Raw genomic sequence first — 72,089 nt, 5'->3', positions numbered from 1 at the left:
CCGATTACTGCCTCCCTCTCTCACCGGGAAATCCATTTCCATCAGCGAGAGCGCCTTGACAGTAATGGCTCCACCATTAAAAGCGCTGAGGCGGCGGTGCAAGAGCGGGGGAGCGGGACAGGCCCCCGCTGCGAGGAGAAGAGCGGGTGAGCAGATGGGTGCATCCGGTCTGAACTGAGGTGCGGCCGGAGACACCCAGGCAAACTGTTGACCAGATACAGAGAGAGAAAACAACGCAGGCACACATACAAATATTAGTACAGTAGTAATACAAATACTAATACTAATACTAGGAGTAATAGTACTAGTGATGGTATTACTAGTAGTATTAGTCCTGGCATGCAAGGAGGAGGAGTACTACTGGAAAAGATGTACAATTGATCCCTAACAACTGTCAGATATCTTCCCAGTGTGACCAGGCATACAGACATACCCAATTTCCTGCTCACTGAATACTGGATGATAATGAGCTCAGCCTGTATTCATGACTCTTATTCACAGTTTCCCTCTTATCACATATCATCAGCCGCTTCATATTCTGCGAGTTGCACACTGTGGTGGTGGAAGCAGTGGTGTATTTTAGTGGTGTAGTAGTGTAGTGACTCACATTAAGCATGAATCTCTTAAGGAAGGAATCTCTTACTTTCCATATTGTAGTGGTAAAACACAAATATGCAAATACAATGCCAAACTAGAGAAAACCATTAACTCCAAAAACGGAGAGCAGAGACAAGTCCTGAAGGCAATGGGAATCTTGTATTTTATTGGTGTGAATCGGGCACAGGGAGACTCTATCTTCTTTTGCTAAAGAATTCCTCTCTGAAACAAAACGTGTCTTTGCCCTCTTCCCCCCCAGTGAGAGGGAACCTGATGTGGAAATGTTTCTTCCAGCACTCAGTGTTTCCACTGCTTTGTGACCCTGGGGGCCAGTTTCCTTTGAGAAGCCTATCTGTGTTTTTCCAGGAGCCCTGTGCTGTTCTCTGGCGTTTGTAGAGGAGGCTGCAGCCAGCCCGGCCTGTGCGTGGCAGTCCCTGGGGCGAGGTGGGGGAGTTAACCCTCTCCCGTCTCTGAGAAAGAGCGAAACAGACACAGCAGACTCCGCCATCATCTCTGCTGCCTGTTTCCTTTCTCTGTGCAATCAAAATGCATTTGCTTTTATGAATTGGAGAGAGAGACAGAGAGAGAGGGAAAGGAGGATATAAAAAAGAACGACAAAGAAACAGCAGCTCGGGTGAGTTCCCAGACCCGCCCTGTTGGATTACTGGATCACAGCGGTTACTCGACATATTCATGGCTGTCCGCAAGCCAGCATGGGTGCAGAAACAGCTAAGCTTAAACTAAAGTAGAATAGGATCATCATCCATTACAATACATCCCAATAATCATCCCCCATGCCAGACGGTAGCTCGTGGCACGTTGACTGGCAGGCTGGGACACATCAGTATTCCTCTGCCCTCCTCTCCTCTCACACATCGCTTTCCTCTCTGCTTCAGCCTGAACACAAGTGAGAGGAAAATAAGACACGCAGGGTTTCCATGGAGATGTGGCTCCGGGTGTCACTATCCCCAGTCCGTGCCCGTCCATGAGGAGCGGGGGGCCGGCACGCACGTCCACCAAGCCGGTGGACACTCCTGACCGCCGGCCGCCGCTCCTCAGAGCTCACTCACTTATTTGTGTGTTTATTTACTGTATGGATGTATTGCTCTGTACGAGTCTGTGACCGTGCCATGCTGAAGCGACACTGCTTTGCTGTGGGGGGGTGCGGTGGTCCCGCTCTGGTCCCACGCAGCCCCGGTTCTCCCGACAGCTCGATTCCCTACCCTCTCAGGCTCGGGGACTTCCTGTTTAACAGAGCCACACTTGCGCCAAGCTAGACTTACTTGGTGATGTAGATGCAGGAAGGAATAGTTCACATTTCAGTGGATTAGGGTTAGGGTTAGGGTTACCTGAACCGTGTGTAGATCTGTAGGGGCCTGGTTTGAAATGGTGGTGTTAGCAGGTGTTTGAGTGCAGGCCTTGCAGGTAACCATCACCCTAATAAAAGGCGAAATCCGAAATGAGAGCATCTTCCACAGCTAAGTTTGTCAATTGTCAAGGCCAGCTCGTCTGGTCAGATCGCGGTGCCCATATGGCATGCCATGCTGTGGTGCTTCAGTGGTCAGGAGAGACACCCGCCAACTGTCTTCGCAGCGTATTTCCCACATTTCTGTTTGCGTTTCCCAGAGCGGCGCACAGAAATCCTGAACAGGTGGCGGATCACACCGTCTCTCACATCCCGATCCCTAAAAGGACTCTCGCGTCGAGTGAGCGTGCTGGATGCCTGCTGCCACTAATCTCACCGTAAACCCCGCGATCTGTACTACAGATAAGACATAAGGGCTGCTGTGGCCAGTCTACTGCTGCCGTCCCAGGGTTTTTATAGGTATATGTGGCATCCCTCCCACCCCGGTACTGGGAACCTCCTGGCTGAAATTATTCTTCTGATGACCCATAGGAAACGGCTAGGGTTTCTCTCTCTAAAAAGCCAATTCCCCATCTTATTGTCTAATTTTACTCTGTATCTGGCCAGCGACAAAGACCTCTCCAGTTGTACAAAAGGCTACAGATTGTATTATAGTTTGAGTAATGCTGCTAAAGAGTTGTAGCTCCGCCTTTCAGTGACACAGGTGCAGTGCGACTTCTTCCCAGTGCGACCAGACGCGAGTCAAGAGAGTACATTCTGCTCGCTCCCGTTTAAGTTTATTAGTGTTTAGCCAGAGCAGTGTGCGTCACTGACGAATTGTAAGTAACCTCTGCTCTTGTTTATGTGTTAGTAGATGCAAACTGTAGTTAGTTATTACGTTTATTTGGTGGATTATTACACCGCAAAGATAGCCTGTTTAAGTCGCATTGTGTGCGCGATCGTTCAAACTCCAGCTATTATTATTGTTATTTCTTTGCCTCGATAATGGGTTTACATTTGCTAGGACCAGTACTGTGCTAAACTGCCTTTCTCAACAGTCTACATTACATCGTGGTCTGGGTCATCTGTGTTCTAACCCAGGAGTGAACACACTCCGCCACCACCCCTAAGGTGTACAGTCCCCTTTGCTCTACCCAACACCAGTATTGACCTGTCAGTCAGTGCCGAGCGCATGGGCCTGCCATGGGCCGCGTCAAGTCGCCGTGGCGGTCTGCCAGTCCCGTCTCCCGCATGCTCCCCGCCGCGCCGCTGCTGTTATTTCAGCTGAGGTGTCAATGTGAACTCTTTCACCAGGGTCTGCTGCCCTGTTTGTGTGTGTAAATAAGTTGCGTATTTCTTTTTATAAACAATGCACATGCAGTACACGTCACTGTGTCTGAACATGCATGTCTCTCACACTTACTCGTTATAATAGAGCGGTTTATGAATGGAGGGACTGTCAGGGCCGTTCTTCTACCATCACCTGTTGGTATTTTGTTTATCTTTTCTTCACATACACATTAAATTAGCACAAGGGAGAGAAAATAACCAAGTTCAGAGGAATAAAAGGTCAAGGACACGGACACACACTCTGATGAGCCCTACAGCGCAAATGAAGACAACAAAACAAAACCAGGCAGCCCTTTATCTGACAGCGGCTGCTGATTTCAAAAGGAAAACAACCAACAAAACAAACAGGACGTGCAGACAGGAAGGCCAGTGGAAGATTTCAAAGGGTTTTTTCTTTTCTCTAATGGCTGCTGCTCACAGGCCTTCCAGTGACAGGGAATCGATAGTTCCCTTAGAAACACGGCAACAGCATCCCCGGCAAACAGGGCCTCCCCCCGGGGACACGGCGCTGCCTCCCCGATAACCTTGGCAGCCCAGGAAGAAACACAGAGCCGTGGGCGGAGAGAGATGTAGACGTGACGGTTCTCAGAGCGACCCAAAATAGGAAATCAGCTGCAAAGTGGTCTCTAGACCCTTAGCCGGGGTAACTTAATAAACTCCTTTCGAATGGGTCATATAAAGCCTGTCATGTGAGCACTTTCTGCACTACACACCCAACGGACTGGATTTCGAAGGCCAGGCTGTAAAAATCACCTGGTGACCAGATTTCTTTTTCTAACTGATGCTGTGCATATGTGTGTGTGTGTGTATATATATATGTATGTGTGTATGTATGTGTGTATGTGTGTATATATATATATGTATATATGTGTATGTGTATGTGTGTATATGTGTGTGTGTATATGTATGTGTGTGTGTATATATATATATATGTATGTGTGTATATATATGTGTGTGTGTGTATATATGTGTGTATGTATATGTGTGTGTGTGTGTGTGTGTGAATCTTTCTGTCCCGTTGATCTGTAAGCTTAGCCTCTCCCGTGCAGTCAATACAGAACACTTCTTCCTTCTTCCTCTTGTAATTCTCTCCTTCCCCCTTGTCTTCGTCATCTGCTCCCTCTCCTCGTCCTCCTGATTCTCATCTCTGGTCTCGGTGGCTGACAGTGGCTAGGCGTTGCCATGGATACAGCCTCAGACCAGCCAGCTGGAAGAAAGGTAGAGGAAAAAAGAAAAGAATACTGTAATGATGAATAAATAGATAAATAAAAGAGCACAGCCCCCGGAGGCACCGCGCTTCTGACCTTGGTTCAATGCCCTCCAGTGAAACACAAGACGCTCGCTCTTCACACACGCAGTCCGGCACTGACCTGCAGCCTGACACAGCTGCCCGGCCCGCTGCGGTCTGCCCGGCGGGATACAGCCCAGCTATAGAGCCACAATGGCACAGGGCCACAGAGGAGCAGAGGAATGACCAGAGCATGCATCCCTTACTGCGCTCCTCCGCAGGGACCCTGCAGGTCACTTGGCTGCCCGCCGTCGCTCCATCGTTCACTGCTGTCACTGTCTGTCTGCTTCGGCTGCTGTCAACATTTCATGATTCCTACAGTGAATCTCCTGACATTTGTTCTTGCAGATGCTCCCCCCTCCCTTCCCTCTGTGTTGGAAACTACAGTCCAGGGGCTCCCAAGCATTGTACTCAGCTGTGGACTTTTCTGTTTGTGTGTTAATGTGTGCTCTGTGTTTTAATATTTTCCACACAAGCCTTCACTAAGAATAGCTTTACCTGTAGTGTATTTCATTTGACGTTTAGCTTTTGAACTTTGAAATTCTCCTTCCATTCATTTGTTTTTCTTTTGAATTTTGCAGTATTGCAAGTGAGAGACAACATCTCACAAAGTCTTATATTGCATGCTATTCAGTGACCCAGGGAAAGTGGTCGATATTCCTCCTCTGGTCCTGCTCTCTGGCTTCACAGTCGCAGGGATTTGTGAATAAACTGAGCCGAGCCTCACTGAGTGGTTGCCTCTAAAGCATAAAGAACTTCTCTGAGGGTCCTTATGTTGATGAATCTCACCTATTTACCCCTAACTTCTGGGACTTACAAACTTATTTTTACTTGAGCACCACTGATTATGTATTTGTTGATTATCATAGCAACGCTCTAGATGTTGAATCTGCAAAATTCAAGTGTGAAAACATATCTACATTCGCAATCCAAAAACTGCAGTGCGAACAGCGCTGTTTTATACCCGTCTGTGAGGGTTTGTTTGTTTGTCTGATTTTCCAGTTCCTGGGACAATGAAGAGCTGAGTTTCTTCCGTTAAAGAGCCATTAAGACCCGGGCCAGGTGTGCCAGTAATTCAGGCACACAGCAGGCCGGCAGCGCCTGCAGCTCCACACATCGCTGGAGGGGAAACTGGCTGTGGATTCGTGAGCGGCGACATGAGGGCTGAGGGGGCTGTGCGCCTGTGCGCCGGCTGCCTTGATGCCTGACGTGTTTTCACGGCAACCCCTGTCCGTAAATCCTGGAGCCTTTTGTAGGACAGAGACACAAGGACCGGTGACCCAGTCAGGATTTGTGATCTGATTTTTCATCTGGCACTCCCAGGGCAGGAAAAAGAGCTGAGCGGCTTAGATTCATCGCCAGCGAGATAATCCTTTGATTTCCATTTTTATTTTTTATTTTGCAACATTTGCCTCTTGCACCCACCAACTTCATCTGGGACAAACCAGTGCATTCAGCTAAGAATTCAGAAATCAGGGTTTTCTGTTTTAGTTTTTCTAAAGCTAGCTCCAGGCTTCAGTGGGTTACCTAGAGGCCGTGTTTCAGATCAAATGTGGTTGACCTCATTGACTCAACAATCCCACTTGCCGAAAATACCCTGCGTTCCGGTTCTCATCCTGCCCGAGAGCTTAATCGTTTAATGAATGAATTGCTGGATGGAGCTAGTACACACCTCATCACATTGTTGTCATAGTCGCCTGCTCTGATAATATTGTAGATTTCAAAGTTATCTACGGCATTCGTACAGCCCAACCTCTTGGGGCAGGATGGCAGGGGGGATGCTTCTTAAAATGCCCAGCGAAGCAGAACGCACGACCGCAGGGCGCATTGAATACCAGCCAAGGATTCAGCCACCAGCGTCTTTGTTACATTGTTTTAATTAACTGATGATTATATCAACGGTGTAATTAACAAGCTAGCTATGTCAGAAGCATGCCCTGTCACGGGTCTGTGGAGGGCCTGTGTTCTGCTGCCCCTGTAGTACAGGATTAGCACAAAGTATGTGCACACAGGGAACACTGACGAAGGCGGTCTGTGTGATGAGATGATTAACAAAGTCCGTGTAGTGCCTCTGTATGGACAGAGCAGGGTTATAGAGGTCTACCTGATTAAAAGAAACAGAGGATGGATGAGTTAACCCAGAGATCCGGAAACCTCAGACAGAGACCCCTGGTGTGATATGATCAGGACTGCAGCTCGGGCTGCGATCCTCGGCAGCGGGCCATGTGAAGACCTGCCGCGCGGCCAGAGACGTCAGACTCCCCGTCTCCGTGCTGCTCATTAACCAGCCCTGTTCTCCGCTGAAATAGATTAATAACTTCTCTGTCTGTTTGTTTTTTGGAGGAGGAGAGTCTCGGGGGCCCTAATGATCCTGCCATTTATTTCTCACTCACTTAAACAAAAAAGGGAAGGAAGAACAATGGAGCTGTAACGACAGTGCGAGAGACCAGGTGGCCTGCGGTTAGAGAGAGAGAAGTGAAAGTAGAAGAAAGAACAGAGCTGGTAGAGGAGAGACAGAGATGCGATGGGGGGGGGGGCACTCAGCTGTACAGGGAGCCAGTCTTCTGCTTCGAGAAAAACCTAATTCCCTGACATCGCTCTCACTCACTCATGCTGAGAGAACAGGGGGAGCTTATAGGGTTTATGAGTCACTGGGGACGTGTGCTTGCAAACAATGCCATTAATGGTTTCCTCGAGACCCACCCTGATGGTGACTGAGGGCATGTGCACACTGGCACACATGTGTACAAACACACACAGACATACACATGCATAAGCATGTATACATGTACTCACACACACACACACTCACACAAAATCCTGTCTGATCTCTGGGTAGAGGAACGCAGGGTGTTGATACAGCTCTTCACGTGTCTCCCGCTGGGTGCTCTGCTCAATCTATGGCATGTCTCCCTACAGACCCCTCCACTGCGCCCCGGGTAGCAGGAGCAGGTGTGTCTGCCGCACTATCCGCATTGGCTGCGTTATGTAGGATGTGCCTGAACCTTTCACTGGAACTGTGCTCTTTTGTTCTGTTTTGTGTCAAAACAAAGGTCCCATCCTAAACACGCTGCATGGGGCAGAGGGAGCGTGACTTGCGGTCAAGGTCAGTACAGGCAGCGAGACCCGAGGCTTTCTAACCACTAGTCCACCCCTGTGTGCTCTTTGCCCAGGTCTATATCCAAATCTGCAAATCGGCTTGTAAACATAACTGGCTGCTGGGCCTCAGGACCCGGATAAGAGACGCTCATCTCGCTTTGAAAGCGGTCACTTAAACAGTGTGGTCGACTGTCACTAGAGCTTCCCTGGCAGCCACATCTGTCAGTCATCCAGGCATCTAAATACCTTTACAGGCTTGTGTATTTCGGCACTGCCACCACACGTTACACACCCAAGAAGAGACACTTCTGTAGCCGGTGTGCATTCTTAAATAGCAGGTTTTGAAGCTACGTTGAAGGACGGCCTGGTAATCGCTTGTTTCTTGTGCGCTGCTCTCTGTGCTGCTATATTAGGACATGTGTCGGTCTGGCTGTTCCACTGGCGGCTCGTGGAGATGGTGCCATGTGTTTGGGGGGGGGGGTTGCCAAGACAGAGACTGCGTTCCTCTCACTGTTTTCACACTTTGAGCCTGACACATTTCACAGTGCAGAGAACAGAAAGAAAAGCGAAAAAGCTGGTTAAAAACATATGAAAGCTTGATTTCATTATTGTTGAGCTTTTGAGAAAAAACTGTTCCTGTTCATTTAACCCGACTCACTTTGTGCTTTCTGATTTCTGGTGGGTTTTTCTGAGGCCCTTGAGGAAGAGAAACTCTCCCTGTCAGCGTGAATCAAGTTGACACAAGAAAAACAAATGGGAATGTGCATTATATGAAGTCCTGGCCTCGACCCCTTTTTCTGCTTCTTCTTTTACCTTATTTACTCCTTTGTGGTTAGGGTGGGGGGGGGCACTTCCACATTTCTCCAGCTCCACCATCTCCAGCCACAGTGAACATGAGAAGGATAGCTCCCAAACCGCCGGCTCAGGAGGTCCTCGACAGCCTCCGCAGTGCACGGGAGCTGGAGAAATGACCCGAACGGCCCCAATACTATTTCAGTGATGAGAATTATGGTTCGCTCCAGTGCTCCAGCACTTTTGTCATAGGCTTTGGGGCCCCGGCCTGGCCTTGCTGGGGTCAGCGTGAAGTGTCTGGTCAGTCAGGGATGTGATGTTGTCTCTCCCTGGTCCACAAGTCAAGTTGCTGCTCAACCCCAGCAGATTCGCTTCAGGCGGACGAGTTGGAAAAGTGCGGTAGTGGTCGCGGGGGGACAGGTTCGGCGGCCTGGAGGGGCTGTGCCGTGTGACCCCTGACAGACGGGCAGAGAAATGTCCTTTTTTTGTTTGTTTGTATGACTGTTTTTAAACACCCTTGTTCTTCCCTGCTGAACGAGCATCGCCCAAGACAATAATAGCAGTAATGGGACTCCTGTGGCTCTCCTTCTATGGGTGACGCTCTTACAAACGGCGAGCAGGACCTGTGGCTGCCCTCTTCACCAGGGACACAGCCGTCAGCTCCTGCAGATGCGATTAAAACCATAGCCTGGCTCTGCCTGCCTTTATTAAACTGGGGGAAGATGGACACGCCTGGATGAGTGGAATGACGCACCTGTGTTTTCTGCGGTGAACTCATAAACGGAGAGTCGTCGCTGCCTGTGTCATGAAGACAGTTCCTCTTTTTACTTTTTGTTTCTGCATGTGTTAGTTTGTTCGGTTGGTTGTTTTGTTCCAGAAAGATGGACACTGAAGCCATTAAGTGCAATCTGTGAATCGTTGATGGATTCAGTCATAATTCTCCTGACTTGATGAAGATGAAGGCTGTATCGGAGATGGTGCTCATCTGCGGATTGCAGTCCAGGACTACCGGACCGGTGAACAATGTCGTTGAGGTCACTGGTGTCTGTCTGGCCGGCACTCTGGCAGGACACAGATCGGTGAAACTGAACTGCAGAGACCAAATCTAAGGGTTAAAATTCTGAGGCTTTGCTTTTTATTCCTGCAGTAAGTCAGTCAGATGAAAATCAGACCCTATGTTGTGTCATGTGACCCTGGTAATCCAGTGTGGAGAAAAAAATAAAAGAGAGAAAACTAGTTTGGACAGTATCGGTCGGGCTTTGCTCCTGGCTCGCTTATCGCTGTGGTTGTGAGTGCAGGGCTGATGAACAGGCAGCGTGGCTTGGCAGCGGTGCCAGAGAAACCAGCTTCAGGGTCCACACCTTGTCGGAGTGGAGCCCCCCCCTCTGACGTCACAAACCTAATTTCCTGTCGGTTTGTAAATACAGGATGACACTTTTCCTTCCCCAGTCCAGTTATACCTCCCTACTCACACACACCCCCCCTACCACCATCACCACCAACATACCTCAGCTCTCTTCACATGGGGGGCCGGTGGCCTGACCTTCCCTTATCTACATGTGCCAGGCTGTAATCTCTCAGCCAAGTGGGTATGAGGTTAAACCTGCATCAAGCTGTGTCGCTGAGAGTTCCGACGGATCAGTGATGCCGTAAATCTCGGTCGTCTGTACATCCCACCCTGCGGTAAGTAACAAGGAATTAATAAAAGGTATTTCCAGAGGGTATTTCATCCCTCGGGGCAATTAAATACTCACACGCTAACACTCACTCCACCAGAGATGCCCACAATCATCTCCTGTATTATTTTCTGAAGGGGCCTCATCCCTCTCACAGGCCCCTCACCCGCCCGCTGCACGGCCTCCTCCCCCCCGCTGCACCCCCAAGAAGGAAAGCCCCTCGTGCGTTAGATAAGTGAGCGTAAACAACACAGGAAGCCAGGAAGGAAGCGAGCAACTGGGAGCGCGGGGCTCCACGGCACAGCGGGTATTTATAGTGGGTTGGAAGCAGTGCAGCAACAGCACAAGAGTTTCCTCCTCAAAACAAACACAAATAATACAAACAACAACTGTAAACACAGGCGAGAAACTGCAGTGGCGCACAAGGGACTGGACACCACTGATCTGAGCCCCCCCCACCCCGCTCTTCATCACCTTTTATAAATCTCCTCTATCTGAGAAGATAAATAGTAATTAAAGATGATTGTGAGGAAGATGAAGAGGTGTTTGATTGGGAGCTCATTAGCTGATTGCCCTCCAGTCCTGTAGGCCGCTGAGGAGTCGATGCTGTCAAGGTCACCGCTCGTCTATCCTACGGCCGTGCCTCTCAGGATTCCTCTCGAATCGGTGCCACACTGTGGCCGGCGCTCTCACCTCGCGGAAGCATTTCCCTGCTCTTGCCCTTTGCTCGAGTAGTCACCTGCGCCAACAGCTTCTGGCCTTCTGCCCCTACCTCTGCCAGTTGCCCCCACTGGCTGCCAGAGCCCAGTGAGCCCAGGAGGTGGGAGGAGACCAACCCTGGCTGGAGCTCCTTAAAGCTGTCAAGCAGTTCCTCTCTGTGACACTGTGGAGGCCCTCTCTGCTGCTCTGGGATTTATGGCCAGCCACATACACTGTACAGCCCCCCCCTCCCAACACTAAAGCCACACATTGTTGCACCGTGCACTGGAAACCCCAGAGTTTGTGTGTAATGTGTAGATTAAAATGTATATATTATATGGTTGGAAAAACAACACAAATGGAAATGTATATTATCTATTATTATCTATCTCATCTGTCCCCTGTCTATATCTCTTCTCCATCCCCCACTACCTGTCTGCCTGTCTTCTCCCTCTCCCTCGTTCTCCCCCTCTCTTGCCTCTGGCTGGACGTATTGTCAGCATGTTTAGTGATTGTAACAGATACCCGTCGCAACCCCAGGAAAAGGAGCCTTTTAATAACATCCCCAGAGTCCATCGCTCAATTTCTCACAATGTCGGGGTGATGAGAACAAGCGAAATTAAACCACGAGGTGAGCCCAAGCGCTTTCATCTGTCAATCGGCAGAGGACAGGCTAGCCCACCTGATTGCTCCTGCATGGCTCGGTGCCAAGCTGGTGCTACCATTTCATAATTCGCTTAAATAAAATGAACTCAAGACTCAATCAAATGCATTTCACAGGAGAAAACACATCCCAACCCCCTGATTATCATTACGGATGTATAGCGCTGGGCTAGAACGTTCCTCTGCATCCTCACAATGGGACTCCTGATTAGTCTCGCAGTTCACAGGCAGCTTACGGCCCAGAAGGACAGCTCCAGCTCAGGGCTGCCCTGAACCGATGTCACTGAAGGATAACAGCCTATCTTTCCAGGGCGTTGGTCCAAGCTGGACCATTTCCCCTTGGCTTCGATCAGCGCCTTTAAAACTCACCCCCTAACTTTCAGGAAAATCTGGAACACAATTTTGCTCTGGAGAAGCCCTGAACTCCCCATTAGGTCCGGCTCTCCCCTCTGATGTCACAACGAGAACAGGGGAGACACGGCAAGGCGACTCAGACGAGACACAGAGTGTGCTGACACACAAGACAGGGCCAAGAAGCAGAGACACGTCAAAAAGACACCGGGCCACCTCTGAGCAGGAGAGGAATTGTGAGTCGGGATCGGGGCTGATGAAAAGCCTCTCATTCACATACGCACTGTGACAGGAGCCTTATACCACTAATTCCATATCTGAAGGATGAGACGACTTTGAAACCCCCTGGTGGGCTTTCTGCACAGCTCAGTGAAACCGTGAATTGGTATTCCCCCATCGTCTCTGCCTATTGTGTCCCTGGTGCCTTATCTCGCTGTTCCTGGTTGTACAGCAAAAAGGAAAAAGGATGGAAGAATGATAGTGTGTCTGCGTGTGAGTCTTTGAGTGTGTGAGTCTGTGTGCGTGTGTGTGTGAGTGTGTGTGTGTGAGAGACTGAGTCACTCCATCAGTGACCCTTAGTGTGACGACACTTAGCGGACATCTGGGCTCTGAAGATATGGGTGCAATTGCATTTTAACAGAGACAACTCACCATCCTGCGCCAGCCCCGTTAGACAGGGCAAGGGGGCTAGGGGGCATGGCTGGTCTGGTCTGCATGGTGAAGCATCCTAATTAAAAAGGTATGAAGAACAACAATAACCGGGCATAGCTAGAGGACCCGGATGTGGTTTCTGTATCCAAACTAGGAGAAAGTTTCCCTGGTTCATCTCAGCTCCTCTGCCCTGAAGCGCGTCCTCGTCCCAGTAATGCCAGACGCCGAGGACTGCACTCATAAAAAATGGATGTGCATTGATTCTGTCTGAAGGGAACGCGATCACACGCCATCTCCTGCAGAGAAGACGACGGTGGGTGGTTTGGGTGGGGGGCGGATAGAGGTGACTCCTGCCCTCGCTAGTCTGTGACCTTACAGGTGCCCTTCTTTCTGCACATTGTGCTGGCGAGGGGAGCCACAGAGCGCAGGGCCGCCTGAACAGACCGAGCGAGCAGACCACAGTCTCTCGCATGGCGGGAAACACAGGACCCCCCCAGTTCAAACTGTCGAGACGTCAACCTCCCTCCCTCCCCCACCATGTGAGAGAACGTTACCCTCTGAAGTTTCATGGCTGCACAAACGCCCCTCATTTTCTGATGCAATTCTCAGGCCCTTCTCTGTCCGTGTGTGTGCGTCTGTGGGACCCGAGGGAGGACTCTGATCCTGCGTTGATATCCGGCTCACCGCGGTGCGGAGATCAGGAAAGAGTAGCTCAACTTTCAGGTGACACACAGCTTCCCCTCTCTAGGCTGTGAGTCTTTTGCAGTTTATTGCCCTTTTCTTTTGCTCTGGAATTTGCTCGGAGCACAGAAGCCCCCCTTGGGATCTCCAAGCCGGACCACGGCCGTGTGCAAGAGGACGAGGGAATTTAAGTGACGCCGACTTGCTGGCTTAATTCGTGTTGGTGCATACATTTTATATTTCACTTTTACCTGTGTCTTTTTTTAACAGTTTCTCTCCTTGAACCTGGTGCTCTGAAGGTGAAAGTGTTCTCCTGGTGGTGTCACCACAACAGCACGGCAATGGCAGTCCACATGCCACCTTCTCCGTATCTGTGCGATTGTTTCTGTTTTAGTTATTTTTTGCCCCTCTAACCAAGAAGTCACACATTGGCTGCGCCTGTGCCTCATTATCACCGCAACGCTGCCGGGCCTGAATACCAATGGCTCCTCTCGCAGCCGGGACTCTGACAGTGTGTGATGGCCTGCTTCTGTATCTGGGTCTGGATGCAGGAGAACAGATTTTAATTGGAATTAAAGACAGAACCTGTCGATATGGATGGAGAGAAGAGAAAAGGAGAAAGAGAGAGAGAGAGAGAGAGAGAGAGAGAGAGAGAGAATTGAAAGGCCTGCTCTATAGGTACTCTGTGATGTTCCACAAAATCTCAAATCAGTGCCATTTTTTTAACCCAGTTTAATATCCAGGGTTCGTAGGTCTTGTGTGGAGCTACAGCCCCAGAGATGGGACTGAGAAACATAGTGGCTAAAAAGAAGAGACAAATCAAACAGTAATAAATAAAGAGATAACCCCAGGTTGGATTTTATTGAGTGTGGGAGGCAGCCCAAACACTGCTGTCCTCCTGCCTGACTCAGCTCCCTCGCTGTGCACTGGCAGACTGGAGCACTTGAATCAGATATGTATAAATAGACAGGAACAAAATATGTATTTTATTATGCTTTGAAAACAGGGTTATTTTCTACCTCACTTTGGCAACATTTCAATAAAATAAAATCAAACGGATTCCCGTCAGACTCTCTTTCTGGCGTTCAGAGGCGTATTCTGGAATTTATTTATATATTTCTTGCTATTTCTGTCAATGATTTTTTGTTATTTTTCAGGAATCCAATACTGAGGGGCTTCCAGTGCTCCCAGTTTAATTCCTGTCCCCCCAGTAAAGTTTGTGTAAAACCATTTCACATATGACGGAGCCGATTGCAAGCCTCCCAGACACAGCCTCTCCGTTTCATTATTCTCGGTAACGCCAATCGTCAAAACCCCCGCACAGGACACACACTCCAGAAACAATATATCACACCGTCTGGATACAGACTCCCCTTGTGTGGGGGTTGGAACAGATCGGTCCCAAGTGTGGAAATCTTTACCACGGCAGTCTGACATCTGCTAAAGTCATAGGCATTTTTTACATTCATCTCCAACCTTTTTTCCTCCTGACGGGACCACGGTGAGGAAAACATTCCCACCGCGTCAGGCTTTCCTGGAAGGACACATGATATATTTAGTGCGTGGAGAACGGAGTCAGGAAACACTTTGGTGAGAGGAGAGGGCAGGTGCTCCTCCTTGGCTCCTGCTCAGAAGTGTCTTCCTGGCCTGTCCGTGCGCAGGGGAGAAATCCCACAGCGTCATGGACAAACAGGTTATCTGAGGCCCCCTCCATCCAATATCTTCACTGTTGTGTTGTGGGAATGGGCTGGTGGTGGCGCAACCATTTGCCACAAAACAAAGAAAGGAAAAAACAAAGACGTAACAGAGAAGGGTTAAAAATAAACCGGGGGTCTTGTGCCTCTTCATAGGAAGCCTGGGCTTGGATGAGGTTCAGGATGCACTCAGAAAACAGTGTGGTGGTCCTTCAACCTACACCATTTGTCCTGCTGTGTTTACATCTCCATTCTGGCTCAACTGCAGCCCTGCAGAGCGTTGGCAGCACACAGAGGCGTCGGCCTCGCCTGCAGGCAGGAATCTGCGCTTCGCTTGCTGTCGAGTGCAGCCACTTCATGTCACAGCTGTCTGAGGTGTCAGCGCGTGTCCACAGCCTCACCGGGGCTTTGAACTGTGCCGGCCTCTGGATCACTTCTGCCGGCTGCATGATCTAGTGTTTGTCTCTGCATTACCATACCGGGGCATGGACAAAGAAGGCAAAAGGAGATGGCCAGACTCGTTTCAGACCCATTTCCCCTGACCTCTTTAACCATGATCTCCTGCGACACGGGGGGCTGTATCTGATGGAGACTTTGCTGGGAAACCACTCTCCTCTCCGCTCCTCTGCAGACAGACAGACAGACAGAGAGACAGAGAGACAAGCAGGCAGTGCAATGAGACAGGACCAGACAGAGAGGCTGAATCCTGACAGCTTGCTGATGTATATCTCTCTGTAATCGTGTGTAGGACATGCATCGCCATTAGGATCTCTCGAGTTCTGCATTAAGTTACATCAGTATCCGGGGATGGATCTCAGGTCAGCGAGTCTCGGGTTACTCTGCCCTCTCCGCTGTATTGCAGTGAGCACAGCTGCCGGTATCCTGGGAAAATCTATGGAGCGTTTTTCTTGGACTGAGAGGATTAAAGAAAAAAAAATAAGACATTTTCGTTTTGTTTTTAATGATACTTTTCACAACTTCTCTTCTTCTTCTCCTCTAATGTCTTTGTCTTCCATTACTTCCTCTCCACCCTCAAATTCCTTAATACGTGGACATTTACCAGCTTCCCAGGCAGCGGACTGACGGTGTTACCCGGGTCCCACCTGAGCTGTTCAGCTGTGCCTGAGCATCAGAGAAGAGTCCTGCCAGTCAGAAGCACACAGATGGGGCAGCCAGGAGGCCGCATGATGAGGTTTGGATGCACAGTCGTGTCCCTCATTTCTCCCGAGTGACCAGCGCTAGTTTGGGTCGGACCGTCCGAGATCGGTACCTATCTCCATGTGGTCCCACCGCAGTCTGAGTCCCTGCTTCAGGACAGTGTGTCCACGACATTATTCAGGCCTGCCCTTCAGACACCGAACAGTCCACTGCATAGGGCTTGCCAGATGAACTACAGAAATCAGACCAGGACAAGGACAGCATTTTAATATTTTTATATTTGTATATTTATTTTGATGCAGAGTTTTGTTTTTGAGAAATACAGGCCTCCTGTTTGTTGAGGGGATCTCTGTTGCCCACACAGAAGGAGAATAAATAAATAAATACATAAATGAAGACGGGAAGAACCAGTGCTTTTGGAGAAATAGTTGTGGAATGTAAACCGTGCAGAGTAAACACACAAGGACGTCAGCACGGCCCTCAGTATCAGACCCATTATCGCCTGTTGAAAGGCGGGGAGGGGAGAACGAGAGCTCTCTCCTTCCTTTCTTGAAGCTGTTAAGCTGTGTAATGGCACATTAGCGTGGACCATTTCCGGCCCCCACGACATTTGGCAGGAAAGGCGTTCAGAGAGATATGGAAGTGTGAAAAATATGTCCCTGCAGGACGTTGGTTCCCAAGTGCAACACATCAACTGGTGGGAAAAGCGGAAGAGCTCTCTCCCCGACGCGCCGGGCTGCAGATAAACATCTGCGCTCTAAGAGGGAGGGAGGCCGGGGCCTCGGAGAGAGTGAGCCGACGGAGATGCCATTAGCGCTCACTCAGCAGCGCCACCCCAACAGCAGTGTGAACGGAGGGCCGAGCAGCGTCCCATGTGGAGGCGCAGGTAAGCGCAGAGGTACCCGGTCTGAATACGGTACAAACGGAAACCTGTTTACAGCGTCACTGCAGGCTGCGCTCACACAGGGCTGATACAGTAAATACAAACACATACAGAAAACAGGACATGCTTTATAAACACTGTCTTTCCCTGCTTTCTGCTGGACACCAAACGCTCTCAGATCTCACAGCTGCCACGGAAGCACTCTGTCTGTATTATTAATAATGATAATAGTAATACTACTAATAATGATCCTCATCACTTAAAAACATAAGAACATAAGAAAGTTTACAATCGAGAGCAGGCCATTTGCCCCATTTGCCATTTGCTCGTTTGGTGTCCATTAATATCTAAGTGATCAAGGATCCTATCCAGTCTGTTTTTGAATGTTCCCAAATTGTCTCTTCAGCCACATCGCTGGGGAGTTTGTTCAGATTGTGACGCCTCTCTGTGTGAAGAAGTGTCTCCTGTTTTCTGTCTTGAATGCCTTGAAGCCCAATTTCCATTTGTGTCCCCGGGTGCGTGTGTCCCTGCTGATCTGGAAAAGCTTGATGCCTTTCATGATTTTGAAGACTTGGATCAAGTCCCCACCTAGTCTCCTCTGTTCCAGGGTGAAAAGGTTCAGTTCCTCAGTCTCTCAGTAGGACATTCCCTTCAGACCTGGAATAAGTCTGGTTGCTCATTCCAGGTCTGAAGGGAATGTTCTTATTTAAATGCTAATTAAAAGTTGTGACTTCTCTGTCTTTCTGATTATATTTTTGTATTCATTCAGGGAGACCCATAGTTTCAGTAAGAAAATATTTCCAAAGATTACAAAGTGCAGTAAGCAAGTTATTCTCAAGTACAGGTGACCTGAGGTCAGAGAGAGCGGTCAATGTGGGTTGGGGGGGGGTGCAACAGCAGTATGGGATATGAGCTGTGCCACGCCTGCTCCTAATTACTGAGTGCAATGCATTACCAATCTCATTAGCCGATGTGGTGGTTCCTGTTAAAACATCCCAGACGAGAGCAGGAAATTCATACTGGTCATACTGTTCTGCTCACTAGACGTGTCTACCAGAGCGCACTGCAGCAGGACCAGACGCGCCGCACTTCGCAGCACAAATGAAAAACAATATCCTGGCAAGTCAGGAAAGTCACCTTTGAGACGTCTGCAGGGCCTGAAATAAGCCACCCGGACAGGTTTGCACAACCTCGCCGAGTATCACTAGAGGGCAAGAGAGCAGGTGGGGGGCTGGCGCACCACTAGAAGTGAAGTGAAATACCTTTCGATAACCACAAATGCTCCCCCTGGTTCTGCTTAGATGAACCCCACAGATCTCACCCCACCGATATAACCTCACAGATCTCATCTCAAAGATCTCACCCCACAGATCTCATCCACAGCATAACAGGCAGCTGCTGAACATGAGAGTCAACACACAGAATCACATGCATGTGCTTTGATTATAGGCTACTGTTTGTTTATTTTCTTTTTAAGGGTGAGTGTGTGTGTGCGTGTGCATCCCTGTATGTATGTGTGTGTGTCTTTATTTTTCTGCTGACATCTTCAGAGCAGCCTAAATGACTCTGCTGGGCTCTAATGGCCAGAAGCGTTCATCCCCGCCTGAGACTGACCAGATCCATTTGCTGTGCAGATTCCCTGTGAGCAGGATGGCCGTCAGCGGAGGCGGCTTATTAAATTATACGTATGATGCTGTTAAGAGCTGCGTGTCTCGGGCGCTCGGAGCTGGGATGCCTCTGACCGTAATGCCGCCCCACCTCTCGGCACCTCTGACCTGAACCCTGATGGATGGAGTAATTCATCAATGGGGGGCTGAGGCTGTCCGTGCCTGATCCACAGCATGTGTTTTGCAACTCTGCAGTTAGATGTTCTAAGCTGCACTTGATATGACTGTGCTTCCTTCTGCTCCTGCTTACGTAGGCATTGTTAGATCCGCTGTGTTTACTGTGATTTCTCCTCTGCCCCACCCCCTTCCTTGAACTAGGATGTGTGCTTTGTATTTTTTGTTTGTACTTCTGCAATTTTGTCATTCTTAAATTGTGCATTGTACTGATTATACTCCACACACTTGTGTAATGCTAGAAAATGCATAAAACCTCAGTGTCAGTGTGTCTATGTGCCTGCCTGTGTGTGCTCTGGTGCATGCTGTGCCCTGCGCTGTGCATGACGGTGATGTGTGAGTGAGCGCTCTGACTCGAGCGCTGGCGGAGCAGCCAGGCGTCTGTGTGCCGCTCATCAGTATGCAGGTGGGAGGCCGGTCTCGCCACTCGCTGCCTGGCTGCCGGCCGGCTCTCCCTGGCTGGGCTGTGCTCGGTGCAGGAGGGTTCAGCAGGGGTCGGGAGGGGCGGCACGCTCCTCTGTGCCGTCCCCAGTGTCTCTGCCATTTCTGCATTAAGTGACCAGGTTTCACAGTGCTGGTCGTGTGCATTGATCAGATACTTCTCTCTTCAGGCAAGTGGGTAGATTTCCTCTCAGCAGCAGTTTTTTCCACATGCCCTCCATCCTATTTTCACTCTTCGTTTGATTTCTTCCATAATATCTCCGTCTGCGCTGATTTGGTGTCCAAGCTAGAAACATTTTTTTACTTTGAGTTTCCATTGATCTGCTTAATGTTCTTTTTAACAAAGCTGTGGACTGTAGTTTTACTCAGGTTCACCAGTTTTCTTTCACCTGAGAGATCTTGAAATTGAAGCTGCATGTCTTCAGGTGCTGTTGAAACATATAACTGAATAAAACAAGTCCACCAGGTCTGTTGTGGCCAGAATTGACCGTCCCTTGTCTGTCAGTCATCCTGACTGATGTCACTGGTAAGCGCCTCTGAAGGCACAATCCAGGACTGTTGCATGTGCCGATCGCCAGTGATCTCGAAGTGTGTGTTTGCTGGCCTAGACATATGGCTTTACTAATAAGCCAATTAAGTAATAAGCTAATTAAGCCTACTAACATTTGTCCTCAGTTGCTATAGTGACATGAGTAAATTAACTCCCACAATCCACCGATCAGCCGTTCCCATTCCTACCCTTAAATATTGTGTTCAAACATATTATTATTATTATATTATTATACAGTGATTCACAGATGAGTAAACCACCATCATGCTGACGTATCTTGAGAAGGGGGGGGATCCTAAAAAGAGTTAACTGATGTCTTCTTGTGCTTGAGCGCCCTCTTGTGGGGATGCCTGGTATTGCCGTATCCCTCGTGTTTTGCAACAGTATCACCCCGTTGCCTCCTGTGCGTGACCTTCTGTGCGTGACCTTCGGTGCGTGACCTTCGGTGCGTGACCTTCTGTGCGTGACCTTCTATGCATGACGCTCACGACAGCATCAATTCAGAGCTGACAGGCAAACAAGCAAGCGGCATGCCCCCCCCACCAACACACACACAGGTTTGTCAATTGTGTGGCCCAAATCAAAGCTCAGTTTAGGGCCCCTCTACAACTACCTGTCATGACCATTTTAGCGTCAGCACACACACCTGCCTGCCATGACCCTGCTCTCTTGTAAGTTAAAACAGGAGAGAGAAAGACATGTTCTTACCTTCTAGTAGTTTGTCATTTTGCCGACTTCGCTGAATGAGGCCGGCAGAGTTACGATGGCCCAGAGGTGTCATGGTGCGCTGCATGACATTATCATTCGTAAATAGATGACGTGCAGAGGGGTGTAGGGCGTATAAATACGAGATGCGAGGAACACTGACGGAATCTCAGAATTCAGGGGGGAAACGGAACTCATTATAACAAAGTATCTTAAACAAACACCACATAGGCCCATGTGTATATTTTAAAATACACTGGCATAGCACAGCGTTTCTATCAGTGTCGTGGGTTTGGGTTCAGAATTGGGGAGAGCCGCCTCTGTGATGCTTCTCTCTCGCTGCTGTTGCTCCGATATCACTGAATGAAAATAACAACCCATAAGTTTAACGCATTGCTCAGCCATGCGCAGCAGGCCCGTGTCGCTGCTCACCGGAACCTGCGAATCGGTGCCGAGACACGCCACGCCCAGCAACGGGCTTAGCAACATCTTACACATTTTAAACATCTCATGGTTTCCTGCAGCTATAGAAATAAAATCGGTGCCCACAACCTCGTTCTTCTCTCGCTCCGCCCCTCCAAAAAACAACAAAAGTTAGAAATGAGGAAAAATAAATCAAATGTGTTTTATCTTTCTTTATCTGAAAAATAATGATTTTGATGCAGCATACAATTCATTTTAAATGTAGCACTGCTACTAGGCATCAGGGGGCCCCCTAGCCCCACAGGGCCCCACGCAGTTGCGTGATTTGCGTGTTGGGGAACAATGCGCCTGCAGACACACATAAACATATAGACACATGTACACACTCACACAGAAACAGAGACACACATAACCATACAGAGACATGTTCACACACACACACAGAAATTGGATGAACCCATTATGTTACATCCGAAAAGCTCATGTTATATATCCTCCTTTCAAGAGCCAGCCTGGCTCTTCTGGATTTTATTTATATTTATGTGTGTGTGTGCGTATATATTTATTCATTTATTAAAATCTTGAAGTTTATGTTTAATATCCTTGTTTTAAAAGTAAGTATGGCTCTTCTGGATTGGATTAATATATTCATGTATGTTACTTATTTTGATTCCATTCAATCATTAATTCATTCATTCATTTTTCATCCAAAATTGTTCAATGCTGAGTATTCCCCCAGCCCTAGCTGGCAGAGCTTGTGCTGTTGCTGGCACTGATTAATTTCTCATTAATTGCAGCCCGCCAGGCCTGCGTCGACTCGGCTCCACTATGGCCCCACGGCGTCGGTGTGGCCTATCCCACGGCCCGTCACTTTCACTGAGAGGGAAGCTGCTCTCTGTCAGCCTGGAAGACTGACTGGTTCCTCCTGAGATCCCCAGGAGTTCCCTTGGTGTAAATTCAGGTGAACACAATTCTCACAGTCGGTCCGAGAGTCACTCTTCGTTAACTTCTCTGTTGTGTTTTTATTGTGTTCTTCAAACGCCTTCAAATGAAAAAGCCTTTCTGGACCATGGTGACAAAGTAACTGCTGTGAATAGAAGAGCGAAAGACCTGGCTTTGGCCTTGTGCGTGTGTCTCAGTCCGTGGTGTTTGCAGCAGCGTTGTCCACAAGATTATTAACTGCTTGTGAACGTGTCAAAGACCCCGGCTGAGCAGCCAAAACAGTAGGACAGTAGCAGAATAAAAACAACACATTTTGATTTATTTTTTCCCTTTATTGGTATATTTTTTGTTTTGGGAGTGGTATTCATTAGTAATGTTTTCACACTGAGTTTAAATACTGTACAATCGTCAGGACACAAACTACACAATACTCCTCTGGCCTGGTTCACAGAGGGCACCTAGCTCCCTGTGTGATGTGACTGCTCAGGCTGCTCATTTGGGCTTGAGCTCAGCCCAGGGTGACCCAGGCCGTGAGTGGATCAAGACACGGACCGGCCCCTGAATCACAAATTACACACCTGCACCCGATCTCAGTCCACAGCTGTGGAAAGCAACTTCTGGGCTATAATTTAAACCTCGACAGCAGGAAGCGTACACACACACACACACACACACAAACAGCACGGGTCACTACACACTCTGACCACAGCGGGGTACTCTTCCCCAAGCGAGACTCTGACACCAACACTATACGATTATTCTTATTCTTTTATTATTATTATTACTATTTGTGTTTTTTATTTATTTACATCCAACAGCGGAAGGACACTCTTGTTTGTACCCAGAGTTACAGACGCCAGTGTCTCTCTTCTCTGTACACCAAGACACTGAGTTTGAGCAAAAACAGGGGGATACAAAGTGCTTATTACACATGTGCAACACTGTGCAGTACTAGGGCTAGAGCACAGGGGACGCCACCCAGCCGCCTTCATCGTTAACATCCAATTATCCAATTAAGAGCCAACGTGACAGCATTGTATTTTTTTTTGTCTGTGCTGTGTCTTTTTGTGAAAACCAAACTGTGCCTAATGCAGGTTATTATTATTATTATTATTATTATTATTATTATTATTATTATTATTATTATTATTATTATGAGTAGTTGTAGTAGTAGTATAGTAGTAGTAGCAGTAGTAGAAGAAGAAGAAGATGAAGACGAAGATGCAGTTGCAGTAATAATGGTAGTAGTAGTAGAATTTGCAGTTGATTTCTGAAGTGCAGTTCAGTCTGGTACCAGGACCGTTTGACCAAGAGCAATGTCCTGTACTTGCCGTTGATAAAGCCAGTGATACATCTCGGCGTCTGGACAGAGTGCAGCGCTGTGCAACACGTCTCTGAAGTCTTCAGTCTGCGATTAACACAACAAGGAGTTACTGCAGAAACCGCTGCACGATCGTGTTCCTCTCTCTGCGAGGATAACTCAAACGAAACAGCCATCGTCCCGCATGAGTCCAGTCTGCACCTCCAGTCAAGCCCCCACGACAAAATCAAAAAGCGTCTGAGGAATCTTATTGATTCTGATCATTTTATTTCTTTATTTTATGGTCAGAGATTCCGAAGGCTATTTGTACAGTTTCATACAAAAACTAAAGACACGTCTCTGGGGAAAATGGCCAAAATACTACAGTATTTTCTTTCCCTCAGGATAAGGTTTCATTTTATTTGTATCACTGAGCTGAATCACACAGACTGCCACACTGATACACTGAGCTGCGATGTTCCTAAACTTCACTGGAAAAGCACACTGTCAGCACCTTACCTGAAGCAGTACCAGAGCCCAGTCGTACTGCGGGGCCGTACTGGGTAACCCTGGTGTTCTGGTACCAGCGCTGCAGAGCATGTGTGGCTTTTCCTTTGTTTGAGTGTGTCCTAGCAGGGAGCTGCACTGGGAAGAGCTACAGGAAGTGTCTGAACAAGAGACCCACCGCCACTGTCACGCAATCACAAAGACAAGCAGGTAAGATCAGAAGCACGAAGCACGAGAGGAGAGAACAAACACGGCTCCCACCCCCCCACCAGACATAAACAGACAGCCCCCTGCCCCACCCTGCACCCCGTGGCCAAAGAGAAGGGTACACTGGCTACAAAAATTATAAATATCTCCAAATATACAATGATATATATATATATATATACAGCACAGAAGATGAGAGAGTCACTTATAGATAGTCTTCATTGTTCATTTGACAGAATGTACACCCACATATACAGTTTAAATATACAATAATTAGAAATATAGGCATTGATTTAGTCACTAAGTTACCATGGCTTCTAGCATCACAATAAAAAAATAATTAAATTAGTGAGTATATAAATAAATAAATACACACATACATACATAAATAGACAATCATTTAAAAATAACAGAACTTACGATTTTTTTATTATTATTATTACTATCATTGGGCAGGATCTAACTAGGAGGGCAGAGGTCCTGGTGTTTGTAGTGAGTGATTATTGGATCGATTGTTGGATCGATCGGTTTGATTAGAAACAGCTGGACTGGACTGTGCTCCACTGTGCTGTAGTGGACTGTCCTGCGCTGTACTGACCTGTGCTGGGCCATGTTGTGCAATAAACTGCCACTCTTGTGCTTATCTGTTACTTGGCGCTCTCTGCAGCCTCGCGTTCTGGATCTCTTTGCTTCTCTAGATTAGTTTGCCAGGGTTGACTGTTACAGACGGACACATAGTCGCATCCTCCATCTCACGCCAGTTAACTCACCCGAAGAAGCACTTTGTAGCATGAGCAAGTGTCCCAGAAACACACTGACATGTGGGACCACTAACGAAGAAGTACAGCTTAACACGATATCTACGACACTGAACACATCAGTCAGGGAGTAACCTGGAGTCAGATAGAGGGTGTCTGTCGGTTTGTGGGTCTGTGTGTGTGTGTGTGTGAGAGAGAGAGTGAGATTGAGAGAGTTGTGCCATGGTGTCGGCTTTAACACCAGCAGCTCTGCCCCTAGTAAAGTGCACAGACTGGTTATGCCTAACCATTGACAAAAACAAGACAATGCTGTAAGCTTCTACACCAGTGCGACTGATTAAAACAGCGGGCTACCGGAGACTCGAGGAGGAGTCCAGACACCCTCACAAGACTGTGCTTCATAACAACTGTGCTCTGTGTCACCTGAGCAGATCAACATGGGTCGGGGTGTGCAGAACATCAAACACTGTCATCTGTGTCCTTTTTGTGGTTTTCCCCCAATGCTTTTTGAATAGCTTGTAGTGTCACCTGGTGGCTGAACTCCTGTCCTGTTAATTTCTGTTCTCAAGTTTTTGTTTGTTTGTTAAAATTATTTACGGAGTTGCCATCCAATAAGATTTTTCACTTTACCAAGCGAACAATTTCCTTCTGAATTCATATCCCTTTGAAACATTCTTGTATTACATTAAAGTGTAACAGCACTTCATTGTGAATGAGCACAAATCTGACAGTGTCACCAAAGACATTTAGACATGTCTATTTACCGCTTTAAAAATGAATACAAATTAATTGGCTCGGTTGCATTTGCATTTCTGTCACTAGTCATTTTACTAATAGACTTGGTTTGGTTTAATTTCCCTTTTCTCATCTCTACAATTTATATAATTTCTTCATATTATTATTTTTTATGGTCATTTGGAGTCACTCAGAAATACATTGAATCGTAATATCTCACGAGCACCATTTCATCTAAAAAAGAAAGACATAAAAGTTTGCTAGAAGGTAAACAAACGAAGAACACTCTGCCGGTGCTCTGAGGAATATATTCAACTCACAAGCAGCCAGATCATCAGATCTCCTCACTGTGCAGTATACGGCTTGCTCTGTGTTTCCTGAACATACACATTTCAACAAGGGGCAGCATGACTGGTGGATATGCGTAATTTAAACCTGGCCTGGTGCTTTGAAAGGAAATCGACCTGGACCACACGGCACAGCAGCGCAGTGTGTGCATCTCACCGTGTCACCTCTGGCCATCTCTGCACACCCCCTACAGGGTTCCTAAAACACCCCAGCAAACACCTGCAGCTGACCGGACCCCACAGAGTTTATAACCAGCCTGTGTCTAAGCACCGTGCCTGAGGTGACCCCCTCAGACAGGTTCGCTCTTAATACTGAAATACCTATTACTCAAAGGCCCCTCTCCATGCTCAAGGGGAGTCTCAGATCAGACAGCATGGCTGACCTCCTCCTTGTGACTGCCAGGAACGTCCTAGTGAGTTTGTCAGAGGCAGTTTTTTTCTATTTTATTAAATTAATTAATAAATAAATTATTTATTAATTCTTTAATTGTATGCTGGGTATTTTTTATGTCACAGGAGGTGCACTTAAGAGGCTGTTGGTAAACTCTTGGGGTTTTTCTCCCTTCAATGTTTTCTGAATACCAGCTGCTATCCCAGCATGCAGTTGGGCAGGGCTGCGACTCGCAGAGGCTCCGTGAATGGAGCCGTCTTTCTTGTGCTTCATGCAGAACTGTGTTTTTCCTGTCTGAGGGTTTCCGTGGGACAGAAAGCACAGGCGCTACACTACCTAACAAATTATCATGTCTCCTGTTGTCACGTTGCCATTGCAGAGTGTCTATATGGCACCTGTTGCTTGTGCAGTTTCAACACAATTTTCTTTTCCTTATATATAATTTTACGTAAAATGGGAGAGATATGTCCTCAGTCCTGTTTCTCCCATACTTACATATATGCATTGTTACAGTATATAAGTCCTACACAACACAAAACTACATTACTGTTCTAACACACCTGGAAATATAGTAGGTGACCAACAGCTGACAGTCAAAAAACTTTAAATAAATAACACAATTAATGATGAATGTACGATATTAAGCTGATGCTCGTGGAGCGGTCTCCTGCAGAGTCAGGGTCTCTTGTTTTTCCGGTCAATTCATTTATTGCACAAAATTCATAAAATAAAGTGCTCTCAATGGTCCCTGGGAAGAGGCTTGGCTCCGTGCTGTGTTAAAATGGACACCAAGTTTTCCAAGGAATGCCCCCCCAGCAGGGATGACATCAATCTGAATGAACTGCAAAACAGCCAGTGCTCCAAAACTGCTTTTTTCACCAGGAAATGAATACCAGTGACCACTCATCTCTGTACTGTTGAATTAAATCACTGGGTCACCACAACTATCTCGTGCCACCCAGTTTGTATTTTGCTGCATTTGCAATAGTGTCAGGAGAAAACCCACACAGCTGCCCACAGTGAGCGCCGGCAGACAGGACTGGGACACACACTGACATGATTCGTATTGTATAGGATATGTTATCAGCTCAATTGCAGGGTATGTTCTTTTTTTGCTTTCAATTTCCAAAAGAGATGAATGCAGGAAATTATAGTGGAATCTTGTAGCCAGGGATGACATCGATCATTCTGGGTTCATTTCCTCCTCAAAGACAGCGTTTTGAATTGTTTTGTTTTGTGTTTCTCAGCTATTCAGGGCGATAAGGCAACTTAATGAGGTTTTGCCAAAACACAAATAAATAAATAAAACAACAAAACCAGCTGTGTTGTTGAGACACCTACTACACCACATTCTACCTACCTACGCTACAATAATACAGCTTTATTTTTGAGGGAGGTGGGGGGCGGAGTCATAGGTCTTTCAATCTTCTGCCTCCAATCCTTTCTTTTCTGGTGGCATCCTTACCACCCTGACAAGAGTGATGCTGCCCTCTCTGCACACCACAGTGCGGCTGAGCTGATAGCTAACCTTTCTGTACACAGGAGCTGACACCTGAGGAAGGAGGCGGCTGTGGGGGGGGGGGAGTGTCATGGGTCAAACCTGGATTGAAGATCAAACTGCACAAGAGACTGACGGGCCTTCGGTCTCTCTCAGCCGCGGGGCGCACCAGTCCCCGGGTCTCAGCTTTCTCGTTTGGAAATAATAAGACGATAACCATTTAAAACTGCTGCAACTGGAATTGTGTATGTTTGTTTTGACCGCATGTGAAGTGTCTCCCGCTTGACTGAGAGCTTAAGAACAGAAGGATCATGACCAGGAAGGACAGGATTTGCCAACCTTACTACTTCTGCTCAGACAGGTATGTATTCAAGAGTTTAGTCAGAGGGAGAGTGAGAGAGAGAGAAAAGAGTGTGAGAGAGAATGAAACAGAGAATGAGAGAGATAGAGAAGGAAAGAGAGAGAGAGAGAAACCTGGCTGCAGCTAGGACTGGCTTTTCAAAGATGTGCCCCCTTGGTCTCTTCTGCAGGATGCGGATCCAGGGGACGGGAAACGTTCCTGCACTGGCCAAGGTGCAGAGTTCCCTGTGTGAGGGGGAGGCCGGCCCATGTGGGAGGGGGAGGGAGAGGACGGGAGGAGGGGAGGATGGGATGGGGTGTGTGGGGGAGGGATCATAGCTCGGACTCAGGCGTGGTGGCCATCAGGTAGCCCGTACCATAGCGACTGTTGGGGGCAGCATTGGTGGTCTCCAGGGGGGAGGTGCTGCCGGGGCCGAGGTAGGAGCGGTGTGTGGGCATGGGGGAGGGCGCCTCGCTGGGGTTCTTGCTGAGGATGAAGCGCGTCTCGTCGTTGTCCTCCAGGTTGGACATGTCCTTCATCATGCAGCCCTTCTTGTAGGAGACGGAGAGCTTGTTGGAGCCGTCCGACACTAGGTGGAACTGCCGCCCGATGAAGACGATGGGCAGCGGCAGCATGGCCACCACGATCAGGGCAAAGCACATGGCCAGGGCCCAGGGGGGGTAACTCTGGAAACGCTCACTCGCCTGCAGAGAGAAGGAGTGAGGGGGGAGGGGGAGAGCAAGAGAGGGAGTGAGGGAGGGAGAGAGCAAGAGAGGGAGTGAGGGAGGGAGAGAGCAAGAGAGGGAGTGATGGACGGAGAAGGGGAGAGGGAGAGGGAGGAAGATAAAGTAGGAGAGGGGGAAGGAGAGTGACGTGAGCTTACAGTCTTTAATTAATTAATAAATTAATTAAAAGGTGAAGAGAACCTGATGTCACCTACACGCATATCTTGGACATTAAACAATTCCACCACTTCATGGATGAAATTACTTAGATGGGAAACTGGAGGAATGGCTTCAGGGGGGGCGGAGGAGAGGGTGGTGGACAGAGTGCACTCACCAGCTCCTGGACCCAGGCGTTGTACCCCGGTGGGCTGATGGCCATCTCGATGATGGTGGCCACGATGAGGACAGAGAGGCATAGCGGGGACACGTACTTCCACATGTAGAAGTAGAAGTAGTAGGGGCGGAAGCCCAGCATGTCTGTCAGGTCCTGCATGAACCTGTAGGAGAAGGCAGCCGTCACACAACACACATGAGAACCTGGGGTCGGTTGCACAAAAGGTCTTATATGCTTTTAAGACTATTTTTTAGGTCTTACATAGACTTACATTTAAACCCAAAACAAATAGGCCTGTTGCACAAAACAAAATAAAATCCGTTTGATCTGAAATTTAAGTCATTTGTTAAGCCTACCCTACACCAGGCTTAAATGGCAAAAAGGCAAAAAAATCTCTTGCTATAGAAACTGACATGAAACCAGCATGGCAGCACATATGCCAGGTAATTTTGAATTATTAAATTAAGGGTATTTCATCGAGAGAGGATATTTAAGGACAGGAAAAAGCCTTCTCATATACATAATTCAGAAATAACACAAGAGAATGCAAATGCTGGGCCCAATGATCCTCAAAGCAGCTCGGAGTGGTCCTAGTGAGACCAGGAGTCTCTGAACGTGAGGGCAAGGGTCTCTACCTCACACCCTCACTGCCCGTACAGCTCAGACACATTTGACTGTGGCCCACCTCCCCTGTGGTCCCTACGCACAACACTCCTAGCAGGCACATAGGCGAGCAATGCATCTGAAGGGGTTTTGAGATGCATCGCTGTTCTCTCCAGGGGTTCCTGTTTTGGTTTTCACCATGCCTACCTCTTGGTGCCATAGATCCAGGCCACGGAGATGTTCTCCAGGATCACCACGATGGTCAGCGGCAGGCCGGCGGAGTAGTCATCAAACATGGTAACAAAATAGTTCCCCGAATGCTGGACAAAGAGCAGCCCCATGAGGAAGGCCACAATGCAGCAGCACACTGGTTGAGAGAGAGGTGGGGGACAGGGTCAGAGCAAGTGCTGGGGTTTCTGCCCTTTCTAAGCAGTTCCTGATCCACAGTAATTAATTTGCCAAATGGCTGTGAGGTGGATTCAGTCTTGACCCGGCTGAAGAAACCGGGTCTAGCTAGTGGGCTTCCTCAAGGAGAACAGCAAACGGTGTCGCTCTCCTGGGCTCCACTACCTGAGAGGCTTTTGGCACCAAGGTGCGGCCCAGCGCCCAGAGGGTGCCCAGAGGGTGGCCCCGCTTGCCACCGGTCTGCTCACCTGTGAAGATCTCCTTGCGCACTTTGAAGGTGTCCACGATGGGCGTGGTGATGCCCTCCATGGTGCCGATCATGCTGCCCAGGCCCAGGTTGATGAGCATGAAGAAGAACATGACAGACCAGAAGGGGGAGGCAGGGAAGTGGGTCATGGCCTCCGTGAATGCGATGAAGGCCAGTCCAGTGCCCTGCACTGCCTGCACAGGGACAAGGGACACAGAGTGAGAAAGACACATAGGGACACATACAGAGACACAGAGAGGATCAGGCAAGAGGTGATGTGCTGGTAGTGAGATTAACAGCGTACAATGATTTTATCAGCTGTGAGAAATATGTAATAAACACGCCACAAAACAGAACTGCATGCTGGACTGACACGCCCTCGTTTTCCCTTCCAATGGAATAAAAGGGGGTCCCACCATTGCACTCAGAAATGCATGAGCTCTAGCTATCAAGGGGGGCAGGTGAAGGACAGAGACTGAGGAACGACAGGCGGACACGCGGACTGACCTTGTTCAGCTCATCCTCCAGCTGGCAGGCGTCCAGGCCCAGCTCTGCAAAGTTATCCTCCCGCACTGTCTTGATCACGCCGTACATCTCGGCGTAGTCAGAGGTGGTCAGGTGGGAGAAGTTGACGTGTGGGGGGATGAGGTCATGGCTCAGCACGTTGGAGTTCAGATAGCCCAGGATCTTCTCCGCATTCCTGCAGACAGGGAAGCCAGAGAGGGTGTCCGACTCAGTGACAGGATGGGACAGAGACAAGCAGAGAGATGCAAGAGACTCAGACTCAGGGAGAGACAGGGAGGCACAGATAAAGAGAAAATGACAGAGACTGAGGCATTGAAAGAGGCATGGATCTGTCTACTGAAGTTCTGGGTTTGTTATCTCAGGGCTGGGTGCTGTAGTTCTGGAACTTTCTCTCCACGCAGCGGAGCCCTGCACAGTCTCGGAGGGGGGGGGTACTCACTCGACAACGCACTTCTCATTCATGATGTTGGCCTTGAACCCCAGCACAGCAAAGACCACCAGCGTGGCCAGCACAGAGGTGATGAAGTTGATGATGGACACCAGGGTGGCATCGAAGTGGCAATTGTTGTCCTGCTTGTTGTAGCTAGAGAAGGCGATCACCCCCCCAAAGCCCAGTCCCAGGGCAAAGAACACCTGCGTGGCCGCCTCTCGCCACACCTGGGGCTCCAGCATCTTCTCCAGCTAAGCGCAGGGAGAGAGGGAGAGGGAGAGAGAGGGAGGAAGAGGTGGGTCATGCACCTGATCACAAAGCGCAGCGCACTGGGACCCGGCACTGTTACAGAGAGCATGAGAAAGTGTGAGTTTATCCGTGTCATAGGCTGTAAACAATATTGTGTGATATTGCACTACCAGCTAATTAACCTTTCATTCTGAACTCTTCACTGCTTTATGTCATGTATAAGATTTTCCCCTGCGTATCCCAGATCTCTGATCTCTGAGAGCTATGTGTGTGTATAACTACTAACAGTTGTTGAGAGCGATGCAGTTCAGAGGGGGCTTAGCGTGAGTTTCGCCTTCCCTGCGGTCATTGTGACTCACTGCATTGGGCAGAAGGAGTCAGTGCCTGGAAAACCCTATCTTGATCTCCCCCAGGGCTCCGGTTATGTCTCGAGAGAGTTTCCTATGAGTCACAGTGTTATGCGATTCTTCCTTCCATCAATGCCATTAAGAATGAACAGACAGGATATGCCTGTGAACTAGACGTCTCTGAAAAGATTTAATCACTACAAATTCATAGCAGCCGTGGACTTATATCGCAAGACATCTGTGTAATTAGCACTTAAAAAAAAGAAGTACAATCTAGCGAGGATGCATTGTTATGACTTGGCACGATCCTGGCATCAGCTGGGAGGGTTTGGTGTGCGTCACACACAAGCAGCCACTGGAGGGAGACAGCAGGCGTGTTTTGCTCTCATGCTATTAGAGCCAGCAGTCGGTGTCATAAATCAACTTCCCCACAGAAAGCTGGAGGGCAGGGAGCCAAACACTTGGTCACATTCTCAATTATAATGTGTTCCTCTGTATGTATCGGAGGGTCCAGCCCCACGCCGCTGCGGCCTCACCTTGGGGGTGAACATGTGAGCGATGCCGTCTATGGCCCCGCGCAGCAGCAGCCCTCGCACCAGGAAGCAGATCAGGACCACATAGGGGAACAGGGAGCTGAAGTACATCACCTGGGAGAGAAAGAGAGAGGAAACACAATGCAGCATCAAGCCCCGGCTCAACGCAACCCCCTACTGCACGGTCCACCAGCACAGTGTCACCATCACCAACACATCTCCCCCAGCTTTACAGCCAATCTTAAAAGCAGGTTCCTTATTTATCTATCACTTGTATTTTATTATAATTGTTTAACACATCACAGTACCAGCATTTTGGTTTGTTTTCTTGAAAAAGAAGTGCCAAGCTTCACAGAATCCGAGACGTCCCGGGATCAACCTGAGGGCGAACTGACTGGTTCGCCAGAGAACGGGGCGAGAAAAGTATCTCCTTTCAGCTGCGAAGCAATCTCTGAAATGTCATAAATGTCAGCACTTCATCCCAACCCCCTCTGCTCCCCTCCCACAGAATCATGTGTGGAACCGTTGCCACAGGGGACAACCGGTACAAATCCCTCAGTAAATTGGGCCCACATGCCAGCAGAGCAGCCGCCGCCTCCCCTCACTGCTGCCGTGGGGGGTAAAAAACAAACATCATGTCCCGATGACAGGCGTCTGGACTCGCCCCAATGTTTGCGGCTTCCAGGTCTGCTCCGCGCCGCTCTGAGGGCCTGTGCCACTAAACACAACTTCACCTCAGTTTCCCCTTCCGTTTCTCTGCCAATGTACCCTGAGGTCATGAGAGTCACATAAAGCACCTGGGCACACTGGAGCCTGGCATTAGCTATGAGTAGAAGCTGCTCTAAGTACCTTGAAATTGCTGAGCTTTTCTTGATACCCCTCACCCAGGGCAGCCGGTACCAAACCACTTTTGTCTCTCTTCTTGCCAAAAGTAAGCACTCGTACAGCTCTCTTTCATTTCAGATGTCACGCGAGATCGTGTTCCAGTCGTTGCTTCAAGCCATAAAAGCAAACAACAAAAAACCACAGCACAGCAGTGTTCTTCAAACCCAGGGCCTTGAGGGACACAGTGCTTCTGGTTTTCATTCCATTCTGAGCTCTTCATAAATGAATGAGCTGAATAAAGAGTTTGTTTTTAATTAATGAATCAATTGGTAAATTTGTTAGTTAATTGGCTTGAGATCAAATTCCCTGATTGAACCCCATCAGTCTTGCCCTAATGCAGGTGGCGATCGAATGAGACGTACAGAGACTCTGCTGGTCTGTGAAACCTCAAGGCACAAATCTGCACACACTGGAGCACTTAGGGCCAAACTGCGGTGCTGTGGAATACAGAACAAAGCCAAGCACCACAGATGGAGTGAGGGATCCAGGCAGTCCGGCTCGGCCCAGCCCTGCTCACCTTGCCCGAGGACTGGATGCCCTTGATGACCGCCAGGCACACGATGCACCAGGCGGCCAGCAGGGAGAGCGTCATCTTCCAGTTCAGGCCACCACTGTCCGAGATGGAGCTGGAGATGTTCAGGGTCTCGCGGTACCAGAAGTAGGTGGTGGCCGAGCTCTTCTCACACTCCGGCTCCACAACTGGGGAGGCAGAAAAGGAGGGAGGGAGGGAGAAAACACAGATGAAGTCAGGAATAGCCTAACAGCCATATTATCCATATTCATAGCCATATCAGTATCTGTATTTAAATAAGATTTGGAAGTTTCCTTCAAAAAAGGAAAATCTGCAAGTTGAAAATTTGTCAAAGCAAATGTTAATTAGTGAGGGACATGGAGGGACGTAAGGTTTAGTGCTTACTTGAGGTTCTTAACAGGGCTTTATATTGAGTAATTCAGATCTATTTTGCAATTACATGAAGATCTGTTATAAAAATGTGATCATGTTTTGGCTGGAGTTTGGCTTAGAGCCCCAGTAAACTCAGGCTTTCATTAAGGTTGGGGGGGTGTTTCTGCTGAGTCCACTGAGTGTGGATTTTTAGGGACCTAGTTTTTAACTCTGGGGTTGGCTGGGGTTCAGACTGTTGTTTAATGTCTGTTTCTTTGCTCTGTTTTGGCTGTATCTGTAATATGAATTGTCCTGGACTTTGCATATCAACCTTGATTGGATTTGGTCTTGAACGGACCCATCCCCACTCACACCTGCGTCTCCGAACGCTGCGCAAAACTGATACCGTGTAAACTGATACCAGCATCAACAAGAGGGTAAAAGCTGATTGTAGTCAACAACAAACAGCGCTACACAGCTCCAGATACCACAACATTTCCTGTTCTCTCCGTCTTCCCTGACTCACAATCGCCAGCGCTTCAGCACACATCTGTTTCTGTGTAAGATCCACTTGCCATCCAGGATTAAACAGAGCCGAGGCTGAACCCAGTCTAAGCAGGATATTTAAAATATCGACCTTCATTCAGCTCAGACTGCACCCATGAAGGCCCTTCAGTCTGTCAGTCAGGGTGTCCAACCTGGGTCCCGAAGAGCCACACAGATTTTTGGTATATTTCAACCTCGCTCTCATTCCTGGCTGGACTTGTCACTGGGGGTCTCCACGATGAGGGTTGGAAACCCCTGCTGTAAATTTAGACTATGGAGATGTGTGGTCCAAGGAGGCATTTCCGTGTGCCTGTACATGCTGGCCCGGCAGAGAGGGTTGCATGTGGCCGGCGGACAGGCGGAGAGACACGACACATGGAAATGCATTGCAAGGCAAACACACAGCCTTTGAAACGAATCCTGCAAGGAGATTTAGTTCAGTTGTGTTTTTATTTGGATATGCCGTTGGGAGAGACTGTTTGTTCACTCGCCAGGTCTGATGCTCATGCAATGCAAAGCACCAGTTTTCTGGGACTGGGAATACAGGTCAGTTACAATAATCAGTCACGCAAGTCATATGTCTGGTGAACATGGTCTTCCTGTGGTTCTCACCGTTGTTTTACAGTGGTCTCCTGAAGGGTCAGCGAGCCTCCACTGTGCCCCAACACACCGGACCCTCGAGATACCCTGATGAACCGAGGGCTTTTATGATCTTTACTCTCCCCCAGATTCCCTGGGTCCAGTGCAGTAAAGCGCAGTGATGCTGAACCCACAGGAAAGCACTGTTAAACTGTGGTAAAACTACAGCATTCAAAGTGCAAAACCATTCTCAGGGTGACCTTAAAGAGGGGGCCCAGGCTAGGGGGCGTCTGGTCTGATCGGACCCAGACAGTTCACTCACTGGCATGGGAGCCGTTCCTCTTCAGCGGGCACTCACTCCAGGGCAGCGGGTACTGGAAGGACTGGAAGAAGTAGAAGATGCTCCAGCCAATGATGACGTTGTAGTAAAGGCCCACGAAGCCGCACACCTGGGGACACAGAGGGCGAAGGGACAGGACAGGCCCTGTTTACTCTCTGTCAGGCGGTTTAAGCTCAACGTGTCGGCCAACACCTAACACTGGAGTGATAAACATCATTAAAAGAGTGAAGCAGAGAATCCTGTCTTTTATATTTTTCCGTTGTTGCTTTGTTATGTTATCCTATCTGTTGTAGTATTTTTCCCCAGGTTGGGCACAAACCGAGTTGCTGCCTCGCAGCCCAGACGAGGAGCTCAATTAATTATTGACACGCATTCTTTAACCGATTCCTTTTAAGAGGTATTTATAGCTCCTCGGGTCCCTGGTGCCGCGTCCATTTAGTTTCCACTTGGGCTCCTTCTACTGGCAGTGAGACCCTCTCCCACTCACTGTGCCACTCGCCCAATCCTCATAGCTTCTCCTGACCCCATTTCATTTAATTTAATTTCAACCTTTTTTAGATTGAGATCGATTTATATTATTATTATTATTATTATTATTATTATTATTATTATTATTATTAATAATATTATTATTAATATTATTAATATTCATGTTGTAAAGGGGAGGCCGTGCCAAGCAACAGATTTAAACCCAGTTTAAACCAGCCTGTGTAATCAGGTCACAGTTTCTAACCTGTTTGTGTTTTTGGTTCTGGTTCAAACCGGAGGGTTGACTCTCTGACTCTCTGACCGGGAGGATCTGCAACGTCCTACGCTGTTTTTCTGTGACCGCGGGCTGCGGGTCGGGGGGCCTGGTCTGCATGCGCTTGTCAGGACAGGGACAGGGTGAGTGCCAGCTGTCTCCACCGTCTTGGGCTGCGTCCAGGTTTCCACAGACTGTGCTGTGCCTTGTGTTTATTGCCCAGAATATAGATCCGGCTAAGTGGACTGCATATTAATGTGCCCTTGGAATTGAAAGGATGTGTGTTGTTTGTTTGTGTGTTTTGTTTTAGAGGCTGCTCTTCAGGGAACCCATGTTGAATGCGCAGTTTCTTTAACGGACGCATCCTGCAGAGTTGGGGTACACTGCTGGGAGGAAGGACGCCCCAGTATCTGAACATCTCAGCACAGTGCCTCTGCAGGTCCTCAGTTGGCTGCCTTAGGCCTTGTGACTTCAGATTGCTTTAATAATTCACACAGGGTCTTCGACAGAGAAGAAGTACTATTTATAATTGTATGTATTTACTTATTTATTCGTGCAAAATAACAGGCATTATCTTCAAACGCTCTCTTTTTTTGCACAGCACGTATCTGCCACGTGCACTACTTCTATAACCATGCGATCAGATCGACGCCTGACTTCACATCACTACAAAGTCCTGCTGCTGTGCCATGAGATAACCGGTCGACGTTCGAATAAAGAAATGTCCAACCGCTGCTCTGCAGTTCGTTCACCTCCGTCTATTTTCTCCTTCAGCACAATCCCAATTCTGAGACAAAGCTTGGCTTCTCTGCGAAACTAAGTGGAAACTGTTCCTACACTTCAGACGCGCACAGAGCCCCATGCATTTGTACTGTTTCATATTTTCTGGAAATATTGCAGAAACGTATCGGTTTATAAGTGCTCAAAAGACATGTAATCAGCTGTAGGGAATCAGAGCCATTAACTGTAACCAACTCCTCGAATGTTTCACATTACAAATGAAGAAACAAACCAAACCGACAGGGGGGGAGGCTAATACGAGAGACACATTAGCCAAGCATTCTCCACCGCGCTGCTCCGAACCGCACGTATTTTGGAAAAAAGGAGAAACAAATTCCTCATGTTGCAAAAATATAAGAAGAGACTTTTAAGCCACCCGGCCCTCGAGGGGTCTGAATTAAATCTGCATCTTGAAAGATTCATGTGGCCAGCTTAACAACTTCATTGTGTCGCTGGGGGAAGATGACTGGTGGCGATCTCTGTGCTGCAATTGTGTTATATTGTCGTGGTCGACATCGGGGACTCAGACTCGCCTGGCAGTGCTTTGTTCACCGCTTCCATATTTCTTGGGTTTCACTTCAAGCGAGTTGCTCGAGTTCTCATCCAGTGTGAGATGCCTGTTGCTGTTGTTTGTTGGTCTGTTTGTTTTTCGGTATTTCTGTTGGCTCCACGAATTAACTATTTTAGAAACAGTTGCTTCTAGAAAGACTACTCTGAGATCTGTGCTGCTGTATTTGCTTTTGTGTTGTGTGGTGTTCTCTTCTATTCTTTTCAATTGCATTTCTGTGCTATTCAGTCTTATCTGTCCTGTCCGGTCCCATCAACCCCTCACCCACTCCCCTATTCACTTCTTCACCCACTTCCCGCCTCACCCACTCATCCCACACCACCTCACCCCCCTCCCCCTCGCTCACTATTAAGCTGGAGAAGCCAATGCCGCCGAGCCGCGGACACACGTAGTTCCAGACGCCGATGCTCCCGCGGCGGATGCGCTGCCCCACTGCCAGCTCCAGGAAGAACAGCGGGATCCCGATGATGATGAGGAGGATGAAATAGGGGACCAGATAGGCACCTGGAGAGAGAGAGACAGAGAGGAGGAGAGAGAGAAAGCGGGACAGGTTGACTCAGGCTGGGTTCCTACAGAGAGAGAGAGATCTTCGATGCTCCGCCTCATCCCACTGCCATCTTATACTGTTTCCTCTACTCATAACCCTTTTCTTCTCACTATCTTCTCTTGACTTGTACACAGCTGGAGGGTGTGAAGACATTCACACAGCCCATACTGCTCAACGACTCACTTAGTCACATCTCATTTACTTTATACAGTATATTATATATTTTTTTAATTATTATTATTATTAACTTCAGAGTGCTACACTGTGTTGTTATTTCAAGGACACGGACACTTGTTGGAAGAGCCATTCAATTTCAAAACATTTCAAAACAAGATTTTTGCTTGAGTGTTTCTGAGCTTCACTTTTTTATTTCTCCAACTTGTCTAGTCCTGTCAGAGGAAAAAGAAAACACAAAGCAAGATGGGAAAGGCAGCCGACACGGGCAGTCGCTGTGGCCTCCTGCACTCGTTGAAGAACTCCTGCTCTGTCATCAGCGATCAGTGGTCAACAGGAGCCCCCAGGAAAGGGGCTGAAGAGGAAAGGGACGTTTGAGTGGCAGCTCAGCAGGACCTATCACAGGCAACAGCTACTGCAACAGCTAGCGTTTCTGCTAGGAGCTGTCAGTGCACATAGAGGCCTCCACCCCCAGGCCCTGTCACCAGCAGCCTTGTCACAGCCAGAGAGTCCTGCAGAGGGGTCAGAGGTCAGGCAGTGTGCCGCCTGCCAATGGGCATTCTCCTCATGCCGACTGAGGGAGGTCTGAGCCCGACTGCTGTGCCTCTGCCCTCGGGCCTTTCCATTCCAGAGAGCAGGTCTCCTTCGTGTTCGGCTGCCCGGACAAATCTGCATCACTATGTGTGTGTGTGGCGGGGGGGGGTGGAGTTGGATACAGGTAAGGCTATATACTGGTCTTTCTCAGCTTCTAGTGTCAGTGACTGTGAGGCATTGCTGCTAGATGTTACATGAAAAGGGATGCAACAGTGCAGGTTTCGTATATGTGTGTCCGGCTGTGGAGCAGTGTCGTCGGTCTTGAAACTGCAAGATTGTGTCCGGAAATGTGAATCGCAGAAGGACACAGAATTGGAGAAATCTGAGAATATGCAGCTCCAATTTATCTCCCAGCCTCTCATCAGGAACTCCTGCTCCTGTAGCCACCCCCACTCTAGTCTGCTGTGAGAGCAGACCAGGGCAGCGGTGGCCTCTGTCCAGAGACGAGTCCCGCAGACAGGGAGGGGAGATAAGCGCCGAGAATAGATCCGCCATTAATCTGCTGCTAATTGCCTGACAAGGGACAAATTACCAGGTTATGGATGGGCTTTTGCTGCTGGAGATGGTAAGCAGTAGCCGACAGCCAGGCAGCATGCATTCCGTGGGTAAGAGTAAGAGCAGGAAGCTGAGCGGTCATCGACAAAGCCACCAGAGCTGAAATGGTGCCACAGAGAAATCCAGAGGGATGAATGCAAAAATATGGAACTGAGCTCAGCCCGCGTCTGTGTGGATTCGCTGCAGCGCTGCCCAGGTCCTGGTGCTCAGCCTCCGGGGGCCCCATTAATGCACATGCCTGTATTGTCTGACCCTCAAGCAGTTGCTAAAGCAGGTGTTTTGGGGGAGGACGGTACATTCAGGTTGGTGCTTGGTTCAAATGTCTCTCTAACCACCTTGCTGGTGGTGTTTAGGGATACAATATGGCAGGAGTTTGGGTTGGGCTGGGGACTGGGTCACCTTCACCACTGACTGTAGGTTTCCATCCCTGTTAAAGCTGGGCTTCTGCGGGCCTCACGGAGATGGGAGAAGTAGCGAATCTGGGGTTCTGGCTAAAACTGGGGTGGTAAATTTAACCCCAATCCCAGCTCCGACAGCCTGTCCCAAACACACTCACTGCAATGTGCATCCAATCCTAATTGCCCGTGCCAAGCGCCCACCCCCAGAGACCTCCCCACGCAACTCACCGCCGCCGTTCTTCTGGCACAGGTAGGGGAAGCGCCACACGTTGCCCAGGCCCACAGAGAAGCCCACCTGTGCCAGGATGTACTGCAGCTTGCTGTTCCAGGCGGGCCGCGCCGCCTCCCCCGACTCCAGCACATCGTCCGTGGGCTTGCCCTTGGGTGGGGCAGCGCTGCCCACGTTCAGCACGCTGCTCTTGTAATCCAGTGGCTCCTCGTGCGCCAGCAGGTCGGCCACGGACTCGGTGACGTGCTCATTGCTGTGCTCGCGCTGCGTCACTTTGCTGTTCTTAGGCATTTGGGGCGGCTTAAGACGACCAGATCCTCATAAATAGGTGGGTGTGGACGTTCACCACAGGGGGGGAGGAGGGGAGGGAGCTGGGGAGGCTGGGGGTCAACTTTGGACACTGAAACCCTGGAGCTTCTCTGTCTTGTCACGGGGCAGGGGGGCTGTAGTTGCCTGGCTGGACGAACAGACCGGTCTTCTGATGCGTCAAGTCTTTTTTTGCTGTTCACTGTCGTCTGCCGCTCTGCTGGAAAAAAGGAAACGAACAAACAAGACATGGAGGAAACGCTGCAGAGTATTTTTGACAGACATTAATATGAAGGAAGTACGATAAGAATGAGAGATTGCCAAATAATCATACACATGCACCAAACAGAGCAAGAAAGAGAGAGGGAGAGGGACAGGGACAGGGTGAGAGAGAGAACAAAAGAGTGGGGGGAGAGAGATACAGAGAGAGAGCGAGAGAGAGAGAGTGTGTACCACCAGAAAGATGCCATCTGCTCCTGCCTCAGCCATGATTCTCAGCCTAGGGTCAATTTACCAACCCACAGAGTCCCCGAACCCAGGACCAGTCCAGCACAGTCAGGGCACAACAAGCTCAACCATGCAGGTCACAAGAAACCGGGTCACGAGAAAAAAGTCTAGGATTTCTGATGCCCTGCTGTAGAATTCGTGGGGGGGGGGGTAGGGGGACTTCTGGAAAGATCTAGTTTAATCAACCATTTCATCCAACTTGAACTTGATCTAAAGCCTGTCTGCCTACAGAAACCACAGGCAGCAGGGTCAAAATATAGAAAGATAAATGAATCCGGTGTCTAGCGATCCACCCACCCACATTAATTGAATATATAAACAGTAGCTACTCATTAAAATGAAACACAATACAATACAAACCAGCATAAGTTCATTTTATAGCCTCCCAAAGCAATCTAAACTTTCTAAAGATGAGCAAAAAACATTGCCGTATCGACAGACAAATGTGAGAGTGTAGATGTTACAGAAGTACAAAATATTGTCTATACCACTATCGGTCCTGACAGGAATTAGCGTCTGTGTTCATCCATTTCTGGAAAGAAGACGAGCGATTCCTTTGGAAGTAGATCGTGTGATCACCCTGATTGTTGGATTGAACAATGATATGGATCACAGAACAAGTTGGTAAGTCACTCTCCATTTTAATTTGTATATTTAGTGATTAGTTAGTGATCCTTAGTGTATGATGTACAGACAGGTGACAAATGAAAGGAAAAACCAGCATAAAGTGTCTCAGTGAGGTGTTGGGCACCATGAGCCCCAGAACAGCTTCAATGCTCTTGGAACAGATTCTACGAGTCTCTGGACTCTAATAGAGGGATGAACACCATTCTTCCAAAAGATATTCCCTCATTTGGGGTTTTGATGAAGGTGGTGGAGAGCGCTAGTCCAAAATCTCCCATATGTGTTCAATCTGGTGACTGTGAAGGCCATAGCATATGATTCACATAATTTTCATACTCATCACACCATTCAGTGACCCTCGGGCCCTGTGGATGGGGGCATTGTCATCCTGGAAGAGACTGTTCCCATCAGGAGAGAAATGTGTCACCATAGGACAGTGGTTTTCAAACCGGTCCTGGAGTACCCCCTGCCCTGCTGGTTTTTGTTCCAACTAATTGCTTAATTGATTCCTTAATTGACCTAACAAAGCAATATACCATTCAATTAATTCAAGTAATTAAGACCTAGGTTGGAACAAAAACCAGCAGGGCAGGGGGTACTCCAGGACCGGTTTGAAAACCCATGCCATAGGATAAAGGTGATCACTCAGAATAACTGTCATGATTTGCAGGGACCCTTTCCTCTAAAGGGACAAGTGGACCCAAACCATCCCAGGAAAATGTCCCCCACAACATAACAGAGCCTCCGGACCCCCTCACTGTAGGGGTCCAACAGTCAGGCCTGTCCCGTTTTCTTGGTGTCCCACACATGCACTCGCCCACTTGTCGAGAATATGGTGAAGGATGACTCATCTGACCACATCACTTTTTTCCACATCTCTGTAGACCAGTGCCTATGGTGCTCCAATAATGACCCCTCTATCAAAGTCACTTAGATCCTTTCCTCTTGCCATCTTGATCCAAAATCGAGGTCAACTGGGCCTCCTCAGCATTTGTATGCATGCCACAGCGCATGATAGGATGCTAATTGCTTAATTGTATCATGCAGTACACCTGTTTGGAGGTATCTGCATTCATTATGTTCCTCCACTCATTTATTCAGGTTTGTCCTTTAATTTGTCACCCGTCTGTAGATGGTAGATGGTGTATAATTTTCAAAGTCTGAGATCGATAACTCAGACTATATAACTAGTCATATAATTTTAAAAAGCAGACGACAAACAAGTCTTTTTGTTTTGTTGACTTTAAGTTAAAGACTTTGGGGTTGACTTTATTTAACTAATATCACAGCATTTCATAAAACATTTTCTATCAGAATATAGAAAAATAACATGATTGTTAAATTATACAAAAATCATAGCGGCACTTTTTTCTACCACTGTAAACACTGCACCAGGACACACCAGAACAGACTCTGTCCCCTTGTGCACCCTGTATGGGCAGCCATGTTGAGATTAACTCTTCATTTCCCCCCATATAATAAATAAAAAAACATTCCTCTGAACAATCACTGGGGGAGACCTTTCACTGTTTTATATATTTGATTTATTCATCTGTTTATGTGTTGAGGAAACACAGGTGTCTGGGAGTTCTTCAGTATTCAAAATGTCACTGGAAGCTGTGTGAGACTTTGGGACAGAGAACAGTGAAGGTCAGCTGAAGGATTATACAGGAGTATACAGTGATTCTCCTGTGATGCCTCAGGCAGGTACCTCTCCTCCTCCTCTCCCACCAAGACACAGACACACAGACCATCCTCCGAGCACCACACTCACACCACTACAGCAGCCGCTACGCCAGGGAGTTAAAATTGGCCTGTTGGAGCCTCTGTGTAACACGTTCACCATCCTGCGCTTTTCATTTACTGATGCATTTGTTTATTTTCCGCTCAGTGGGAATCAAGCCGGTACAGTGTCCGGGGGGAAGCAGTGGGACAGTACGCCCCAGGGACCCCTGCCACAGAGGCCCCAACACGACCAGGACACAAGGATCACAGGCCAGCCACGCTGCCAGGTAAGGCATCGCACAGGTGTGTGTGGCACCCAATCCAACACAGCTGTGTGTAAGCTCTGTGTAACCTTCCATCAGCTGTGTGTAACCTTCTCTCGCCTGTGTGTAAGCTCTGCGTAACCTTCCATCAGCTGTATGTAACCTTCTCTCACCTGTGTGTAACCTCTGTGTAACTTTCCTTCAGCTGTGTGTAACCTTTTCACCTGTGTGTAACCTCTGTGTAATCCTCCATCAGCTATGTGTAACCTTCTCTAAACTGTGTGTAACCTGTGTGTAACCTTTTCTCAGCTGTGTGTAACCTGTTTAACCTTCTCGCCTGTGTGTATCCTTTGTGTAACCTTCTCTCTGCGGTGGCCAGTGTTCCAGGACCTCTCTCCCACACATACAGAACATGGTGTATGTCACTGTACTTTGATATCTCTTTCTTTCTTTCTCTTTTAATCACTCAATCGATGATAAATGAAAGCATCCTCCGGTGCTCTTTCTCCTCTCGCGGGCGGCAGGTCCAGTGGGAAGGGGAGAGCCACTCGGGTGCCTGTCTGTCTTCTGAAGGAAATGCTCCAGTTTATCCGCCCATGCCGCTAGGCAACGCTGCATGGCACACCTCGCTCTTCCTTGCTGATCTGCACACTCCTCCTGCGCCGCTCCCCCTCCCCGCTCTGCTCTCACACAGCCGGGGCCCGGATTGTGATGAGTCACAGTTAATTCACACCGTCTCCGGCAAGTGAGAGGACAGGCGGAGAGATGTCTCATCCTCTGTGGTGGTGAGGCTGACAGTTAAATCACCCTTTCTATCTATCTGTCTGTCTTTCTTTTAATTTCTTTCTTTCCTTTTTTATCTATCCACAAACAGCAGTGTTCACAATGTTCAGCTAGACTCCCACGGTGTCCACTGGTGATGCGATAAACATTCCTCCCATTTCAGAGAGAGTCAGGGAGCAGTGGGCTCAGTAACTAAGCAGGCATGTTCACTATTTATTCAGGCAGCACACGTATGAGCACGGAAAGACAAGGAGAAGACAAAAGGAGAAGCCACACTGGCGTGCTGACCTGCTGCTCAGCCGAAACAGCTTGATTCGGAGACAACCTTGTTTTATAACCTTCAAAATCCTTCTTCAAGATGCAGCTGCTGCTGCTGAAGCAAAAGCTCATCTGTTCGTGGGAAGGGGGTAAAAGAGAGGGCAGATGTATATCCTAGCGTTTACCACTTCCTCCAGGTCTGCAGCGACGGTGCCGGGCTCAGAGTGGGCTGGTGATCGGACACGACGGCACCTGTTCGTCACAGGGGTCCCCAGCAGACAGAGACATGGTGGCAGTGCCTGCAGCCTCTGTCATCCCTCCTCTATTTATCTATCGCTTTTCACAATACTGGAGCTGTTTGCATGTGAAGATGCATCAGTAAAATGTGCATCGATCTATCTAATTCTTCCACAGAAACATAAAAGGGTTTTTAGTTGTTTTTTTTGGATTCGATTGAATCACATTTAATTTCCCCATCAACCCAAAATGGACCCTTGTGAACAGACCAAGCAGCTGGTCTCTGGAGTCCAGCATTGAAGTTTGCAATTGACTCGAGAAAACAGTGTTTTCGCAGACAGACGCTGGGGTAGCCCCCGGTGCACAACAGTCCTTCAGGAACAGTAATGAGGATTGCCGAGCAGCACAGGAGCTCAGACTCAGACACTAGGGTCACTGAGTAGAGACGTGGTCAGGTGCGGAAACAGGTAGGCTATGAAAGCCAAACCCGCAAGACACAGTTTATGTATGTAGTATAGCAAAACAGATCAACATCCTGAGACTGCGTCCCTTCAGCCTGTCTCTCCATAAACGGATTTTTATGAACAATGGGTCACTTGCCTTTGACTCAATACAATATAGTGCTGCTCGTACAGTCGTTTACACACCTGCACTTCCTGTGAGTTATAGGCCGGAGTATTTATTGCTGCAATATTTCACTGGACTGGGCAAAAGCCACAGAACACCCAAGCACACCTGTTGCAGGAACTGATGCAGTTCATCTTTAGCCAGGGTCAAAAAGCATTGCATTTTTAATTACCATTATTATTTGCATTCCTGTTTGGTGGCACACAGAACAAATGCACAGACACAGCCTGCAAGACGCACAACCTGCTTACACTGCTGTGGACACGTGCGCCCTCGCCAGTCTAGGATTAAGCATGTCGATTTCCTCCTGTTGGTTCTGGCTTTGAAACCGTGTATTCAGTTTTCTGTCCCTTTGAGGCTTCTGTATAAAGTATTCCGTTACATAAGCATTCCACATGTTCTAACAGGATCATGTTTTATATATATACACTCACCTAAAGGATTATTAGGAACACCATACAAATACTGTGTTTGACCCCCTTTCGCCTTCAGAACTGCCTTAATTCTACGTGGCATTGATTCAACAAGGTGCTGAAAGCATTCTTTAGAAATGTTGACCCATATTGATAGGATAGCATCTTACAGTTGATGGAGATTTGTGGGATGCACATCCAGGGCACGAAGCTCCCGTTCCACCACATCCCAAAGATGCTCTATTGGGTTGAGATCTGGTGACTGTGGGGGCCAGTTTAGTACAGTGAACTCATTGTCATGTTCAAGAAACCAATTTAAAATGATTCGACCTTTGTGACATGGTGCATTATCCTGCTGGAAGTAGCCATCAGAGGATGGGTACATGGTGGTCATAAAGGGATGGACATGGTCAGAAACAATGCTCAGGTAGGCCGTGGCATTTAAACGATGCCCAATTGGCACTAAGGGGCCTAAAGTGTGCCAAGAAAACATCCCCCACACCATTACACCACCACCACCAGCCTGCACAGTGGTAACAAGGCATGATGGATCCATGTTCTCATTCTGTTTACGCCAAATTCTGACTCTACCATCTGAATGTCTCAACAGAAATCGAGACTCATCAGACCAGGCAACATTTTTCCAGTCTTCAACTGTCCAATTTTGGTGAGCTTGTGCAAATTGTAGCCTCTTTTTCCTATTTGTAGTGGAGATGAGTGGTACCCGGTGGGGTCTTCTGCTGTTGTAGCCCATCCGCCTCAAGGTTGTACGTGTTGTGGCTTCACAAATGCTTTGCTGCATACCTCGGTTGTAACGAGTGGTTATTTCAGTCAAAGTTGCTCTTCTATCAGCTTGAATCAGTCGGCGCATTCTCCTCTGACCTCTAGCATCAACAAGGCATTTTCGCCCACAGGACTGCCGCATACTGGATGTTTTTCCCTTTTCACACCATTCTTTGTAAACCCTAGAAATGGTTGTGCGTGAAAATCCCAGTAACTGAGCAGATTGTGAAATACTCAGACCGGCCCGTCTGGCACCAACAACCATGCCACGCTCAAAATTGCTTAAATCACCTTTCTTTCCCATTCAGACATTCAGTTTGGAGTTCAGGAGATTGTCTTGACCAGGACCACACCCCTAAATGCATTGAAGCAACTGCCATGTGATTGGTTGGTTAGATAATTGCATTAATGAGAAATTGAACAGGTGTTCCTAATAATCCTTTAGGTGAGTGTACTGTATATATATATATATATATATTGATAGAGAGATATATACATACATATATAATTCCACATTCTCAGCTTTGATGTCTTTGTAAATCTCTCTTTTAAGATTTTTTTTAACATAATAAGGTTTGCTGCAGCCTGTGTGTTTTCCAGTGATTGCAGACTGTTCGACTGACACACAGGGAGAGGTGCATACTGATTAAAATGACATTTACATCTATTTTACTTTTTAAGCACTTTAAATGAAAGACAGCAAAGGTTAGGCGATCACTTGTTCCCTGTGTCACTCCATGTGGTTATCTTTATGGGGGGATGACTGAAGCAGGAACTGTTTGACCTCCACTACTGGGTCACACTGGCAACGCGTGATTTAAAATAATGTATTTGAATAAATGTTACCGATTCGCATTAACGATTGTATTGGTAATGATACCCAGAAACCCAGGCAGAGAGGATGGTCAGTGGAAAGGGTTGTGTCAGGTGTGGTGGGAATTAAATAGACGCACAGGAGAGATGTGACCTCAGCATGTTGAGATATCTGTGACATCAGGGCAAGCTGCTGATGTAAAGAGTGCAGATATGAGAACAACCGAGCGTCGGTTTTTGGAAACATCATCAAAAGGTAAAAAATAACAAAATAACCAACGAAGCAACATGGTGGCTTTGAGCTGTGCTGTAATTTCTAAATACAATGACTATAACTTTGTCTGTGGTGATGACGCCAGAAATTCCCCACAGAAGACCTAACCAAGTTCATATTAATTACGTTATTTATACCATACCGGAGGAATTGATATTACCCTGCTAACACATAACGTTGCCACGTGTTAGAAAGTTTACAAACGAGAGGAGTCCATTCGACCCACTGTGCAGCTGGGCTTCAAGGCATTCAAGACAGAAAACAGGAGACACTTCTTCACACAGAGAGGCGTCACAATCTGAACAAACTCCCCAGCGATGTGGCTGAAGAGACAATTTGGGAACATTCAAAAACAGACTGGATAGGATCCTTGATCACTTAGATATTAATGGACACCAAACGAGCACGATGGGGCGAATGGGCTCCTCTCGATTGGACACTCTCGTGTTCTATGTTCTTAATAAGTTAATAACAAAAAGAACATGCTTGAAATCTTGGAAAATTAATGAAATGGAGAATCACGTGTAATCTGTTTGATAAAATGACACCAATAAGCCAGGAACACCTGGGCCAGGGCAAGAGCAACACGAACAGCTGAATAACAATTCAGACGCCAGGAGTGACGCGCCGGCGCAAATTGCAGCTCAATTACCGCCACCACTGTGGGCGGAGCTACGGAGAGTCGGAGGTGCGGAGTGAAACTCAAACGGCGTGTCGAAACGTCGTGTAGGCGGTGTGTTGCAGAAGGTTTTAACAAGATTACACTTCACACACGGCTTGCTTAAAGGACTTTCATTTGTAATGCAATCGTCCTTACTAAGCTGCTAACCTAATTAAACTCACCACTTTCTTTCTGAACTGTAACGTGTTGGCTAATTAATGTGTAGTTCAAAAGGCTGAACGCCTTGGGGTTAATATTTTTTTCCCCAGCCTTGAGCTAGTCTGCACCAGATTATTATTATTATTATTATTATTATTATTATTATTCCATATCCATGTCGTTTTACAGGTTATACACGCAATTCAATACAAAATTAACAATTTCTCAAAAGACGTTCACCATACGGGAAGGCGCTACATCGCATGATGGAATAAACCGCAGTGAGCTCAACGAGGTCATACTTTAAAGGCATCACAGATTCCCAATTGCTAAACATGTGAGTGTGTTGTGTTGTATTGTATTTTTCCCATGGTAATGAATGTCATCAGCAGTCTACAGGTTTGATGAAGCTGCTGTAGTTCCCACATCTCAGTTGTTTGCGTGTCGTTATATTTGCCGAGGTGCTGAATTTCTCCAGGCCCGCAGGCAGAAAGCGCGGATTGGACTCCAGACTGGGGCAGAGGCGATTCTAGGGTATGTGGGGGCCCAAGGCAAAATAATTCCTGTCGGTGATGGGGGTGGGGTACGGCGGAGATTTATCCCGTGAGAGCTGAGGGGGGCGGTGTTTTTCCAATTTGGTCCCCCCCCAGGCCGGTGCCCCAGGCAATTGTCTGGGATGCCTACCCCCTTGCAACGCCCCTGGACAGGTGGCGGCAATAGAGGCACATGTTTGGGACAGGCGACTGTACAGACCGACTAAAGCCGACGGGATCAAATCATGCTGTATTACTATAGTGTAGCGACACCCCTGCGCTTTAACTGTCCGCAATTCTGCGAGTGGCGACAAGGAGCACCTCCTTCTGCCCCCCCGGCGAGTCTCATACTCGGCTGATCACCACGTTGGGCACATTTTTGCTACCCAACAATTACCACTCGCCTCTATCCTTGACCTACACCAGAGAAAACTTATATAATGTTAATAATAATAATAATAATAATAATAATAATAATAATAATAATAATAATAGCGATAATAATTATATTAATAAGAACAATAAGCTGCGCTGAGAATTGATTTCAAGGTCAAATTCCCCTGCAACCCAATAACACATTAATATTGCAACGAAGGCGCACAACGTGGACAGAAACCCTTTGTTACGCAGTGAACGCTACGGGGCAGGGATGCAGTCTTAATATACGTCCTGTTGACATTTGTGTTCGACTTCACAGCACAGTCCGCACACGCACACATTGTTTCAGCATCTCTCTGAACGGGACCGATTCCTCCACATCAGTGCTGCCCGCACGTACTGCCAGCGAGGGAACCCACAATACACGGCATTTGTGGCGGCTTGAGAACCGCCGTACCGAGGCACCGAGTTGTGCCCCTCACATTTCATAAAAATAACCAAGAGCCAGTAAAACAAGACTCCTGCCAAGGTGAGTGTGGTCTTTGTTACCAAGCAACCGGTACAGGATGCCGAGCATTAATATCCACCACTAAACTGACACCCTCTCGTCTTTACAGCTGTGGTGTACGACATACAACAACGCAACATAGTAATAATAGACGAGAAAGATCATGCAACATGCACAACGCATAGACGACGTTAAACAAAACACAACGACGGGAGAAGCTGTGAAGGTGCATTGCTTTGTCTCGGCTTACCTTATATCCGCCGTCCGGAGAATGAAAACCCCCCAACGGTGTGTTTGTATCTCTACGAATAAGACCACGACCCCAGAGAAACAGCAGCGACCCGCCAAACGCGCACACCAGCCTGGTACCCAGCCTCCAGTCCGCGCACTGGGATGCGAGCATCACATGCCGCCTGGCAGGAATTGACATGCAGCGGGGCGAGCGTAGACTGTGACGCAGGAGCCTGGCGGATCACACTGCTGGGTTATTAATAGCTAATAATAGCGCGACTTATCCCAACTATTCGCTTTATATTCGTGTGTTTGTTTTTATAACACGGAAAACACGTTTCTTGGAGGGGTTTGATCAGAGGCACAGGGATGTTTTCAATTCAGTCTGCACTTCTGTAGATGTATATAGGTTATATATGTATTACAACAGTGACTCATGTGTGTGTGTGTGTGTGTGTGTGTGTGTGTGTGTGTGTGTGTGTGTGTGTGTGTGTGTGTGTGTTTAGTGGTGACACGGACGTACTTTTGTCAAGGTTTTTAAGACGGGGGTATAGGTGGGGGTTATACAACTCTGAAACTGATCCTGACGCAGGTTTGAGTCATTCTTGCGAGCACGCGTCAGTGGGTCCCACCAAACGTCGCCTTTCTCTCCGCAATGCCTGAATACCGTACTACACACGAGGTCTGCTGCTCCTGCTCCTGGCGGAGATGTGTAAGTGGGCGAAGACACGACTCCCAGGATTCACTGAGATTCCGACCCACATTGCTTTTTTCTTTCTTTCTCTATTGACATCTTTCACGTTTTCCTCAAATGAGACTAAACAACTGCGCTACGTTAAGTCCCCAGTTAAACTCACGGAGGCACTTTGTTTTCTCCATATTAATGCATAATTCATATCATATTGCTTATCGCAGCCCCGAGGTGTGAACATATGCAACGCACAATAATGTGAACCAGCCGTGTGTTAACAGGTGCCGAGCGATGATCGCAATTATTCACACCTTGGTACATTGAACAGGCCCGCAGGGCAGGGCGCAGGTGTGAGTAATGCAGTGGGCTGTACGACAGGGCAGTTGGTCCAGCCCGGCCCCTGTAAAAGGTACAGTATTATACTAATTGCCGTCTTTCATTAAATTAATAGAAGGATTTCCTACTGACTTTTTTTCATGGTCTGCACTTTAATGCTTATACACGCTTAACTGCTATCGAGGTTATTGGAGTCCACCCGAAAAGGTCAACTAATCCCCCATACTTTAATTTCTGGATATTACATTTTAAAACAAACCAACTAACCAGAAAACAATTCGCATTTGCTTTGTAGAAAAGCATCTTCACGATAAAAAGAAAACAGCCCGCGATAAACGAATAAACCAATACATCACTTTAATAAACACGAGAAGATGCCCTACAGTTCCGCTGTGAGTTTCTGATCCAGGGTAGCAATTAGGCTTAAAGTGAACCCCTACCCCTACACCTGGTGGTCACTGTAAAACGTCCAGGTTATCCAATCAATCAATAACCAATACGCAGCATGCGGTGTTGTCGGTGCTACTTTATTACACTCGCGTCCCACAGCAACATTTTCCCAATAAATATTTTCATACATACATACAGTGTCAATGTGTGTAATTATTTTTTGGAATTTAATTACATATACAGTGAGTTGATTCAGGCTGCTAATTCACACTGAAAATCTCGAGTTAGACCACGTAGGAGAAACGCGCAACCCTGGCTGCCTGGGCCACAGTTAGACGAGGCTATCGGCTTTGTATCACGCTGCTCTCAAGGTAAAAGTCATATATATTGTAATTAAGACGTGTAGCTCTAGCAGAGACATTCCTCCCCAACGTGTCAGGTTCATCCGCCCATAAATCAGGCCGCGCCAGGAAGACAGGACTGTGACACACCGCCGGCACACTCTGACATCAGCCATCCATCCCGCCGTGTCCTTCGCCGTGCGCACACAGTTCACTGCTTAATTCTTATATTGTATATACAGCATGAGGTAACACGATCTTGTAATAGAGGCTAGTTTTTTAATCTATAGTCTGATTTGTATTAATGTCAGATATCCCGCATACGTCCCCGTTTGCATTCTAAATTGAAATGGAAAAAATTAAGAAACGTGTTGAGTTTCCTGATCTCGCTTGCAAATGTGTAGCTCGATTCATTTGCCTTGTTATCAGAACTGACTTCTTGCAAACGTCTGGTGATTTAATCTCCTCGCTGTACTGTCAATCGTTATTCAATTGGCCGGCCACATTTTCTTCTTTCTTAATGTTTTGTTTTGTTTGTTGTTATGAGATGTTTGTGTGAAACGTCTGGATGATATTCGAGCTCAGGGAGTCATTTCAGCACCGCGACCTTTGGACAGCGACAGCATACGGCGCTAAGCGCACTGCGCGAACAACACTACTGCATCATAACGACAATACTAATACATTCAGTAATACACAGCACGGAAAGCCTGTTGTTTAAACCAAGGGATTTCCTACAAACTGACCAGGATTTTTCCAACCTTTTAATTTTTTCCCTCCCTAAGAACCGCGTTCATTTATGAACAACCCGGTGTCACAAGACCATAGGAAACGGGCCCTGAGGAGGCGTAGCTCCGGCTCAGAGCTGGACTGGCTCTCATCTGTGCGCTGTGGCATGACACTAATGAAAACACTGGTGGATCAGGCCTGTGGGCAAAGCTTTCTGGAGTTATGAGTGCTTACTAGGGAACCATTGCTATCTATCTATCTATCTATCTATCTATCTATCTATCTATCTATCTATCTATCTGAATGTTTGTCTGATTATCTGTCTGATTATTTGTCTGTCTATCTGTCTGTCACTCTATCTGCCTCTATCTCCATCTCTCAATCTATCTATTTATCTACCTGTTCATTTTCTTGCTCTTTTATTTATTCAGTGGTTCATTCGCACTCAAGTACGTGGAGGGAGCCTCAGTCTGGGCTCGGGGGGAGGGTCTTGCTGAGAAACGTTTTCCTTATTACAGGGGGAGGGGATCTTTTCCACAGCACCGTGTTTCCATGTCAGTTAGCATCACTGATTGATCAATTAGGCTCCCTGTGAAACCCGACCAAGGGCCTACAGTGGCCCGGTGGACTCAGGAGACACAGAGTTGCCGGGATACTGAGTCCCAGTTGTCCTTCCCCTTGCCCTCCCCCCACGCTGGCTCTAGAGGGATGAGGCCCCAGTTCTCCGAAGCAGGAACCAGAGGATGCGTGTGTGGGAGGCACTGTATAAATAGCTCACCGTTGTTTCCCAGAATAGGTTGAGCACGCAGCCACCTTGGGGGGAGCTGTGGGTACAGCGGGCAGGGAAGCAGATGTTCTCTCTGTAGTCCCAAAAACACACCCCCACCACCAGGAGGAAAACAAACAGGGACAGTCCTGAAGGGAAAACGTTCAATTATACCATCGATGAGTCGATGCAACTGCCAGTTTCCCAGATTGAGCTTTTTTGGGTAAATTGCTCAGTTTGTAAGAGGTGGATAAAGTGCTTCACTGTGATGAAACCATGCACCATGCCCTGTCTTGTGTACTGGTCTTAGCTAACACCAGATGCAGTGGCTTGGATACTGAAACCTATGTTTTTTAAATTCCAGGTGACAACCACTGTTGTTGTACGTGCATGCATTTCCTCCTGCCCATGTAACAGAAAAGTGGTGCAAATCCCAAAGCATTGGCACAGGGGAGGCAATAACGTATTTCCGTGTCACCTTGAGACCATGAGCTGTCCATCTGCACAGAAGATGTGCTCAGTGCTCTAGCTGTGACGCCTCAAACAAAACAGAAAACTGCACTTGCATGGAAATGATCTCTTCGCTTGGCTTGGAATTATTTACTTTTTTCTCCTTCTTTACAATCTAATACTAGAAGCTGAAGAGTGTAGATTACAGGGTCAGATCAGGAGCTAATTACAGGTTCTTAATGTATTTGTTTTGCTACGCAGGGTTGATCAGAGCGAGGGAATACCACTAGGCACCACAGAAAGCTGTGCTCTCTCAGGTCCGCGGGTCCTGGTTGTGTGTTTCTGCTCCACCGTGGCTGTCACTCGGCCCTGCATCTATTGGTGCTCTGCAGAGGGAGGCAGTGTTTTGGGAAGTGTGTGTGTGTGTGTGTGTGTGTGTGTGTGTGTGTGTGTGTGTGAATGTGTGTCTTAGCAGCTCATGTGATTCACCTTGTGAAAGGCCTGCTGCTGGGATAAGTTGTCATGGCAACTGCAGATCATATGATAGTCATTCACTCACAGCTCTAATTCCCCTCCCCCCATCCCTGGCTTTTATCCAGTGTTGTGAATGGATTTTAAAAGGAAAAGCAGCTCAGATACCTCTGAATATTTCAAGTGCTCTGGCTTGTCTGTTTGGGTATTTAATTATATCAGCACAAAGGGACTGTGTGTGTGTGAGAGAGAGAGAGAGAGAGAGAGTTTGTGTGTGTGAGGGTGTGTGTCTGAGGGTGTGCCTCTGTCTGTGTGTGAGGGTGTGTGTGTGAGGGTGTGTGTCTGAGGGTGTGCCTGTGTCTGTGTGTGAGGGTGTGTGTGTGAGGGTGTGTGTCTGAGGGTGTGCCTGTGTCTGTGTGTGAGGGTGTGCCTGTGTCTGTGTGTGTGTGTGAGGGTGTGCCTGTGTCTGTGTGTGAGGGTGTGCCTGTGTCTGTGTGTGAGGGTGTGCCTGTGTCTGTGTGTGTGTGTGAGTGGGAGTGTTTGGCAGTGGGAGGGGCTGGGGAAGAATCAGAATGATCTCCAGACTTTGTGTTTCATTAGAAACTTAAAACTGTGCAGCTAATGGCTTCACAGGATGTATAGAAATAGTGTGTTTTCCACTTCATATGTACATTTACTGCCATTGTTGTTGTTTTTGTGTGAATCTTGCCCCCCCCAGAAACCCTCTCGCTGTGGCTCAGGCATGCTGAAGTGACCTGTGTGTTTTTAATACCCAGAGTGTACTGCTCTTTTCTCAGCGTTTGTTAATGCTTTCGTGTATCCCAGGCTGGAATGCTGAGGATATCATATCACCAACAGGATTCTATAAATACTGCTGACCCACTCGGACAAATAAATAAATAAACAAACAAATGAAACTGTCAGTTTCAGGTTGAGGCTCTGCAGTAAGTTATTGATATTTCTGACAAGCTCTGAAAACTATTTTCAGGCAAACATGTTTATCTTCATTACTTCTGCAACTATAAAGAGCTTCCCATATAAAACCTGGGGTGGGGGAGCCTGTACTGCAGAGCCCCAAGAACAAGCAGGAACTAAAGACAGCTGCAGTGCAGGCCTGCCAGAGCATCACCAGGGAAGAAACCCATCATCTGGTGATGTCTATGGGTTCAGACTTCAGTCATTGACTGCAAAGGATTTGCAACCAAGTATTGAAACTCACAATTTAATTCATGATTATGTTAGTTTGTCCAAATACCTTTCAGCCCCTAAAATTGGGGGGAGCACCTATAAAAATGGGTGTAATTCCTACACCGTTCACCCAATTTGGATGTATCTACCCTCAAATTAAAGATGAAAGACAACACTTAAAGCACATCTTGATTGTTTCCAGTTCCAGTGTGGTGGTGTACAGAGCCAAAATGATGACAATTGTGTCACTGTCCAAATATTTATGGACCTAACTGTAGTTTCTCATTGTTTTGTTGTTGCTTTTGACAGTGTGGGCAGCAGATCAGTTTACCATAAACAGTCACATGGTAAGCCTCCGAGCAGACTGTATATTTCAGCGCCTGGTCTTTTAGCTCTGGCCTGTGTGCAAGAGATCAGAGCACATGATTGTAGGAGAGGGTTCAGTAAACGACAAACATAACAATCCTCAAATGTTTGTAACACTTGTGAAGTTGAGGAACCTTCTTTCTCTGTGTGTTTGTGTTTGTTGTGCTCCATGCACTGCCGGAGGATGCAGATGGCTATTTTGTTTTTGCGCTTCTCTTTTTTTATTTGTAATCTGCCATAAATCCCACATCGAATTGGGATTTACAAAGACTCTTAAGATGACAGATTGTCGGGCCCGGCTGCTGGAGGACAGTGTGGGACGCTGCTTGATTGCCACAGAACGCGTGTCTCAAACTGTGTGGACCTCACAGGAATCCCCCCGCATACACAGAGCATCCTGTGTTTCTCAAAGGCCGGTTCCTCTTTCCCTTCACCAGCACACTGTCTGCTTGGGTGTCTTTAAACTCGAATGGATTGTTACCTGGGTGGGGTACAGGTGTATTGGTCAGTGAGATCTCGTTGTCCCCCCATTTCGTTACTTGACCAAACCCTTTATGACACTGATGTGTGGGTCAGTTTTCATCTCTCCCCCATCATCATCTCCAACACCATGTTATTCCACAGCCTCAGGTCTCCAGTGTGAGGAGTTCACATGAAACTGGCGCTTTGCTGAAGAGCTGAACCAAACTCGGTGAGTTGAGAGCGTGGTGGGTTCAATCAAGGGCAATGGAAAGCAAGAAAACGAATCGGGGACAATACAAAGACCGAATAGAGAGTGGGAGGCTCGGCACATCGTGCTCGGCTCGGCCAATCGTGCTTGTTCTGTACAGCCCTGCCTGTGTCGAGGATCGTGATTAAAAGCTGGCGTTGAGCTCCGTGTTTGTGGAACTGACAGACGGAAAGGATCTGTCTGCTGTGATCCAGTGGTATCTGTTTACAGCAGAAGGGTTGGGCTCTGTTGTCGTGGCAGGTGCCCTCGGCTGGTCCCGTCGAGAAAGCGCTTGCAGGTTCACAGGCCGCCTCATTCCGGGAACTCTTCGCTTTTGCTCATCTCTGGAATAGCACTCCAGAACGGGGAGGGGGTAATGTGTGTTAATATGAAATGCCTGCCCTGCTGGTCCCGGGCCGCACATCGGTGCAGTGGAGGCCATGTTCCTTCACCTCCATTGTACTCCTGATCTTGGTCGTGGGAGCATTGCGGAGTGGCTGCATTTTGACGATGCTGCAGGGCCAGGGCTAATCCTGGTGACTGATAGTGCTGTATTTTGACATCCAATGGGCGGCACAGCGCCTGTCTGTCTCGAAACGCTTTCTGACTTGTGCAGAAATTCTTCAGTTGTGCAAACCCACGGTCGTGAGGCCGGTTGGACGTACTGCCAAATTCTCTAAAACAATGTTGGAGGCGGCTTATGGTAGAGAAATGAACATTCAATTCTCTGGCAGCAGCTCTGGTGAACATTCCTGCAGTCAGCAGCCAATCGCACGCTCCCTCAAAACTCAAGGCATCTGTGGCATTGTGTTGTGGGACAAAACTGCACATTTTAGAGAGGCCTTTTATTGTCTCAGCACAAGGTGCACCTGTGTAATGATCGTGCAGTTGAATGAGCTTCTTGATGTACCACACCTGTCATGGGGATAGATTGTCCTGGCAAATGAGGAATGCTCACTAACAGGGATGAAAACTAATTTGTGCAAACATTCTGAGATAAATAAGCTGTTTCGGCATATGAAGGGTTTCTCAGATGTTTCATTTCAGCTCATGAAACACGGGCCCGACACTTCCTCATGCTGCAGTCCGCTGCCTAGCAACAGGGTCCAGCACTGTCCCTGTCTCAGGGTTTCTGTGGCAGCGACTTCAGGCTGCGCTGGTTAGCAAAATGTCTAACCTTGGTGTTCCTGAGCTCACTACTGCGTTCTTTCAAAATGTCTAGGCCATGCAGGCGGAAATCTGGGGATTAAAAAGTTGTTCGTTTGATTGTTTGTCTGTCTGTGTGTTATACAACCCCAATTCCAAAAAATTTGGGACAGTATGGAAAATGCAGAAAAACAAACAAAAAGAGTCATTTGAAAATTCAATTCACCCTGTACTATGCTGAAAACACATTAATAACACATTATTTGATGTTTCACTTTGTGAATTTAATTTATTTTTGAAAATATACACTCATTTCAAATCTGATGACTGCAACACACTCCAAAAAAGTTGGGACATGCAGGGACATGTCTTTGGCCTGGAGAACACGACGGCTGTTTTGTCCCAAAAATATTTGAAATGTTGACTCTTCGGACCACAAAACACGATTCCACTGTGCTGCTGTCCATCTCAGACAAGACTGAGCCCAGAGAAGCCAGCGGCGCTTCTGGACAGTGTTGATGTATGGCTTCTGCTTTTCATAGTAAAGCCTTAACTTGCATCTGTGGATGCAGCGGCGAATGGTGTTGACTGACAAAGCTTTACCAAAGTATTCCCGAGCCCACGTCAGGATATCCATTACAAGACTCATGACGGTTTTAAGACAGTGACATCTGAGGGATCGGAGCCTGCAGATGTCGTCTTGTCCAGGAGCAACAAGTGTCAGAAGGTCTTCCAAGTGGTTCTGACAGCCGAGATTGAATCCACACATCAGATCATTTTTAACTGCTCGTGCAGTTGAGTGGGAGCTATTCTTGCTCGAGGAGTGCGGTGAAGAGAAGCGTCTTGCCATCTTGCCTTCACACTGCGCTGAATTCGAAGGACGTGCCAGAAATCCCCCCGGGAAAGCTTTTGCTTCAGAGGAAAGGTTTTGCTCACAGGGTTTTCTGAAAGTCTTTTTCTGTCGTCGTTGTTGAAGTTTAACTGTGCTTTTCTAGAATGAGAGAGAGCGAGATAGTGACAGAGAGATCTTCAATACTTCACCTGCTTTAAGCCAGACTCCACTGGATTTGTTCTTGGTCTTGGGCCTTGTTGGGACAGTAGATTCAGCTGAATAATCTTTACTTGGACCTGGTTAGCAGGTGACTTCCTGAGTCTCGGTCCACCTCCCTGACAGCCCCTCCCCTCGGTCTTCTACCCTCCGCCCCCACCCTGAGAAAGCAGCTCATATTTCACAGGGCCGCGTGAGCCCCCTGCTCCCCCCGGCTGCCGCTGATTTGAAGCCGGGCGGTTGACGTCAGCGTCCGGCTCCCCAGGGACAGTACCTCGCACTCTGCCTGCCGCTCCTGACAGCCACGTTCACCTTCACATGTCCAGCGCTGTCGGGGCTGTCTTCCTCCCTCACGCTCTCTCTCTCTTTGATTCTTCACCTCTTTTTGTTTTGTTCCACAGCTCGATCACTCTCACTCTCTCTCACATACACACACTCTCAACCTCCCTCTCTCTCCCTCTCTCTCTCCCTCTCTCTCTCTCACACTCAGACTCAGCAGCTGCAGTCTTCCTTCCAGTATTTTTCCTACCAGCGACAGACTCTCATTAATATTCCTCACTGTTTCCACGCTCTGCCTTCTTGTCTCATCCGCGTGGTATGCATTAAAAGTTTGCGGAGGTGGAGTCGTGTGACCTGAATGAAATCTCCAAACCACACAGCTATAAGACCCCCCCCCTTCCACGGCCCAGGAGCCCAATTTAGGTTCGGAAGAAAGACCAGATTGGGTTTCCACAGACGCTCACATGATATTGCCTTGTTCCCTCTGCTCAGAGTACACGGACAGACCTGATACACACTCTCGCATACACTTTATTATTGTATCTGTCAGCAGACGACCTTATCCAGGAAGGCGCACAATGTTTACATACAATTACCTATTACAGCTGGGTTTATACTGGAGCATTCTGGGTGAAGTACCTTGCTCAAGGGTACCACAGCAGTGTCACCCACCTGGGACTGAACCCACGACCCTCCGCTCTGTGGAATCTCTAAACGTCTATAGAAAAAATTAATAAATAGACAAACAAAGAATTTAGAAATAAGTGGGAACTAACAGAGCTGCAGGGAAACTGCCAGTGAAACCGTGGTGTGCGATCGGTCTGGGCAGCCTGGGCTCCCGACAACGGCTCGGACAGGGAGGGAGCGGGGGGGACGGGCAGGGGTCCCTGACACCAGCGACAGGAATAGCAGTGGATTAAAGCCTGAGAGATGACTGGCCTGTACCGCACTGCCTGCGTCCTGTGAGAATCGGGACCTTGTCGGCCATTTGGGTCCTCTGGAAGTGGCTGCTGTGTGTGTGTGTGTGTGTGTGTGAGAGGGCGAGAGTGAGTTTGTGTGTAAGAGAGTTTGTATTGGTGTTTTTTTAGCAGGGATTTATCAGGCAGCCTGCAAAAACCTGTCGTTCTGTGCCATTTATTTTATTTCAGAGTTTGGTTTAGTTTTTGTTGAGTTTTTTGTGTGGTTTTTCTGTAACAGATTCCTTGTGCAGCGTGATTGGGGAATATGTGTCCCTGGTTTAGCTTTTGTTGCTGTTTGCCGGCATATTGACAAAGCAGGGGTGGCGCTGCCTGTGTGGGATGTGTGTGGCAGTGGACAAGCCCAACTTTCCAAAATCAAGAAACAACAAAACAAATAGGAATGGAAAAGGACGAACTCTAACACAGTGGGAGGCTGGAGGCAAACTCTGCGACACAGGGCTGCTACACAAAACTGCTTCTGGAGCCTCAGTGTCTCTCCAGTGCGCAGAGCTGGCTGTGATGCTGGGGGTGTCCTGTGATTAATCAAAGCCCCCATAGGGGTTTGATGGGACAGGGATTTCTGACACTTTTGCACTTCATAGCTCTGAAACAGGAGCCAGTCCTCAAGGGCAGAAGCTGTGAGGAGGAGGAGGAGAACAAGGTGAGGAGGGTGGGTGTAAGAACAGCACCAGTAGTGTAAGCCTCGCAACAGAGCAGGGAGTGGTTAAAGTGACCCCTGCAGGGTGGGTGCTGCACCTTGAGCACAGAAACATGTCTTCTGGAGCCCCTGTGTGTTCTGTATTTCAGTGTTTTTAATTGGTCCAGAGCGTGCTGCCGATCTGAGCCCCTGCACCCCCGACACACTCAACTTGCTGTTAGTACTTGGCTCATATGTGTGCATTTCTTAGACAGATGGTGCACGAATAGGCGTGACCTCACAAACAAGCTGACATGTAAAGACACAGAACCTGAAGACATCACAGGCACTGCGGTCAGCTGAGCCCCCAGTGCTGTGTCATCTCATATGGATTTGAAGTGACCTTGTTTGTTTGTGGAGGCCTGGCTGACCTGAGGTTTTTATGTATTTATGTATATATTTATTTTTTACGGACCTGCTCTGACTACCAAACCTGCCAGGTGCATTCTGGGTACGGAGCTCAAAAAATAAATCTGTGGTGAGGCCGGAGTCCGTGTCCTTGGTCCTGTGTGTTTGCACTGCTGTTGACACTGGGCTCATGAGTTTCGTGGCTCATGCGTACGTAACATGCTTATTGCCTTGACCGGATTTAGTGAGATTTGGTGGAAAAAAAGGAAAAAAAGCTCTGTCACACAGGGCCCTCCCTGCCAGCCTCTCAGGTTTCTAAAATGAACTCCCTTCTGATCCGGGAATGTATATTATTTCTATATTTATATAATAAACATAAATCCCCATTAATCCTCCAAACAGGAAGCCGGGGGCCTCTGGTCATGTGACTTGCCGGCCTGTGCATTTCCTGCGAGGGGCCAGATGGCGCCGAGACTGGAGAGCACGGGGCGAACCTGGACGGGGGCTTTTCTTGTTAGTGCTTTTCCTGACTGATAATCTCCTCCAACACGCAGAGCTGAGTGCCCATCGGGAGCCGAGCACACAGGGCACCGCTCACACGCTGCCGCTGTCCTAGATATCGGCCAGCGAGGCAAGAGCAGGCGCAGGCGTCAAGGTGTCCGTGTCGAGGATGCACAGCTGAGAGGTCTTAATTATGCAGCAATTACCGTCAGCTGCTAATTATCACAGAGGCTGACTGTCAGGGATGGGTGTGAGTTCAGTCACGCTGCAGTGTGCCAGGAGGGCTGTGTTGCTCAAAGCGTTTGTGCCGCCCACCATTGCTGCCTCTGCTGTTGTTGTTTATTATGCAGTGCATGGATTTCTGCTCTGCATTCCTCACTCCAGAAACCCCTCCCTGGTATCTCCAGGAACCAGACCCAGGACCCTGCTGGGAGCCCCCCAGGGAGGGATCATGGGGGGCAGCATGACCTCAACCTGCTCATCACGGTTGTGTTATAAATGATAGGTTAGTACCGAGCCTGTGTTTTGAACGGGTTTTGATCATATTCCACAGTCGTGTTCAGGTCTCGTCCTGTGGGGCGGGTGGGGGACCCCAGTGAAATGGACACAGCAACACTGGGAGGAAATACGAGAAATCTTTTGCACTGGGAACTGCACCCACCATGGCACGGCCCCCAGGAGGCAGCAGTACGGAGAAGTGCCCCAAATACACGGCCTCACTGAGCCCACTCTCAGCATAGCAATGGCATTAAGAGATGCTTAAAGCAATGCTTTCTGTGGGATTTCCACCTTAATCCTGTCAATTTTTATCAATCTCCCTGAGAAACATAATCTCCCACTGCATGTGTGTGTGTGTGTATATATATATATTTATATATATATATATAATTAAATAAAAGCAAACGTGTTTTTTTCTTTTCATATTTCAGAGAAGTTGTAAATTGTTCAGTTTATTTTCCAGGGCTCCTGCACTAATGTCATCATGCATTTAACCTCCTAAATCCTCACAGGATTGTTTTGCGCCGTTTGCTGTGCAGAAGCTGAACTGTCACATTGATTCAGAGGAAGTGAATCAGTCCGTCCCGGTGACTGCGAGCAGAGAGGGACTGATCGTCGCCCTGTCCTCTGTGGGTCGGTCCTGAGGGCGCGGGCCTGTGTTTCGCTGTGTGTTAATGCTCATGGTGGCAGTGCTTCTCAGGTCCCAGCGAGGCAGGAATTTGCCAGCTCAGTAGGACAGGAGGATTGCACTGGTCGATTACCCTAATTACTTTTTAAATGCGTTCACATTGTGCAACTTTGCATGAAAGGCCCCTAAGAGATGAGGAAGAAAGAGATAGTTCTGGGGCCTCGCTCCCTCTCTCAGACTGTGTCAGTGCTGAGTCCCCCGTTTCCCTGCACCGCTCGTGTGTCTGCGCTGACTGCAGGCTTTATGTTGTTGTTTTTTTTTCGTAAGTGAAAGTTGTGTCTGTTTGGTGACGTTGATGTCTAGCACTTGCTGCAGATCAGCCTCTTCCTCTCTCCCTTGGCATGTGCCCACCCTCCTCTCACGTTGGGGAGGGATGAATCTCTCATTATCTCTGTGTGTTTGTTTGTTTGTTTTTTCTTCACGTTCATCACGTCTCCCCTGATACAGAAACCCAAACAGACATCTAATATTTTCTCCCCCCAAGAACCACAAAATGAAAGCATCAGTCTGTAGCTTCCAGTGACCTGTGGGTTTTGACTTCCTGTAGTGTGGGTCAGGACAAGTGCTCATTAGCCGTGTGTGAGTAGTGTCCAGGAAGCGCTGCTCTGACACAGGGGAGTCTCTCTGGAAATAACCACGCTTGTCTCGCCCAGCAGTGCCGCCCTGAGAAGCATAGGCCGTGTTCATGACGGGGGCCGCTGTGAATCCTGTACATTTGATCTCGAAAGAGCTCCACTGAGCGTCTGAGAAAACTGCCTTCCTAACATGGAGAGGCGACAACAGCTGCTTAAAACACTGAGCACAAAAGGGAACCGGCACAAACACATCTGGGGATGGCGGCTGTGGAAGGACTGTGGGAAACGCAGTGTGCAGCTCTCACGCACACGCAAACGGCACCACACTGTAGTGCGACTTACGAGGACCTGACTGAGGGCAACACTCCCTGGCGTGGATTGTGAGGGGCTGGGCCGGGGTCTGCGAGTGTGTGTGTGTCTGTGTGTGAGTGTGAGTGTGAGTGTGTGAGTGTGTGTGTGTGTGTGTGAGTGTGTGTGAGAGTGTGAGTGAGTGTGTGGCTGGATCTCAGGCGGGTCATTGAAACCTCGGCCAGTCGAACCCTGCAGCCTGAATCCAGACGGGTGAGACAGCGCCGCCCTGGTCCAAGCCTCGCTGCCCTGGAGTCGCTGTGGGTAAACAGCTAGACAATACAGTGGCATTTAAACAGGCGGTGTTTCCCAGGTCTTGCAAACACGCCGGATGGGGAAGTGTGTGTATTGCAGAGCAGCGGGAACTCACTGTTCGTCACGTCAGCATTTGCTGAAGCGGCGGATGTTTCTAGAAACTTTTCACAATTAAAAAAATTGCAGATACAGGTAGTGTTCTGTATGGATGCAGATGAAGTCAAGCTGGGCTGAGGGTTACATGCAGGCTGTCTGAGAGCCTAGTTTTGAGAATTATAGCAGTGGGATCTAAATGACATGAAGTGATAAAATCAGGGCCATGTTTTGTCCCGGGCTGGGGTTCGGGTCAGAGTCCCCAGCCAACCTAGGCTTTAGGTGGGTTTTAATTGGCCTGGCCTGAGATGTCCCTGTGGGCCAGGGTTGTGGTTCAGGCTGTGTCAGGGCCTCACAGGGGGCAGGAGACCCCTGATGTCACTGAGGCCACAGCCTGACGTCTCTTCTCTCGCAGCTGGAGCGCGGTGTGGCAGTTCACCGGAGAGATCCTGAGTATAATTGCGCTGCTGGGCTGATTAACTATTACAATTAATGTCTGTATGATCTGATGATTTGAATGTTTTTAGAAAAACATTGACAATACCATCATTATTTTAAACCTCGACGAGTAGTTCCTGAAAAGTAGAAGTAGCGCGACACTGCCCTCTTGTGGATCAACCTGGACTCCACTCTCGGCTGGCTCTCTCGGCTGTGACCGTGCCGGAAACGCTGTGCCCGTCCTCTCTCGAGTGTCAGTGCCACGGCAGCCTGGCGGGTGTCTGGTCTCCCTCCGCTGCTGTGAGAGATGCCAGCTGTGCCCCGCTGGTCTGAGACAAGCATCGCTGGAACTGAGACGGCACGGCCGGACGGCAGCACAGCACCCGGCACAAAACAGAGCAAGACACACTCGAGTAGCGCAGTATCGGTCAGCACTGGGCTCTGTGCTCCTGCAGGGCCTGCTGCAAACACTGGAGCTCATTGGGGATGTGTAATTATTGATTTATTTGTTTCCAGACTTGCCCGGCGCGGTAGCCCTGTGTCTGAGTGATTCACCCCTGTTGTATAAGCCCTTCAAATCATCACACTGCGGTGACAGCGTGTAGGAGTTGGCTTAGCGTGGGTGGCGGCCATGTTGGTATTCACCACTGTGTGTGTGTGTGTGCATGTGTGCGGTATGACTACTCTGCCTGCTCTGGCATGTGCACCAGTCCCATGCCTGTACTTTATGTGTGGTTACATTTCCTTCCCTGACTTTTCATCCTCCTCGTCCCTCCATCCCCCACTCGGCAGCAGACTGCCAGGCCGGCACTGTGTGTGGAGGAGCTCTCGGCCATCTGGGCTGTGGCGGGGGGCCGCAGCGGGGGGCCCATGCAGAGACAAGGTCGCTCTCACACGGTGCGGCAGCTTCGCACTGTAGAAACTCAGCGTCCCTCTCGTGTGAGTGGGCACACATCTTTCCGCCACGGAGCGCGTAGGTCCAGGTCTGTCTGTCGGACCTGTGGTGCTGCTTCTCCCCGGCGCTCCTCCGATCCGGCTGCTGACTGCCTGCAGCTCCCGGGGTCGGAGGGAGGACAGACTGCCTGTTCCTGTTTAAAAACCACATCAACAACAACAACAATACTAATTATAATAATAACTCATTCTACCGTCTGTTGGGACGAGCGAGAGCAACGCCGATGGGCCCAACCTGCTCATTATTCACATGGCTACAGCAGCACAAGCATCTGCCGGCTGCTAACGAGGCAGAGTGACATCGCACCCCCCATGTCCTCTCAAACTGCACCCTTGTGCCATCCTGGCCTGACTCCGGCATGGACACAGGGCGGGGGCCAAGGGCAGCTCCTGGGCATGAACGTGCCAGCTGCAGCCACCGACCTGCAGACCCTGTAAACCTCTGCCATTCCCCTATCCACCCTGCCCCCCACCCCCGTTCTGTCAGACCGCGCCATGCTTTGTACCGGAGCCAGAGCATCTGTGTGTCATCTAGTGTGGGCTGTGTCTCGCCGCGCTTGGCCTGCTGTCCTCTTGAGCGCCCAACGGAAGGAGGGAGAGAGTGAAATTCATGAGAGAAAGAAAAAGCAGAAAGCCGGGACACTGCCCAGCTTTCTCAGTCAGTAGAGGTGAGAGGTTGGACAGAACCGCGAGAGAGAGAGAGAGAGAGAGAGAGAGAGAGAGAGAGGAATGTTCTGCTGGTACTACAGCCTAAATCTTGCAATGTGACAAATAGACTCCACATTATACTCCATCACCATGTATGTAGATCTATCTGTCTATATCTATACCCCTCTCTCTCTATATATATATATATAAAGCAGGCAGAATGAAACCACAGGGCCGTAAACACTGCCTTCCTCTCCGCTCTCTGCAGCTCCAGCAGCAGTAAAACTGTCCGGCCCCAGGAGTACTGATATACGGGTCTCTGTTTACCTAGATCACAGACAGCTCCTTAAATTTAAGGACTCCGGCTGCCATTCGAGCTATAATGGTGGCTATAGATCTGCAGGCCTGTGTTGTCCGCTGCTGCAGAAAAATCACAGCTCTGAGTTGTGAGTGCAAATAACGATACATATCACAGATCATTATTCCACAGGATCAGGAGTTATGGCACACTGGGTTTAAGAGAGGATTGAACTGGAGCAGACTGGTTGAATCGGACATATTTACAGTCCATTATGAGGAACTTGCTCTTCATTAGAGAAATGTGGGGAAATCCGACTCCTTCTGCTGCAGTTTAATTAATTGCATCTTTTTACCAGGGTACACACACTGTACTGTACTATATATTCAACCTGTTTTTACCATGGTACACTCACTATACTGTGTTCACCATGTTTTCAACATAGTACACCACACTATACTGTACTATATATTCACCCTGTTTTCACCATGGCACACTGCACTGTACCATCTTGTTACCATGTTTTAATCTGGGTACACATAGAATATATCTGGTGCGAACAAGTTTTATTATTGTCTGATTGTGAATTATTGTCGAGCTCCAGTCACCACTGACCCCTGGTCTTGCTGAACAAATTAATCCTCGAATATTGGTGCCCTGAGCGAGAAGCGGTTATGCAACGCTGTCACCACTAGATGGCAGTGGCGCTTTTCCGTATTTGCCCACCAGATCGTAGCATCTGACGGAGAGACCTGACAGAAAGTCAATGCGTACCTGTGCTTGAACAAGTGCGCTCTATAATATTGCGCCGGACTGCTTTGCAATACATATATATGTATATATATATATATACATGAGAGAGAGAGAGAGAGGGAGAGACTTTGCATTCCACAGAGCGGCGTCCCAGCGGTTCGGCCCTCCCTGGTCTCGGTTACAGGTCAAAGGGAGTCGTGACCTGTCCACCTTGAGCAGCTCAAGCTGATGTAACAACAAACAACACCCCCCCTCTCCCCATTCAACAGATTCACCCCCAGCACAGCTCCACTAACCCTCCGCCCCACCCCCCAAAAATAACCAGTATATTGCCCCCCTCCCAGCACAGTCTGCAGACAAGTCGTGTCCTTTGCCAGTGATGTCACTGTTGCGTGCCGCCCCCGCAGCCCGTGTATAGATGTGAGATTAGAAAGACAAGAGGCAAGTTGTAATAAGGCTCTATTTACTCTTTGGCCACCATATGTGAGTCCCCCGAGTTGTTTGAAACCCAAGCCCAGCCCGGGAAGCCCTTCAGGGGTCACACGGGGCTCCGCGCAGCCCGGCCGGCTGGAGGGGGGAGACGGCACACAATTGGATTAGGTACAAAAATACGACCAGTGTTTGCTTTAATCAGCCCCGTGACACGGGACGCTTTGAACGCTGGGGGAAGAGGGTTTTGGTTGGGGGGAGGGACAGGGTGGGAGGGGGTTAGTTTTTACCCCCAGGCCCTCACTCTTCCAGCCTGGGTCAGAGGAGATGCTGTGCAGGGCCGTGGGGGGGGGGGGAGGCATGGAGAGGTCAACGCCAGAGAGAGAGAGAGAGAGAGAGAGAGAGCAGGCAGGTCATCTGGAGGTGTGCGCTTGAGACAGAGCCACATTGGGGGACACACAGCGGGGCCCTCACTGACAGGTTGCCGCACTCTGAGCTTCCTGTCAGGGCCGGCACGTCAGTGAGAGCAACATCGATGTGGCTCTTTGGCAGGAACACGGATTCTCAGGCCAGGCTGCTCCTCCGCCATCACTGGCCCTTCCTTCCACCTCACTGTGTCCTAGTGGGGCTCCCGTCTCTCGCAAAGGCTGCTGGGAATTTAAATGGGAGTTGAGGACCCTCGGATAGATAGGGGCCCTGCCTGCGTCCCCGTCCTGCCCTGCGCTCCATTTTTAATCCGACTCCTGAGTGCTGCACAGCCTTGGTGTCAGCGATTTGGGTCTTGTGTTTTCTTTCTGACCACACCACTCCATCCCTCGGCGTTGCAGAACAAACATCTATAACGGACTGAGAACCGCCCAGCAGAGCCAGTGTGGCTCCTCTCACAACCTGGCCTTTTCCTTTTGTGAGGCCTGTAAGACACGGGACTGGGTACCCTCCCACACAGGGTGTAATTAAGAGCTGGAGTGCACACTAATAAGATCTGCATTGTTTCGATTAGTTCTCTCAGTGTCCCCCGTAGCGTTGGGACTTTAGCAATGTGGATTGGTTCTGAGCGGCCGGGCCTTCCCGAGCGCGGCGCACATGCGGACCCGAGCCGATCTCCCCGGGCAGGAGGCGCTGTCCCCCATGCACACACCGCCCCACCTGGGATCTAAGCGCAGTAGGGGAGATGCCATGAATCGGGCTTTCTACACCCTCTCAAGCACCCTCGTCAGCAGCGCTGGTTCCCCCTGTCCAGCGACAGCAGCGCGGCGCGGCTCCGCAGTGGGCAGGTGATTTCACCGCTGGGGGTGATTTCCTGGTTGGTTTGTTTGTTTGTTTCTTGATTTTGTTGGTTTGTTTTGAACATATCGGATTCCCAGTGTTGGATCCGGCGGCGGCTGGTGAAGACTCCCTGTACTTTGTGTTTTGGGAGTTTTATTATTTTATTCTGTTTACTTTTCTTTAAGCATTTACAGCTCCTCTCCTCACGGCAGGAGGAGGAGGTCCTGAGGTGTCGTCTTGCACTGAGGGCCCGTGTGCACAACGGTGTCCAGTTCTGTTGTGTCTCTTGGGTCCTGCCCCCCCCAGCCGAGCCTAGACTGTTGTCCGGTGCTCAGCAATGCAACTCACTCTGTGCAGTCTGCCTTGATTGAGATCTCACACACACACAAGAAACTTAAAAGGCATAAACAACCCCGACTCCAGCTGCGAGAGGCTTCGTGTGCCGCTGCGGGCCACGCCGGGCCGCCAGGCTAGAGTACAGGATGTGGTGCCCGCTCTCGCAGCCCAGGGCTCTCCTCTTGGTATCAATTATGTCCGTGCGGTTTGTTTGATTGTTTGTGTATTTGTGAAACGGGCTCTGCAGATCCCTGGGTGTCCGGAAAAAACAACGACTCCTGAAGGTGCAGCAAAATCTTACTGCCTGTCTGTTGAGCTGTTGTCTGTTCGTTTGGCAGACGCCTCTGGTTCCGGGGGGCCCCGTGTTGCACAGCCGCTGTGTCGATCAACAGATCGCAGGCTGAGGTGAAAATATAGACACACCTCAAATTTAAACACACGGTGTCTGGATACAGCAGGATGCCACGGCTGAGGTGTAGACATGGTGCACAGAGACAGAGAGAGACTGCAGGAGGGACAAAGACTGGAGCTGCCACACACTTAGCAGAACCAAGTGTACACTTATAACAATAATAACACAACAGTGACAAACACTCGGCCCTGTTCCTGTGTGTTCTGGGCATTGTTTCATCCACGCTGTCTGAGATGAATCCATCCTCTCTGTGCTGGCCTGGGTCTCCTGCCGCACCCGTGCCTGTCCGTGCCACGGCTCTGCGCTCCAGGCGGACTCTGTCCAGGATGTCTGAGGACGGGGGAAGGTCGTGCGATGCGATGCCCAGAGGTCAGGCAGAGCGGTGGCGTTCGTTTGGTCGGAGCCCCGCACTGACCCTGCGCTTCCTGCAGCTATTGACTCCATCAGACCACACAGCTGCCGCAGATCAGACCCCAACAAGGGGCTCCGGCACGGCTCTAATCCGAGGCATTCGGGGGATCGCACATGTGCTGCAGTGCCGGGGGCTCCGGGATGAGCACTCTGGGACTGCTTTCTCTCTCTCTCTTTTGTTCTCTCACTGTGAGGGTATGGCCATGTTAAGATGTGAAAATGAGGAAGATGTGGATTAAATATAATAATGCAAATAATAACACACTGTGCAAATCCTGGGAGAAACAGGTCTGCCAGGCTAGTGAGCAAAATCATTTTATGACCAATAAACAAAAAGAGAGAGACAAGCGCTTTCCATTCATTAGAAATGCAGTTTTATTTTCCTGCACTTACTGCACAAAAAAGGCATAAATCAATCAATCCATCCGTCAATCAAAGCACTTGCACTTGTCTAAACATCACAGGGGGGCAATGAGCGAGACCATTCAGCCTTCCCCACCCTGACTGATCCCACAGGGTTGAGCAGAAGCCCCCGGAGATACGCTTGTACTGGGGGGGCAGCATCCAGTCCTCCAGTGCAGGGAATTTCACTCATAACACAGCTTTCACTGCAGCGTAGTCTTTAGTTTCTTATCGTATTTGGTTTTATCTCACTTCTCCAGAGCCAGAGCCAGCTGTGACTGTCCGAGACCCCCGGCCCCCCAGCCACGACCAGCAGGAGTTGCAGAGGGTGCGGGAGATTATTAATGAGTCGCTTTGGGGTTGTTTTGTATTTTTATTCTTATTTTTGACTCTGCATGTATTTGCTTCCAGCTCTGCTCTGATAATAGTCTGTCCCCGGCTCCAGGCTGCGCGGCGCTGGCCTCCACACTAGTTCCCCGGGTCGGACAGAAACGTCGTGTTTCAAAGGTGACTTTTGGTTTCCCTTCTTCCTCTCTGCTGTATCTGGCACGCATTGAACATGGTGAACAGTTAGGACTCGACACTGCAGAAAACTGTAGGCTGTAGTGCCCTCCCGAAGACAGTAGTACGTTAAAAAATAATGATAAAAAAGCATGATGGAAATAATCCTGTCCAAACGTGCGCGGAAACCGGCTGTTCTTACCGGGAAGAGACCGAGTCGCATCGCGCATCAGCACTCACTGAATCACAAGAGCAGCGCCTGTGCGGGGATACAAATAACATACAAAACAAAAGAATGAATAAACAAACACATACATACATACATTAATAATAATAGTAATAATGATGTGTGTAACCTGAAACACTTTTGTTTCCGAGTTGCACAATTTTCACCGGTATAACAATTATTTAAAGTGAATGTATCTTTGAATGTAATGTTTTAAATAATCAAAATAAGAAGTATCCAGTTCCATCAGCATTGCAAAACGATTTCTAAAAATTGTACAATACCGCTTTCAACTAAATATACATATACATATTTCAGACTAGCATAATAATTTGCATTTTCCACACAGTATTACTGAATTGTCTCTAACAACCAAAACTGATGCCTCGTAGATTGAGAGACGCCGCGCACGGCCCGCACTGCGTGTCATTTCAGAGCTGAAATCAAACGTGTTCATTCAGGATTGATGTAGGATCTTCCGTTTCACACACAACTAGCTCAATGAGACCTGTGTGCTGTTGGTGGTTGTTGGGTTATACCGATTGTTTTATAATAATTATAATGTAATAACCATCGTCATCATAATATAAGAATAAAGGTGATGATGACGATGATGACGATAATCATAATATACCAGAGGTATTTCTTCGTTTATTTATTATTTGTTTAACTGATCAGATTGGTATCAGATGAATTAGAAGGAGCTGAAGCAGAATGATTTTTGTAGATATACAATATACTGTAAGTGCCGCTGGTTGTGCTGGTTTTTCTGCTTCTCTTCAGGTCCTGGGCTGTAGGCAGTGGTCGGGTTTAACCGCATTGACCCGACATCAAACTCGCATTTCTTTGTATTATATGTATTCATTAATGTTGCTTGTTCGTAAGGAGCTGTGTATGTGTATGGTTATAACGTCGGGCTGTCCTGGCCCG

At 48.4% G+C, this 72,089-nt stretch overlaps 1 protein-coding gene across 1 annotated transcript; it reads right to left on the bottom strand.

Moving 5' to 3' along the window:
- Window positions 1-24,044: 24,044 nt before the first annotated feature.
- Window positions 24,045-50,557, bottom strand: slc6a17 (solute carrier family 6 member 17). The gene is made up of 12 exons (XM_066703129.1): window positions 50,233-50,557; window positions 40,130-40,656; window positions 37,980-38,137; window positions 35,526-35,652; window positions 33,713-33,894; window positions 32,314-32,424; window positions 31,191-31,432; window positions 30,734-30,926; window positions 30,228-30,420; window positions 29,782-29,941; window positions 28,972-29,134; window positions 24,045-28,616 (listed from the first exon to the last, which is right to left on the bottom strand). Exons 2-12 carry the CDS (start codon window positions 40,419-40,421, stop codon window positions 28,245-28,247), a joined length of 2,193 nt encoding a protein of 730 aa, XP_066559226.1. The 5' UTR covers window positions 40,422-40,656; window positions 50,233-50,557; the 3' UTR covers window positions 24,045-28,244.
- Window positions 50,558-72,089: the final 21,532 nt, after the last annotated feature.

The sequence above is a fragment of the Amia ocellicauda genome, chromosome 5 (genome assembly GCF_036373705.1).
Source record: "Amia ocellicauda isolate fAmiCal2 chromosome 5, fAmiCal2.hap1, whole genome shotgun sequence".
NCBI lineage: Eukaryota > Metazoa > Chordata > Actinopteri > Amiiformes > Amiidae > Amia > Amia ocellicauda.
Note: the sequence above shows the minus strand (reverse complement) of the source record. Positions and strands in the feature narration are given on the sequence as shown.

What these genes read in the sequence shown, in the direction of transcription:
- slc6a17 (XM_066703129.1), bottom strand. Translation starts at nt 40,421, where the DNA reads ATGCCTAAGAACAGCAAAGTGACGCAGCGCGAGCACAGCAATGAGCAC. An exon ending in GCATCCAGTCCTCGGGCAAG is followed by an intron (nt 32,425 to 33,712) that starts GTGAGCAGGGCT and finishes TTTCTCTCCCAG; the next exon opens with GTGATGTACTTCAGCTCCCT. An exon ending in TGGATCTATGGCACCAAGAG is followed by an intron (nt 29,135 to 29,781) that starts GTAGGCATGGTG and finishes CTTCTCCTACAG; the next exon opens with GTTCATGCAGGACCTGACAG.